Source organism: Choloepus didactylus, chromosome 21 (assembly GCF_015220235.1).
Source record: "Choloepus didactylus isolate mChoDid1 chromosome 21, mChoDid1.pri, whole genome shotgun sequence".
NCBI classification, from domain to species: Eukaryota; Metazoa; Chordata; class Mammalia; order Pilosa; family Megalonychidae; genus Choloepus; species Choloepus didactylus.
Window position 1 is genome coordinate 40,907,867 of NC_051327.1, and position 51,139 is coordinate 40,959,005.

General features: G+C 45.0%; 1 protein-coding gene across 1 annotated transcript; it reads left to right on the forward strand.

Moving 5' to 3' along the window:
- The first annotated feature begins 6,924 nt into the window (after window positions 1–6,924).
- On the forward strand, window positions 6,925–46,451 carry PDILT (protein disulfide isomerase like, testis expressed). The gene is made up of 12 exons (XM_037813810.1): window positions 6,925–7,126; window positions 26,584–26,790; window positions 32,223–32,356; window positions 33,580–33,717; window positions 35,998–36,108; window positions 36,193–36,318; window positions 39,107–39,304; window positions 41,544–41,664; window positions 43,798–43,976; window positions 45,139–45,228; window positions 46,128–46,286; window positions 46,371–46,451. Exons 1-12 carry the CDS (start codon window positions 6,925–6,927, stop codon window positions 46,449–46,451), a joined length of 1,746 nt encoding a protein of 581 aa, XP_037669738.1.
- The last annotated feature ends 4,688 nt before the right edge of the window (window positions 46,452–51,139 follow it).

The following is a 51,139-nucleotide window of genomic DNA, read 5'->3' on the forward strand; positions in this document are numbered from 1 at the left end:
AGGTTTTTATATTAATTTGGAAGATGCTCTGGACAAACTTAAAGATACAATACAGGCAACAATTAAGACAAACAAGTGACAAGCAGAACACAAACTATGGTAATAAGAGCCATTTTCTATTTTATGGTAAATTCATTCACCACTTAGAAAATGCGTTTACTTTACTATAATTTTAACATTATTACTATTTTGCATATGATTTAATATTGAAGGGACATTGTTATATTTATTTGGTATATATGTGTAGCACTGAATGCTAATGAATGTTTAAGTTTTTCCTGAGCTGCATTGGGTGTTAAGTTTATAATACCATACATGCTGTCCCCTCATAAGAGCAGGCCTTAGTGTTAATTATGTTTTTAGGTTTTAACCACATCACACTGGCAATTGCAGCTCTGGGAGGTATCTTCTTTGTACAGTTGTAGTGCAGCATTGTTGATCCTCTGGGAAGCAGGACGGTGGGCTCCAGGGTTTCATTGGTTGTTTCACAGCACCCTCTGGCACCATGCAGCAGAGCTAGTCTGGAGGCAATGTTCACTGAAAAGCTTAAGTGATTGAGTCTTTTCTGGCAGGCAGAGGCAAAGGTGTCTATAGTAAAAGGTGTTTTCAGTAACAGCATGCGTCCATTTACTTCTGGAGCATGTCCATGTGATGTGGTTGACACTTTTTTAGTTTTAGTGACTACAGAAATGGGTTTTACCAATAACTCTGATGGGGAGAGAGCATGCAGGCACAGTACTGGGAGCTTGGTTTAAGCATGCAAGCACTTCAATTAAAATAGAGGTCTAATTTTTCTTTACATTTTTACTAGGGTTATGTTAGATTATGGGTAGAACAATTTATATACTTGCTTTGCTTCTTTTTAAAAGTGTTTCTTTGCTGTTGTTGAAGATGAAGATTTGACTTGTAACTAACTGCAAGCACTTTTAGAAAAGTATTAGAGTAAAACAATGCAAGTTACAAGGAAATTTGGCTGTTTTTGTGACAGATAACACTTTAAAAATAACTGAAATTATAACTAGCAGTACTACGTTGTTGTTTAATGTTATGCACATCAAAACATTAACAACAAAAGAAGGTTAGAAGTTTTTAATTCTTATAACATTGTCCAAATGTTTCTTCTGCAACTTATAACATGTTACATGAATTTAATCATTTTGCCTTTTACATTGATTATTGAGGAAAACACTTTATAACTTTTACTAAAAAAAATAGGTTTAAACTTGTTAGAATATTGCTAAATAATTAAAACACTTTAGTTAATGCATCTTGAAATAGTAATAAACAATTTTTGGTAAGGATTAATGGAATGTATAGGTGTTACAATATTTCTTTTTTTAAAAAATGCACACAATGATTTAACTTTGCATGAATTTTGAAATTTGTGAAAGTATTTTGTTTTCTTAGTTTTGTTAAATTTTTTATAGCATATTGGCTCTATGAATATGTTGATTGCTATATTACTGAACAAGTGTGCAGTTACGAATAAGCTTTATAATCTTGTATAACAATTATTAAATTAGAGTATTTGAGAGGGTTTTGCTGTTTGCCATTTAATGGCTGCCTTTTATGCCCACCTTTTGTATGTGCTTTAAAGCAGCTTCCTTGGTAGGTTTGGGACATATTAGGAGGATATGGGTTAAAGCTTTTGCTTTGTGATTACAAGGAGAAGTTTTTCTAATTTAATTAATTATTTAGTAAAGTATTCTTTTATTATTATTTTTTAATGTAGTGTGTTAATAATGTTAAATATTTGAGGTTTGATGACAAGTTGCAGTGAAGATATTAAGTTTTCTTTATATATTCCAGGTTTATTATGGTGATTACTAAGTAACTGATGGATATATTTATTTGAGGCATGGATAACTTAGAAAACAAATAATATTTTCATACATTTACAAAGTTTTATTTAATATAAAATGAGTAAACATAGTTTTATTTACTGGCTAAACAAGGCTGTTAAAGGAACTTTGTGCTCGTGTTACAGGTTTGTTTGTTACACTTTAAACCTATGGTTTCTATTAGAAAAGGCCTGAGCCTTATCAGGTCATTGTTTAGCCAGTTTGGGTTTCATTAAGTAATCTCCCATTCAAATAAGAGTATAGGGACAGACAATAATTTAAACGTAAAGATACTTAGTACAAGAATATAAATAGTCAAGGACATAATAATGTTAACATGAAGTGCAAGAAGTTATTTTGATAAAAGAGACTTTTTGCATCCTACACTGATTATTCAGAAAAACACTTCTATAACCTTTTATCAAGAAATAACACCTCAATAATTTAAGGAAACCTTTTCTTAATAAAAACAGCAAGAGATCTTAACGTGAGAAGCTTGCAATACAGTGAGGAATGTTTTATTTTTTGTGAATTATTAGGCATATACCCAACAATATTGAATATTAATTACTGCTTTGGGTGGTGGTTAAAATATTTAATGCTATTTTGTTTTATGAAACCAGTTTTTTTTTCTTTAAGTTGTGAGGTTTTATTGCTAAACAGTGTTATTACTAGTTTTTACCATTTTTTTTAACTTTGACCACAGAAATAATTGTTTTCACAAACTTTTTGTAGCTTTCTGTACCTATCTTTTAACCTTGACTACAGAAACAAATTTTCCACTCTACAAACCTTCTACAACTTTCTGTATCCATCTAAGCTTTATCCCACATACCTATCCTTCCAGGCTTTATTTTACATTCCTAAACAATCAGTCATTTAGGACAAAGCTACTTTGCCTTTTTTCCGTTAATTAGAAAAACATTCTTTATACCTTCTATACAACATGCTATTACCACTAAAATCAAACTTGTTAGAATGATGCTAAATATTTAAAACAAAACATTCTTTATAGAGAGAGGGAGTTAAAGTTGTCATTATTAGATTCCTTAGTAAGAGACAATTATTTTTATGGACACTGGTTTGATAATTTGCACTGTTTTGCTGATTTTTAAATTGTATTAGTTACTTTTGAAATTTTCTTAGCAATTTTAGGTTTTTGTAAGGACCCTTTTGACTAGGTCTTTTTGACTTCTTAATTTTAAAAACTGATAGGCTAGCACATTTACATTATTATTATATTTTTTAATTGCTTTGGAAGTTATGATATTAAAGCAGAGGTGGAAGTTCTGCATGTATTTTTTAAGCTGTAACTTTTCTTTTAACTTACAGATTTTTTTGTTTTTGTTTTTCTTGAGACAGTTTGCTATAGCTAGCCATACCACACATAAAGGCCAGCTGGCTGCAGCTTTAGCTTATTAACAATTTTAATGACACTTTTTAAATTTAGGCCAATTATTAAGAATAGTTTTTAGGGACGATGTAACTGGCACATTTTGAGAGTTTCCCATGGCTGAACAACAGCAAAAGAAATTATAAAGACAGAACATAGGAGTAGGAGCTGTTTAAATGTTACTGGTTTTTCACACAAATGCAAACTGTGCAAACTGCACAAAATTTAAAAGGAGAACTACAAATCTGGAGTTACCATTAGTGGGGCTCAAACCCACTGAGTTTGCATGCATGACCCTTGGATTAATTTAATTAAATTTACTGCACAATAGACTAATTGAAACAAATGAAAGCAAAGTGAATACAATAAACAAAAAATTACACACTTAGTAAGCACAGGGAAAGTCTCAATTGTAAAGCTATCTTAACTCAGATGCATTCGGTGTTTGTTTGCAGTGGGCACCTCCACCCAGACTTTCGAGTCCCGGTACTCTAGGGAAAATTTCTGAGTAGCTGAGGGTTGCTCCACAGCCCATGAGACATGGATTAGGGCATTTGAAAACATGGTTTTAAATAGCTAGGCTTGCCTGATCTCTCATTAAATAGAGAAATCAGTTTTCTTTTTGTTAGGGGAGAGGGAAATTTTTAAGTAAGTGACTTGTGGCTTAGAAAATTGTTTTTTATTTTTGGAAACTTTATATCCTTTTTGTTGGAGGGAGTTAAGGGGAGTGCAATAAGGTTTTAGGGCAGCTGCACAGTAGGAGGTCATTTACACATTGAAGCAGCTCACTGGGATGTAAATTTAGTGTCTGTAAATCAGAGGCTAAACATTGTTAGGGATGGGGTAGGTTTGTTGATAGTGAAACAGCAGCAGACAGTAATTGAGGAGTTCTTGCTTTATTCATTTATTCTCTGGTTACGCCAGGTGTGCATGCTCTGGGTTTGTGCTGCACTCTCCTGCCCGGGAGAGGCGGGCTCGAGCGGGAGATGGGGGTAGGGGCTCACGGGCAGTGAGTGGGCTGCGCGCGGGTGGGGTGAGGTGAGGAGGGGGCGGCGGCGATGGGACGAGAAGTGGGGAAGGGGTTAACAGCAAGGGGAGAGGAGTGGAAGCGGTTAGAGAAGAGTTATGAGGGAGATGATTTGCAGGGTTAAAGAAGAAAAGCTGCTTAAAGGCTTTTCAGGGTTAACTTTTGTAGAGAGGAAAGCTGAAGACTTAGAAGGATTTTTCATGAAGAAGGAGGATTTGGTGAGAGGCAACAGTGTGGCACAAGGATGGCCAGGTTCAAAGAGTTTAAAAAGCTTGAAAATAAGGGGATTCAGACCATTTACCATTACGCCAAATAAAATTATCAAGTTTGGTGAGAATTTGCCAATTAAAAGTGCCATTTTCTGGCCAATGTTTTTGTTGTTCTAAAGGATACTGTGGCCAAATCGTATTGATTCTACTTCCCCCTTTAATTGAAGTTTAAACATCTGAGGGGGTAGATGTAGGAGGAAATGCAGTTTTGCAGTTACTTAAAAGTGACTGTAAATTTCCCATGGCTAGTTAAGAAATTTGAAAGGCTTGTGGTATGTTAGGGAACTTTGCTCACCGGAGGCTTACGGAGATCACCTGTGAGAGATTCAGTTTCCTGCTCCTTCAGAGGCTTACATTCTCCCTGAATGAGGCTGACATGAATTGGGGCTATGCTCATGGGAGGCTTACAGAGATTGCCTGTGAGAAATTCACAGCTCCCCCACTCCATTGGAGGCTTACAGAGACCACCCAAAATGTTGCTCAAGTGAGACTAACAACCCAGATCCATACAACCCAGTCGCAACAACAAAGCAGGCATCCCCGGTTTGCCATTGTGGGTCAGGAAATGCATGCAGCCTTTCGCCCAAGGCGTCCCCCGGGTTACTTTGACTGCTGCAAATGGGGAAAGACACTCACGGAGCATCAGAGAGTTTTGACTGAGTGCTCAGGTTTCCCTAGGCTTACGAAGCTGGGGCGCTGTGTGAAAACGGGCCTAGGCGCCACACTCAGGTGGGCCGGGATGTCCACGGGACATCGAACAAAACTGTCGAGGGGAGGATCTGGGCAGAAAGACGTAACTTACCTAGCTAGGGCCGAATCGGTTGTAGATATTTGAGAGCTGTGAGGGTAAGCCAGAGTCGCGTTAAGGTGGTCTGAGTTGATGGACTCAAGCCGCTGAATGCATGGAAACCTGAACGGCTGCAGTTCGGGGAATGGAGTCGACTGGAAGTCTGCCCCATTGCCCTGAGGGGCAGGGAAGCTCAAACCTCAGTGGGTCCTCCGAACAGGGTTGACCAAGAGGCTGTCCCGTTGCCCCTTAAGGGGCTGGAGACTCAAGCCTTAGTCGAACCTCCGTATCCGAGTCATGGCACCAAATGTTAGGTCATTCAGGAATCCAGACAACGCAGTAAGTCATGGTTTAAGTAGAGAGTTTAAGGTTTATTAGAGGAAGAAAGCAGAAGAAAGCAGGTAGGAGCCAGTGAAAAGAAAGAAAAGAAAAATGGCTCTGGCCCTCTATCTGAGAGCAGCATTTTTTAAAGGAAAAACCCACGTTGGGTGTGTGTGGGGGGCTCCTGCTGAGTGTGTTCTGGGCCTCGATTGGGTGAGTGCTTATCAGTTTCTGCTGACTGGTTACTAGGGTTCTAACACACAACCCTTCTTTGATGTGCACTGTATTATCTATGTGGAGGAAGCAGGCCTTCTGGCTTGTTTATGGTCTTCCATCTTATGGGCATATCTGATCTTGCCTTGTCCGCCCCCTGGAGTCTAGGTGCCACTATGACTGGGATTCCTAAAACAGCCTTCAACCCTTAGTTTATGGCACACCTGGTATCTATGAGATGAGCAGCAGGGCCCCTGGATCAGACATTCCTTCTATATGTTAGACTCTTTTTCCTGGGGTCTGACAAGGATAAATTGCACATTACAGAGTAAAAAAATCAAAACATCGAATGATATTGAGAGTCTAATTCCACTTATGTTTTAAAATGTACATTCAAATGTATATATATACATGTACTTTCAACATCTACAGGAAATCATCCCAAACTGCTAACAGTGGCTTCTTAGTGGGTGGGGTTATGGGAGAGATTTCTGTTTCCTAACTGGCATATTTTTATTGTATCCTGTGGAATTTTTAAAAGCATGTGTCATAGTTATGATTTTTAAAAGAAAGTATTTACATTTATGAACAGAATCATTCAAAAATCAAACAGGGTGCACTGCAAGATAATGAGCTCCCTGTCCTGGGGGCATTCAAGTGCTAACTAGAAGAGCATGAACCAGGGGCATTATTCGTAGAGGGATGCCTGGAGGCTCTGATAGGGTTTGGGCCAGCCATGTCTGAGATCTAGAGGTTCACAGCAGGGCTCTGGGCTGGGACCAAATCTCTGCAAAGCTCTAACCTGGTGGCTGAGGGGCTGGTGGCTTGTGTGTAGATTTGGCTTCCTGTGCTCTGAGTTCCCCCACACAGTGGCCAATGGACCTGAGGTTGACCTAACCTCTGGCCTCTCCTCTGGTACTGCTGCTGAGCTGGGGACAGCTGGGGACAGCTGGGAGGCAGTGGGCAGTGCTCCAGCCGGGACCAGGGAAGGAGGCGGGAGGGAGTGATGATGTGGGGCCTGCCACCTGGGTTGATATGGGCACCTGTTCCTCCCCCGCCCCCGCAGGACAGCCATGGAGCTGCTCTGGATGTCCCTGTTGCTGGTGGCCTCTCGCGTCTCTGCTGTCCAGGACTCACCAAAGGTGGACACCCAGGAGGACGATGATGTCTTACCCCAGCTCTTGCACATCCCAGAGGAAGGCAACCTGCTGGTGTTGACATCTGCCGGCCTGACCCAGATGCTGAACCAGACCCGCTTCCTCATGGTGATTTTCCGTGAGTGTCCCCTGCTCTTGGGAGGTGGGTGATGGGCCGGGGGAAGCCCGCCTCCTTGCTTCTGGGGGCCAGAGGAGCTCTATGTATTGCCAAACACCTGCGAACATGTATTATTATTATTTAAGGTAAAAGCAACTGTTCTATAACATCACCCGCCCAATTTCCACATGAGAATACTGAGGCCTAGGGACATTAAGCAATTTGCAAGGTGCTGTGTTCACTTTAGTCTTGGCATGTGGGCTTCTCTGTCCTACTGAAGGTAAGGAGCCAGGCTTCGCCCTCAGGCATCTTTATCATTCTGAGCCTCAGTTTTCTCCTCTGTAAAATGGGCATGAAAACAATGACTGTCCTGGATTACTGTGAAGATTAAATGAGATGATGTGTTGAGTTCCTGGGACATAACCAGAGATCAGTAAATGACAGCAGTCATAGGTTGGCTCTCCAGAAAGGATTTTTAGACCATCACCTTTGCCATCTGATGGTTGCATGCCCTCTTTTATTCTGCAGTCTGTTCTTTGCATCAGCAGATATTTGGTGGGGAGAGAACAGACTTCTTTCTTCATGGCATGGACACAAAACTGTGTATATAAAGATTTCCCTAACAGCTTTCACATAGAATTTCCTATGTGCCAGGCACTGTCCTAAGTGTCTCGTTAAATGTTAATTCATTTAATCCTCCCAACAACCCTGCCTGGTGGGTACTGTTCATCTCCCACTTTTTATAGCTGAGGAAATAAAGGCTCAGAGAGGCTGAGCGACTTGCCCAAGGTCACACAGCTTACAAGTGGTGGCCACGGGTGCCATGCAATACTGCCTCCTGATGCTGTGGAAGGATTTGAAGGACTCAGGAAACGTGTGAACGTGGATTCCAGAATCCTGACTTCAGAACAATTCCTAGGAAGTGGCTGACCTGTGTCAGTCCCCCAGGCCTGCCCCCAGGACACACCAGGCCTGAGCAGCCCCCAGGTTTGCGGAGCCGGGAGTGCCAGAGCTTCCAGAGCTGAGCAGGGCAGAGCAGGGACAGGACATCCTTCCCTTCTTTATTCCTGCCCTTCCCCTGCAGCTCCTCCAGCCACATCCCCTTTCCTTCTCCTGTGGGCTACTGTTCTGTGATAGCCCTTTCTCCCCATTTCTTATAACCTTAAACCTTCCCACACCCCTTTTTGTTCCTAGTTCAACAAGTGCAGTGCAGTGAGATGAAGGTGGGCTTTAGAGCTTCACAGTCCTACATTCAAATGCCGGGATCCACATTTGGTGACCTTGGGCAAGTGAACTTGAACACTGAGCCTCTCTATACTTGGCTGCAAAATGGGGAATTTAATCTTATATAACTCCTAGGTCTATTGTGGAGATTAGGTGTTATAATGTGCTTATCATAGTTTCTGTTGCATAAAAAGAGCTGAAGAATTTATTGGCTACCATGATCACTCAAATATGTCCAGGCCCAAGTACCTAGTGGACACTCAATCAGCAAAAGTAGTTGTAATTGTATTCTGATTCTTCCCACTTTTACTTGGCTTCTGCTCAATGCCATACACTCTGTGGTGGGGATCCTAGAGGAAAGGGGGCTTGGTTTCTGTTCTCAAGGGCTTACAGTTTAAGCCGGGAATGTCACAAGGCAAGAAATTCCTAAATAGACTATTCATGCCATCAAAACAGTCTAAACCCTATACTGTGGGTTCCCTGAAAAGGAGGAGTGATGGTTTGTGCCTGTCCTAAGACATAGTTCTCCCAACTGCCTGGTTTGCTAAACAGCCTTCTCTGGCTTGGCTCTGGCTCCTGCACATCTTGGAATACACAAGGGATTCCAGGGCAGATGCAAATGCATCTGGAAATTTGAAGTTTGGCTTGAAGTAAGAGACTTCCCTCTCTGTTGGGCTTCCCAGTGATACCTGGTGATGGGCAACCTTTAGGCAGAGCAGCAAAATGAGCAGGAGTCTTTGGCATTGTGGCTGGTATGTTAATATTTAACAAAGACCCCATGCCAAGCACTGGTAAATCCCGTAGAGTCCTTTTTAACTTGAATCATCCACACACCTTGGTCCTGAAGTGGCATCAAGGTTTAGCGTAAAGGGCATGGGCTTTGGAGCCGTGAACTAGCTACATGGCCTTGGGTAAGTTTCTCTGCGTTTCACCTTCTTTATCTGTAAAGTGAGAATAATGAAAGTGGTAGAGTCATTGTAAAGCTAAACTGAGATATTGTCTAGGAAGGACCTGGTACACAGAAGATGCACAATAAATGTGAGTTCCCATTCTCTCTTGGCCCTGTTGTACCCAAATAGATGTAATCTATCAGCTCTGTATCAGTTCAGAGTGGGTTTAGCCACAAGTAATAAAGAAATCTGCTAATGGTGGGTTAAATCCAAGAGTTTATCTCGTGCACTGTGTGGTCCAGGGATAGGTATGGAACCGGTATGGCAGTTCCATAACATCTGGGATCCAGGCTCCTTGTACATCCTTGCTCCATCATCCTTAAAATGTTGTAATTCATGGTCACGAGATGCCACTGCACCTCCTGCATGGCCTTGCACATTTTAATGAGCAAAAGAAGGGGATTGGGCTAACAGCAGAGGGACAACAGATAGATGTGCCAGCCAAGTGCATCCTTTAAAAACATAAAACTTCCAGATGTTCCATCCAGTGACTTTGGTTCCATCTCATTGACCAGAGTTGGGCCCATGACTATCTCTACCTGAGGAGTCTAGAATGGTGTTTGAAGTTTACAACTTCTATGATTAAGGAAGCAAGAGAAAAGGGGGCTTCAAATGGCTGCAGGTCTGAAGTTGGCCACAAGATCTGAAGTTGTAGGCCAACTTAAATGAGCCAAAGTTCATATTAAGTGCTTGAAATTAATGTGAGATGAATGAAGTCTTTTAAAGTAATGAATTCTAAAATTGACTGTCCACTTTTACACTCCAACTCTTTCTTTGTGCTTTCTGACTTTGGTTAGATATTTCAAAGCAAGCTCACCGTGTTAGCAAGTATGATAACTCCCAGATCTAGGTTCATAAAAGTTCATTTCTTGCTTATGTCGTAGTCCCATGCAGGTGTTTGGAGGAGCTCGTCTCCATGCAGTCATTCAGGCACCCAGCCTCCTTCCATCTAGTGGTTCCACCTCCCTAGAAGGCCTAGAGGACACAGCCTCTGCCTTCAGCCAGCAAAGGGGAGAGGAAGACAGAAGACACACCTATGGGCTGGTCCAGGCTGGAATTGGGGCACATTCTTGCTACTCAAAGTGCGGTCCAAGGATCGGCAGTGTCAGCATCACCTTGGGCTTATTAGAAATGCAGACTCTCAGGCCCCATCCTGGACCCAAGTGATCAGAATCTGCATTTTAACAAGATCTCCAGGTGATTCATATGCACATTAAAGTCTGACAAGCACTGGTGGCGATCGTTCTACCCATGGCCATACCTATCTGCAAGGGAGGCTGGGAAATGTGGTCTAGCTATGGACGCAAAGAAGAATAAGAAACAGGGTTTGGGGAAAAAAGGCATTGTCTGACTCAGTCACATGCACTTTTTACTACAAAGGTGTTGAAATGGCCTTTGGTCAGAACCTAAAACTGGTCCAAAGGGCAGCCCCAGTCGTGTAAGTTCTTCAAGACAGTGAACCACCAGGAAAGGATTTATCTTCTGGGCAGGAGTGCCAAGAACTTGTTCCTCCATAAGGTTGACTTTCTGACTCCGGCTCAGGCTAACCTTCAAACCACCTCCAGTTCCCCAATCCCATGGATATCTGCCAATCCTCACCTTCCTTGATCTTTCTGCACCCCCCTCCTGAGACCCTCTGCTTCCTTGTTTCCCCTGAGCCCATTCTTTTCCTCTCCCCTCCATCCTCCCTGGCCCTCCTTGTTCAGTTCCTCTTTAACATTCCTCCTTTATCTCCCATCCCTGACATTCAGGGATGTAACAGGCAGCCCATGAACTAAAGTTGGCAGCAATTTGGTTATGTTTGGCCCATGTGGTGTTTTAGAAATTAGGAAGTTTCCCAATTAAAATCTGAATTTATATACTCTTGAAAAATCAGAAGATCTGGGAACATTGGCCCACATTCTTGCAAGGTGACAGTTGGCTGGAGATAGGTCATGATTTCCCTTTTTAGTCAAAGAGTGTGCCCCTGTTTGCCAGATCCTTATCCAGTAAACCCAAACATTCACCTACCCTGCCTCATCCACATAGCCTTTGACTCTGTGTCCCCTGCCTGAAATCATGGCCTCCCAGCTCCATCCTCAATCCTCATCTCTTCTCATTTGACACATTCCCTCTGCACGATGCCACTTGAGTGAGGGAGCTTGGGGTGTGTGTGGTGGCATCAGCAACTCGGTCCCCCTGGATCCCAGGGTCTCCCAACTGGGTTGAGCAGCTGCTTCAAAGCAACACAAATCACCTTCTCTTTGTACCCTTCCCATTTATCATTTGCAGAAGGGAAAATCCGATTGGGTCATTTTGCCTCCATCCAATATGGAGCCTGCCTTTTGCACAGAGTTCCATCAAAATAGTTCCAAGTCCCTGACTTTCCTCTAGCCCAGTCAGTTAATGGTTGCTTCCAATCTAAGCATCAGGGTGCAGGCTTGACTTTACTTCAAGCCCATTGGCAAGTCTTTGTAGAAGAGGCTCACTTTGGGCCATTTTCTTTATGGGAGCCTGTGAGCAGGGCAGGTGTTTCTACTTTTCTGGATGACTCCTACAACCTGTCCACACATCCCTCATTCTCATCAGAACTCCAGCCACCACTTGCACGTCTGGTTTACGGTCTCTTCCACAGGAAGAATTGAGAACCCTTTAACCCTATGCTGCCCACAGTGGAATTGTAAGCTAATGGTTTACAGTGGCAGGTAGACACTGAAGACATCTTTCCTTTTTTTTTGCTGGGTTCCTAATATCTGGGTCCTGCACCATCAATGGATATGCTGAAGGGTTTAGACCCCACACTTTGTACAATGCAATACACACCTCAACACATGTTTACTCTTCCAAAAAGGTCTCTGCAGGTGAATAAGATTGGGGAAGCTGTGCTGTCAGCATGAGAGCAAAAGCAGAATGCAAGGCTCTGCCTGGTGGCTGCTCAGTTTTAATCAGCAGAAGGGCAAGTTTATGGCTCTTTGGGGGCTTTAACTGACTTTTTTTTTTTTTTTTTTTTTTTTACAAAACAAATTGTACTTTCGATTGTTTACAGTACCATTACATAGTTGTACATTCATCACCTAAATCAATCCCTGACACCTTCATTAGCACACACACAAAAATAACAAGAATAATAATTAGAGTGAAAAAGAGCAATTGAAGTAAAAAAGAACACTGGGTACCTTTGTCTGTCTGTTTCCCTCCCCTACTTTTCTACACATCCATCCATAAACTAGACAAAGTGGTGTTTGGTCCTTATGGCTTTCCCAATCCCATTGTCACCCCTCATAAGCTACATTTTTATACAACTGTCTTCGAGATTCATGGGTTCTGGGTTGTAGTTTGATAGTTTCAGGTATCCACCACCAGCTACCCCAATTCTTTAGAACCTAAAAAGGGTTGTCTAAAGTGTGCATAAGAGTGCCCACCAGAGTGACCTCTCGGCTCCTTTTGGAATCTCTCTGCCACTGAAGCTTATTTCATTTCCTTTCACATCCCCCTTTTGGTCAAGAAGATGTTCTCCGTCCCACGGTGCCAGGTCTACATTCCTCCCTGGGAGTCATATTCCACGTTGCCAGGGAGATTCACTTCCCTGGGTGTCTGATCCCACGTAGGGGGGAGGGCAGTGATTTCACCTTTCAAGTTGGCTTAGCCAGAGAGAGAGGGCCACATCTGAGCAACAAAGAGGCATTCAGGAGGAGACTCTTAGGCACAAATACAGGGAGGCCTAGCCTCTCCTTTGCAGCAACCGTCTTCCCAAGGGTAAAACTTATGGTAGAGGGCTCAACCCATCAAACCACCAGTCCCCTATGTCTGTGGTCATGTTAGCAACCATGGTGGTGGGGTTGGCGAATACCCCTGCATTCTCCACAGGCTCCTCAAGGGGGCACTACATCTTTTTTTTTTTTTTTTTTTTTCCCCTTGCTTGTCTTTTTTCTTTTTTTTTTTTTTTTTTTTAACTTTCCCTTCTTTTTTCAAATCACCTGTATGAAAAAAAAAGTTAAAAAGAAAACAAACATACAATAAAAGAGCATTTCAAAGAGACCATAGCAAGGGAGTAAGAAAAAGACAACTAACCTAAGATAACTGCTTAACTTCCAACATGTTCCTACTTTACCCCAAGAAAGTTACATAATATAGCAACATTTCAGTGAACTTGTTCCTACTACAACCATCAGAAATTAACAGACCATAGTCATTTCTGGGCATCCCCAGAACGTTAAATAGCTTATCTGTTCTTCCTGGATTATTGTTCCCCCTTCCTTAATTGCTCTCTACTGCTAGTTCCCCTACATTCTACATTATAAACCATTTGTTTTACATTTTTCAAAGTTCACATTAGTGGTAGCATATAATATTTCTCTTTTTGTGCCTGGCTTATTTCGCTCAGCATTATGTCTTCAAGGTTCATCCATGTTGTCATATGTTTCACCAGATCGTTCCTTCTTACTGCCGCGTAGTATTCCATCGTGTGTATATACCACATTTTATTTATCCACTCATCTGTTGAAGGACATTTGGGTTGTTTCCATCTCTTGGCAATTGTGAATAATGCTGCTATGAACATTGGCGTGCAGATATCTGTTCGTGTCACTGCTTTCCGATCTTCCGGGTATATACCGAGGAGTGCAATCGCTGGATCGAATGGTAGCTCTATATCTAGTTTTCTAAGGAACTGCCAGACTGACTTCCAGAGTGGCTGAACCATTATACAGTCCCACCAACAATGAATAAGAGTTCCAATTTCTCCACATCCCCTCCAGCATTTGTAGTTTCCTGTTTGTTTAATGGCAGCCATTCTAACCGGTGTTAGATGGTATCTCATTGTGGTCTTAATTTGCATCTCTCTAATAGCTAGTGAAGCTGAACATTTTTTCATGTGTTTCTTGGTCATTTGTATTTCCTCTTCAGAGAACTGTCTTTTCATATCTTTTGCCCATTTTATAATTGGGCTGTCTGTACTATTGTCATTGAGTTGTAGGATTTCTTTGTATATGCAAGATATCAGTCTTTTGTCAGATACATGGTTTCCAAAAATTTTTTCCCATTGAGTTGGCTGCCTCTTTACCTTTTTGAGAAATTCCTTTGAGGTGCAGAAACTTCTAAGCTTGAGGAGTTCCCATTTATCTATTTTCTCTTTTGTTGCTTGTGCTTTGGGTGTAAAGTCTAGGAAGTGGCCTCCTAATACAAGGTCTTGAAGATGTTTTCCTACATTATCTTCTAGGAGTTTTATGGTACTTTCTTTTATATTGAGATCTTTGGTCCATTTTGAGTTAATTTTTGTGTAGGGGGTGAGGTAGGGGTCCTCTTTCATTCTTTTGGATATGGATATCCAACTCTCCCAGCCCCATTTGTTGAAAAGACCATTATGGCTCAGTTCGGTGACTTTGGGGGCCTTATCAAAGATCAGTCGGCCATAGATCTGAGGGTCTATCTCTGAATTCTCAATTCGATTCCATTGATCTATATGTCTATCTTTGTGCCAGTACCATGCTGTCTTGGCAACTGTGGCTTTATAATAAGCTTCAAAGTCAGGGAGTGTAAGTCCTCCCACTTCGTTTTTCTTTTTTAGAGTGTCTTTAGCAATTCGAGGCATCTTCCCTTTCCAAATAAATTTGATAACTAGCTTTTCCAAGTCTGCAAAGTAGGTTGTTGGAATTTTGATTGGGATTGCATTGAATCTGTAGATGAGTTTGGGTAGAATTGACATCTTAATGACATTTAGCCTTCCTATCCATGAACATGGAATATTTTTCCATCTTTTAAGGTCCCCTTCTATTTCTTTTAGTAGAGTTATGTAGTTTTCTTTGTATAGGTCTTTTACATCTTTGGTTAAGTTGATTCCTAGGTACTTGATTTTTTTAGTTGCTATTGAAAATGGTATCTTTTCTTGAGTGTCTCTTCAGTTTGTTCATTTCTAGCATATAGAAACATTACTGACTTATGTGCATTAATCTTGTATCCCGCTACTTTGCTAAATTTGTTTATTAGCTCTAGTAGGTGTATCGTTGATTTCTCAGGGTTTTCTAGATATAAGATCATATCATCTGCAAACAATGACAGTTTTACTTCTTCTTTTCCAATTTGGATGCCTTTTATTTCTTTGTCTTGCCGGATTGCCCTGGCTAGCACTTCCAGCACAATGTTGAATAACAGTGGTGACAGCGGGCATCCTTGTCTTGTTCCTGATCTTAGAGGGAAGGCTTTCAGTCTCTCACCATTGAGTACTATGCTGGCTGTGGGTTTTTCATATATGCTCTTTATCATGTTGAGGAAGTTTCCTTCAATTCCTACCTTTTGAAGTGTTTTTATCAAAAAGGGATGTTGGATTTTGTCAAATGCTTTTTCAGCATCTATTGAGATGATCAATTGATTTTTCCCTTTCGAGTTTTTAATGTGTTGTAATACATTGATTGTTTTTCTGATGTTGAACCATCCTTGCATGCCTGGAATGAACCCCACTTGGTCATGGTGTATGATTTTTTTAATGTGTCTTTGGATTCGATTTGCAAGTATTTTGTTGAGGATTTTTGCATCTATATTCATTAGGGAGATTGGCCGGTAGTTTTCCTTTTTTGTAGCATCTTTGCCTGGTTTTGGTATTAGATTGATGTTAGCTTCATAAAATGAGTTAGGTAGTGTTCCATTTTTTTCAATGTTTTGAAAGAGTTTGAGTAAGATTGGTGTCAGTTCTTTCTGGAAAGTTTGGTAGAATTCCCCTGTGAAGCCATCTGGCCCTGGGCATTGATTTGTGGGAAGATTTTTGATGACTGATTGGATCTCTTTGCTTGTGATGGGTTGGTTGAGGTCTTCTATTTCTTCTCTGGTCAGTCTAGGTTGTTCATATGTTTCCAGGAAATTGTCCATTTCTTCTACATTATCCAGTTTGTTGCCATACAGTTGTTCATAATATCCTCTTATAATTTTTTTAATTTCTTCAGGATCTGCAGTTATGTCACCTTTTTCATTCATTATTTTGTTTATATGGGTCTTCTCTCTTTTTGATTTTGTCAGTCTAGCTAGGGGCTTGTCAATCTTGTTGATCTTCTCAAAGAACCAACTTTTGGTGATATTTATCCTCTCTATTGTTTTTTTGTTCTCTATGTCATTTATTTCTGCTTTAATCCTTGTTATTTCTTTTCTTGTACTTGGTTTAGGATTGGTTTGCTGTTCATTTTCTAGCTTCTTCAGTTGATCCATTAGTTCTTTGATTTTGGCTCTTTCTTCCTTTTTAATATATGCATTTAGTGCTATAAATTTCCCCCTTAGCACTGCTTTTGCTGCGTCCCATAGGTTTTGGTATGTTGTGTTCTCATTTTCATTCGTCTCTATATATTTAGCAATTTCTCTTGCTATTTCTTCTTTAACCCACTGATTGTTTAGGAGTGTGTTGTTTAACCTCCAGGTATTTGTGAATTTTCTAAGTCTCTGATGGTTATTGACTTCTAATTGTATTCCATTGTGGTCAGAGAATGTGCTTTGAATGATTTCAATCTTTTTAAATTTATTGAGGCTTGTTTTATGTCCCAGCATATGATCTATTCTGGAGAAAGTTCCGTGAGCACTAGAAAAGTATGTGTATCCTGGTGATTTGGGATGTAATGTCCTGTAGATGTCTGTTAAATCTAATTCATTTATCAGATTGTTTAGGTTTTCAATTTCCTTATTGGTCTTCTGTCTGGTTGATCTATCTATAGGAGAGAGTGATGTGTTGAAGTCTCCCACAATTATTGTGGAAACATCAATTGCTTCCTTTAGTTTTGCCAATGTTTCTCTCATGTATTTTGTGGCACCTTGATTGGGTGCATAGACATTTACGATTGTTATTTCTTCTTGCTGAATTGCCCCTTTTATTAGTATGTAGTGGCCTTCTTTGTCTCTCAAAACATCCCTGCATTTGAAGTCTATTTTATCTGAGATTAATACTGCTACACCTGCTTTCTTTTGGCTGTAGCTTGCATGAAATATTTTTTCCATCCTTTCACTTTCAGTTTCATTGTGTCCCTGTGTCTAAGATGAGTCTCTTGTATGCAACATATTGATGGTTCATTTTTTTGATCCATTCTGCGAATCTGTATCTTTTAATTGGGGAGTTTAATCCATTTACATTCAACGTTAAAACCGTGAAGGCATTTCTTGAATCGGCCATCTTATCCTTTGGATTATGTTTGCCATATTTTTCCCTCTCTCTATTAATATCCTTTATTGTACCCATACCGAATCTCTTTAGTACTGAACCTTTCTCCAAGTCTCTCTGTCCTGTCTTTGTTTCTCTGTCTGTAGGGCTCCCTTTAGTATCTCCAGTAGGGCAGGTCTCTTGTTAGCAAATTCTCTCAGCATTTCTTTGTCTGTGAAAAATTTAAGCTCTCCCTCAAATTTGAAGGAGAGCTTTGCTGGATAAAGTATTCTTGGCTGGAAATTCCTCTCTCTCAGAATTTTAAATATATCGTGCCATTGCCTTCTCGCCTCCATGGTGGCTGCTGAGTAGTCACTACTTAGTCTTATGCTGTTTCCTTTGTATGTGGTGAATTGCTTTTCTCTTGCTGCTTTCAGAACTTGCTCCTTCTCTTCTATGTTTGACAGTGTGATCAGTATATGTCTCGGAGTGGGTTTTTTTGGATTTATTCTATTTGGAGCTCGCTGAGCATTTATGATTTGTGTATTTATGTTGTTTAGAAGATTTGGGAAGTTTTCCCCAACAATTTCTTTGAATACTCTTCCTAGACCTTTACCCTTTTCTTCCCCTTCTGGGACACCAATGAGTCTTATATTCGGACGCTTCATATTATCTATCATATCCCTGAGGTCCATTTCGAGTTTTTCAATTTTTTTCCCCATTCTTTCTTTTATGCTTTCATTTTCCATTCTGTCATCTTCCAGGTCACTGATTCGTTGTTCAACTTCCTCTAGTCTTGTACTATGAGTGTCCAGAATCTTTTTAATTTGGTCAACAGTTTCTTTAATTTCCATAAGATCATCCATTTTTTTATTTAGTCTTGCAATGTCTTCTTTATGCTCTTCTAGGGTCTTCTTGATTTCCTTCATATCCCGTACTAGGGTCTCATTGTTCATCTTTAGTTCTTTGAGTAGCTGCTCTAGGTGTGTCTCTTCTGGTCTTTTGATTTGGGTGCTTGGGCTTGGGTTATCCATATCGTCTGGTTTTTTCATATGCTTTATAATTTTCTGTTGTTTTTGGCCTCGTGGCATTTGCTGTCCTTGATAGGGTTCTTTTAGGGTTTGTAGACCAGTTGAAGTCCTTATCTCTAATTTATCAGATCTACAGCTTCGTGGAGTACACTTTCTCTAACTAACCAGCAGGTGGCGTCCACGAGCCACCTGTTCTCCACAAGTCAGATCTCCCCTGCTTAGCCTTTTTGGTGAGTGGGGGAGTGAGTCTTGTGGGGCCCAATTGGTGTCCCAAGCTTGCGTGTGTAGTTGGTGTTGCCTGCCCTGTATGTGGGGCGTGTTTCTGGGCAGTCGGGGAGGGGGGGTGGCCCTAACAATCAAATCTCCCTGATGATCCTAGAGTTTTAAAGCTACTGCAATAGTCTAATCCTTCAGTTCAGTCCTGCCACAGTTTGTCTCTGCCACTGACCCACAAGTCTTTGGTATTGGCGTATGGCTCCTGAGACTTGCAAGTGGGCCCCTCTTCCAGGCCGTGCACCCCGGGTCCTCTGTTGAGGGATGACTGTGCTATGTCACAGGTGAGTGCCGTCCCCCCAGGGCAGTTCTGGGCTGCTGGGCTGTGTTGGGAGGCTCCCAGTCTGCTCAAATGATGGCTGAATGGGGCTCTGTTAATTCACACTGCTCCCCCTTCCCAGCTCTGGGACATTCAGCTGAGGTTGCAGGGAAGGCTAATGTCCACGCCCAGTTTTGTGGTGTGTGCCTGTTATTTGAAGCACTTCCGTCACACTGGGTTGTCTGGGGCAGCTCTGGGCTATGGGGCTGGCGATGGGCAGGAGTGTTTCCTGTCCACCAGGATGGTGGCTGTGAGCGGACACCCCCCTTTTCTTGGGAAGTTGTGTTGTTTAGTGAATTTTCTCAGCCACTGGATTATTGCCTTTTGTCTCAGAGCTCTCTTATTTCTGCTCTTGACTTGACGTGCCCAAATTTCAATTCTTTGAAGCTTTCTGTATTGAGCTTCTTAGAGTAATTGTTTTAGAAAAAGCAAAAAGAATTTAAAAAAAAAAAAAAAAAAAAAAAAAAAAAACGGCCCTCCTCAGAGATCTAATGGGTTATTGAAATGCTAATAGACAAAGCAACCAGGGCCATTAAGGAAAGGTGCCCTGGGCAGAGAGATCAGCCTTGCTTCGGGATTTGCATATGCGCCTCAAGGCCTGATCTCCGCCCTTCCCCTTTCTGTGTTCACCAGAACTCCAAAAATCCTCTGCTTTTACTTTGGAGCTTCTCGTGTTGTTTTCCTTCTATGCCCGTCTCCTCTCTGCTGGGCTGGCTGCTCTCAGAGTCTCTGGTGTCTGGCCTCAGTCTATCTATGGTTGGAGTTTGAATCAGTAGAATGAGTTTCCGATGAGAGCAGCCACTGCAATTCTCCCTTCTCCTTCCTGGAGCTGACAGCCCCTCCTCCCCCGGGACTGAGCCTGGCAGGGAGGGGCGCGGGTCCCCTGGCCGCAAAAACTTACAGATTTCGGTGATCTCAGCAGTTCCACGTTTTCATGAGTGTTGTATGAAGTATGCCCAAAGACAGATTGCTCTGTGGTGTCCAGTCCACGCAGTTCCTGGCTTTTTACCTACTTTCCTGGAGGAGTAACTAAAACATACAGCTCACCAGTCTGCCATCTTGCCCCGCCTCCTAACTGACTTTTATAACTTAGGTACTGACACTGAACCTGGAACTACTGAGGGAGCCAATCCATTTTACACACTTTAATTGCAGTTGATAACAACCAATTTGAATACTTTAAACTTAAGTCCAGAGATTTTGTTATCTAAAAGAGACACTCAATTAAACTCATTACATTTGAATATTTGATTCCTGCCAATACACAACTGAAATAAAAATGAGTTCTCAAAAACTGGCAGGTCTTCTAAAGTGACCTTTGGAAAAGCTAATCACTCGGAGAAAGCATCATAAAAGCTTTTGTCCAGCGGTAATTGGACTCTTTATAAAAAGGAGTTTTCCAATACTGCCCCCAGGGATGGCCCCAATGACTCTAGGATCCTTAGCTACTGCCCAGCTTCTCTTCTCTCTGGGGATTCCTGGGCTAGGAATCAATGGTCGCTGGGACTTTCCCTCTTGGATGTCCCTTGGATGTCTCAAATGCCACATGGGCCCCAAACAGAATGCAGCATCTTTGACTTGCTCCCAACCACCTGATTCTCTTCTTGTCCTGCATGAACTGACAGTACCACCCTGCACCCAATGTCAAGGTCAAAAACCTCACAGTCAGTCTTGGCTCCTCTCTCTAGTCTCACCCACCCCCACATCTAATCCGTTACCAAGTCCTGTCACTTCCTAAATCCCTCTCCAGTCTCCAGTCCTGCCCAGCCCCACTGCCACCGCCTGAGTTCCACCCTCATCATTCCCCACCTGATCTGCCACAGCAGCAGCTTCTCCTAGGTGGTCTCCCTGCCCCTCCAAGGCTGCCTCAATGGTGCAGAGAGATTTACCATCTGATGTTGTCAGCCCCTGATTAAAATCCCTCAATGGTTCTTTAAACCATTGCAAGCATAGGTTGGATCAACACTGTGCTCTAGACCTGAGTGCTTTGTGGTTGCCAGAATGGCTCATGCTGGCTCGGGCCTCTGAGCTTTGCCCTGGCCGTTCCCTCTGCTTCTCGTGTCCATCTTCCACGTCTTCATCTGGACAGTGAGGTTTGAGCCCATGGAGCCTGGTCAGGAGGCTGAGCCCACCCTCACTCCCGTTCAGACTGGGTAGAGCTCTCCCGTGTGCTCACCCAGCCCTGTGTCCCCTCCCTTTCATAGCCTTTGCCACAATGTGTTGAAACTGCTTTTAACTTGTGAGCACCATGGTGGACGGGGGCAAATAGTGTTTGGTTCTTGCTTCTTAACCTCTGGCTTGGTACTTGGAACATGGCAGGCCTCCACAGATGTTGGATGCATGAGTGCTGAATGAATGAAACCAGCTGTCCTCTGGTCCATGGTGTCTCTGTGAATGAGACAAGGAGAAAAGGAAAGACTATCTTTAGTGGTCAGAGGCCAAGATGAGCTTTATCATGAGCTGTCTCTAAGGTCATTTAGCAATTGTTCCCAAGGCCAAGCGGGCAAGAGTCTGTCCTGAGAGTAGGTAAGATGATGACGGTGACAATAATGGTGGTGATGATGATGAGGAGGAGGATAGTTATGGTGACAACAATGGTGATGATGACTGATGGGCATGGGGATGGGAACAGTGATGAAGATGGTGATGGTGACAATGCGGATGGTTTGGGTAATGAAGATGATGATGGTGGTGATGGTGATAAGTGTCTTTTATTGAGCACCTGATTCCAGGTACTGTACTTGGTCCATTATCCCTACCTTACAGTTAAGACAAACAGGTCTCAGAAAGGTTGGATAATCTGCCCAAAGTCACAAAGCTGGAAAGTGGTGAAGCCTGGATTTAAGCCCAAACTTGGTACCAAAATTGGAGCTCAATCCATCTTACAGCACTGGGCTGAAAACTGGAACATTCAGTCATTTATTCATTCATCCATTAAATATTGATTGAAAACTTATGCAACCAGATATATCTGGGCATTGAGGAGATAGTGGTGAAGAAAGCAGAAAAACATCCTTGCCCTCATGCAACCTACATCCTGTAGTGGGGAGACTAATGATGAGCAGATAAGTAATTAAAATAGGTAGTAAGTCAAACAGTTAAAAATATTGTGAAGTTAACTAGAGAAAAGCAATAGGAAATGCAAGGGGTGGGTGGAGGTGGGTGTGCACTTTTAAGCAGGATGACCAGGGAAGGCCTCCCCGAGAAGGTGACATTTCAGCGAAGATCTGAAGGCAGGAGGGAGCAGCCCATGAGGATATCTGGGGGAGAGCATTTCAGGCAGAAGGAACCGCGAGTGCAAAGGCCCTGAGGTGGGAGTTGCCAGCCTGGCTAAACCTGGGTTACTGAGAAGAGTAGAAGGGGCTGAGGTCAGACAGACAAGGCACAGATCCTTCAGAGTCATGTAGACCATTGCAGAGGTCAGAGCAATTTCTTGGCCGGCCCCTGAGGAACCAGGAGGTGTTGATGACTATTTCAAAGTGCCCACCAGCTGTGAGCACCTCTGTACTGTAAATGGTCCCATAGAATGAGGGGAGAGTCATTCCCAGAAAAACTTCATGCTTCATCTGGAGCTTTGTTTCTCATCCTTGGAACTACTTTTCTGGCTTTTGGGAGCAGAAAATTCTTTGTTTTGGGGAGCAGTCTTGGTGCATCGTAGGATATTTAGCAACACTAGATGCCAATAGCACCCCACCCTTCAAGTAGGATGATCAAAAATGTCTCCAGATGTCTGCCACATGTCCCCTGCTGAGAACCACTGGTCTGAGGAAGGCAGACTCCAGCTCCCAGTGCTGGGGGTTGACCCCCAGTCCAGACACTCCCACCTCCCCCACACATCAGCCCCTCCCGGACTCACATTGGCTGCCCAGAGAAAGGAGCTCCGGGGTTATCTGCTAGAGACTTAGGCAAACATTGATTCTAGGTCCATTAGTCGTTAACACATCTACACACCAGGCAGCCGGTCAGAGAGCCGAGAGCCGCTGCTTATTCCAGCACGGCCTGCGTGCCTTGCTGATACAACTCTGAACTCCACGTGAAAATCACACGACAAGCCCAGGCCTTGGAGTGGACGATGTGGTGCTGGCCAGCCTCGTCTCCTTTCCCCAGGAGCCAGAATATCTGCTTAGGGATCCTGACATCTCCATAAGATCTTCCCTTCCCAGAGAGCAGCTGGTGATAGTCAAGGTTTATTGGGCACTTCCAGGCCAGGCTTTGGGACGGAGCTTGCAATGCCTTGTCTTACTATGTGGGATCATCCTAAGGTGTGAGAGCCATCCATACCCCTTTCTATAGATGGGGAAACTGAGGCACCTTGTCTGGACCACAAGGGATCTAAATCAGCATAACTGCCTCCATCTACTGAGAAAACCAGTATGTGCCAGACAGTGAGCTAGGTTCAGGCCCAGAACCTAGGGAGGCTGAGCTTCTGGGGGCTCTCAGCCTCCCAGTAAAGGGCCCCCTGCCCGCCCACAGCCCGCCAGGCACTGCTCTGTCCCAGACACAAAGTGGTTCTGAAACATCCCCCTTGCCCCAAGCAAACTGGAATTTCCAGTTGGCCAGGGTGGGCTATAGGCACTAATACCTGACAGGTGTATGCATGCCTTCATTTCACCTTTGCAAACCTGGAGTTCGAGTTTCCATGGTCCCAGAGGCAAACCTGATCTGCAAATTTTAAAAAGAACAGAAGCCAGAAAACAGGACTGTGAATCCTAAAGGGTAGGTATGGCTCCACAGGTTCTCTGTGCTCTGGGGGTGGGGACCACCCAGAGCAGGGGAGATGGGAGGTGCCTTTCCATCACGCTCCTCCAGGGAAAAGAAGTAATTTCCAGACAAGCTGATCTATAAGGTTGGAGCACAGAGCTGAGAGTCAGTCAGCCCAACTGCAGCTGAATCTCAGCCCAACCACTTACTATCTGTAAGATCTCTGGGCCTCCGTTTCTGTCCATAACATTGTCTGCCTCATAAGAGAGAACTCACGGGGTTGTGTGCAGATTAACCAAGACAAGGCTGGTAGTGCTTAGCATAGTGCTTGGCATAGTTAAGTGCTCAGTAATCGTTGCTGTTGTTCCAGGACTGTCCACCAGATGGCGAACGTGCTTCCTCCATAGTCTTGAATTGCCGAAAATTTAAAGTAATAATAATGTACTATGTACTTCCCATATTATTATTATTATATCATTGCTATTATTATCATTGTCATCCTTACAATTGCTCATTTTTGATTCCTCTCTTTCCCTCACACCCTACATCCAATCTATCAACAAATCCAGTCAACTCCTCCTTCAAAACCTCTCTAGACTCTGGCCACGTCTCACCCCTTCTCTTGCCACTACCCTGGCCCAAGCCATTGCCACCTCTCACCCGAGTTAGTCTCCAATGGTCCCCCTGCACCCACACTTTTCCCCCTTTGCTCTAGTCTCCATATGATATGCAGAACAAGCCTGTTAAAATGAAGGTCAGATTACATCCTAACGATGCTCAAAACCCTCCAGTAACTTCCCACGTCACTCAGAGGAAAGGTCGAAATCCATCCATGGTCTACAAGGCCCGCCGTCATCCAGCCCCCCAAGCCAGACCTGAAGGGCTTCTAGTTCCTCGAACAAGTCAGACCAGCCCCCACCTCAGGGCCTTTGCACTGACCACCTCTCCGCCGGGAAGGCTCTCCCTCTGGATTTCCACGTGGCTTGCTCCCTCCTCTCCTTTCTTTAACCCCCTGCTTAACCTCCAATCCTCCTCACCCTCTGGACCCCATCTCTGCTGCTTTTTTTTCCTCATCAGTAAGCGCATATCATCTAACATAGAACATACGCTTCTTTATTCTGTTTATTTTCTGCCTTTTCCCATGAGGTCAGGGCTTTTGGTCTTTTTGTAGCTGTCTGGGTACCTGGAAAGGCACCTGGTGCATAGCGGATCCTGAGAAACGTGTGTTGAATGAATGCACGAATGAATCCCCTTTATGTTGCTTGCCAGGTCCGGCCCACCTTGCTCTCAGATCCCAGCACTCTAGCCCTCACCACTCTCTCTCTCACTTCCATTTGGGACACTCGGGTGCACAGGGTTGTGCTGTGGAAACTCTGAAAGCCGGGACACTCATCCTCGGTGTCCTCCTGGCCGTGATCGTCTGCCTTTAGAAACCCGGCTCTGGACACGTGTCTGTCTGCAGCCCTGGGCCCTGCCGGCCGGATGCCCAGGTGCAGCCCGGGGTTGGGGGGAGCGGCCAGCGCCAGAGCAGCGCCCGCGGGAGAAGATGGATGGGGGATAGCCGTGACCATGATGGTGACAAAGCAGGCAGTGGAGAGGCATCGATCTGTGAGGGAGGCGAAAAGCCCCCGTTTCCCGTCCATTGATTGGGAGTTTAATGAAAGCAATCACTCACTTTCGGGTCCACTGCAGAAACAGGTGTGCTGACCGGCAGCAGGGGTGGGAGAATGGGGGGGAGGAGTGCCCGCTGTCCTGTCGCCTGGTACAAAGCAGCGGGGAGGTGATTTGCACTTTCTCCAAGTGCTCCAGATGGACTGAGGTTTGATAAATATCAAGTGCTCTGGCTTGAAAGGAAGTTCCGTGACCCCCTGCCCTGGCTCGGCCCACGTGCAACTCGGACATCAGGGCGCTGAGGGGCCCATGGCCGAGCTGCGGTCTCACAATGTTATCGGGGTGAAGACAGGCAAACTCTTCTGCCTTTTGAACCCCTCCCATTTTGCCTGGGAACACTTCATCCATGGCCAAGGCCACGTGGCAGCTCCCTGAGGCTGTTTCCAGAAAGGGCTCCCTCCCACCCCACTGCCCAGCACTGCTGGAGAGAGCTCTCTTCCCCCTCCTTTCCCCAGCAGGGGGTGGGCTTGGAGGGGGTAGAGGAGCATAATAAGCCCCCCACCCCACCCCCTTTCATGCAACTGGAGGGGCCCAATTTGGCCTGTTAGCTCCAGCACTGTCCACGAGATGGCACTCATATCCTTCTCTCGTCTATAATTTCTGACTCTAAAAATTTTACAACCAGGATAATAATGTATTATGTACTTAAACATGCACCAGACACTGCTAATTGTTTGACGGGCATAGAGGAGGTTAGAGAGCAGGAACTGTGGAGCCAGACTGAGCGGGTTCATATCCCAGCTGTGCTTTTTGCTGTCATGGAGCCTTGGTGAGTAGGTCCTTTTTGTTGTACATCAGTTTCCTGATCTTCAAAATCCAGATAATCATAATACCTACCTGTAGGGATATGGGAAGGATTAAATAAGTTAACATATGTGATGCTCTTAGAATATAAGCAATTGTTCAATAAATCCCATTTAATTGTGGCAACTCCTTGAGACAGCCACTATGAAATTGAAACATAGTGAGATCAAGTAAGTTGCTCAAAGTTGAATTGTTTCCAATTTTGCTGAACCCAAAGAACCCTGATGTGGGTCCAATTTAATGAACCGCTGTGTCTCACGTCCCGTCACATTTCTGAAAATTTACCCATAACCAGCTGAGCACAAGAAAGGGCCGGGAGATACGAAGCCCAAGCAAAGCAGCCTCCATGGGAGATGGGGAAGGTGGGGGCTGGGGGTTGGGTTCTAGAGTGTTCTATCTTCACATGGCTCTTTCAGACAACCCATCCTCAAAGCGATCCCGGAACATGGCCGAGGAGCTGGGCAAAGCCGTGGAGATCATGGGCAAAGGCAAGAACGGGGTTGGCTTCGGCAAAGTGGACATCACGGTGGAGAAGGAGCTCCGGCAGGAGTTCAACATTACGAAGGCCCCGGAGGTGATGCTGTTTTTTGAGGGCAACAGGTTGGAGCCCATCAGCTGCAGAGGTAATGGGGCTTAGAAACATACACACTGGCATTCTGGGGGCTTAAGCGAATTACAAATTTACTCTTTGCCCCACGTGAAGCTCAGCGGGCAGTTGGTGGGTGAGTTAGAGAGGCTCTAGTCCACACAGCCTCTTGGGGACCCAGGCTCCTGCCATCTTGTGGCTCTGCCCTGCCCGGGCCTTGGAGCCGCCTGCTGTTCTCTCTGCATCTGGCCAGCAGCTGGGGCAAGGAGGCAGAGGCTCGTCCGGGAGGCAGTTGGGGTCCAGTCCTGGAAATGGGTAGTATCATTTCTGCTTGAGTTCCACTGACCGTGACTCTGTTACCTGGCTGTGCCCACCTGTGAGAAAGGCTGGGCAGTGTGGTCCAGCTCTGGGGGGTTTGGGTGCTGGTGGGCCATCGAAACGGCAGGTGGGAGGGTGGGGCGTGTGGCTTACAGCCACCCGAGATTGAGTTCCCAACTTTGCCCCACTCCCATCCTCTACCTGAGGATGATTTTGACGCAGTCCCCAGCCAAGGAAGCACTAGCTGGTCAAAAGGGAGACTGCGGGATGATGGGACAAAACAGGCTTGGAAAGTAGGCATCTTCTTTGACTTCTCTCAGCATCTGTTTCATTCACTTATTTACTCCTTCATTCATTCAACACCGATTTACCCAGAACCTGCAAGGTGTCAACCCCTATCTTGATGTTGGGGATGCTTGGAGAATGATGTGCCTCGCTGTGGCGCATAGTGGATCCTAATTTTTAAAATGTGAAATATTTGGAGGGATGGATGTGAAATATTTGGATAAATGGATGTGAAGTATTTGGAGGGATGGATGGCATAAAACTGATGAATATAGAAGTGCCTGGCCCAGGTCCTACTATGCTAATAGAACACCCCCATTATATATGTGTCGAAAGATTGAATCACGGGGCCTGGTATACAGCAGGTTTCCAGTCAGCCTGTTTGAATGTTGTTGCAAGAATCAAAGAGCTAAACCAGCACCACCAAGTGCAGGATGCCTTGCAGTTCTCAGAGTGGACACGAAGGGGCAGGAGACACACAGGCCAGACTTACAGAGGCAGGTGCAGTGACAGGAAAGCTCCAGGTGAGTTACATAAGAGAACTGAGAACTCGCAAGTTTTTGGGAGGGTGGTGTGTGTTAGGGGGAGTCAGGTGTGGGTGGGAAAGAAGGGCAGGAACAGTGAGACCACCCACTGTTCTCAAGCAAGGAGCCCTTTGTGATGGGCCGGATTTGGGGAAGGCTGTGAAGAAGTGAGAAGTCCCCGGTTGCTTTATCGAGGTCTGTAACTTGCCCACAGAGCAGTTTAGGTGCTAGAGCTGGAAATGAGGGGCCAGTTTGAATTCCTGAAGGGCGGGTGAGACCTGAATCTCTCCAGGTAGAGGCAACAAGGTGACGAGGTGGCAACTTCCTGGCTTTGGAATTCAAATCCTTACTGCATGCCTGAGGAAAAACTACTTTGTCTTGTTGCACTGCAGTTTCCTCATCTGTCAGATGGGGTTGGGGAAAGTCTGTGCCTCTGAGGACTGCTGGGAAGATGAAATAATGTGTGCAAGGCCCCAGGCCTGACACATACCTGCAGCATTTTCTCTGTTCCAGGCCCTGTTTTAGGCCCTTTCACATGTCATAACAATCCTGCTTGGAGGTGCTTTTAGCTGGGGAGATTGAGGCACAGGGAGATGGAATAACTTTCTCAAGTTCTCTTGGGTAGCAGGCAGTGGAGTCAGCAAACGTTTTTATATAAAGGGCCAGATAATAAATAGTTTAGGCTTTATGGGCCAGATAGTTTCTGTTGCAACTACACAACTCTGCCATGGTAGTATGAAAAATAAAAAAGTAAACAAAAAGGCATGGTTGTGTTCCAATAAAACTTAATTTAATAAAATCAAGCAGTGGGCCAGGTGGGCCAGATCTGGCCCACGGGCTGTAGCTTGCTGATCCCTGCTGTACATAGTGCTGTACTCTGAGTTAATGGCAGCTGTGATTATCATTACTATCAAACTGTTATTGTTTCCTGACCCTAGTCCAGCACATGGAACATTTAAGCACTTAAATAGTTTTTCAGCTCGAATAGAATGGAATTGGCAAGGTTTGCCGCAGGAAGATAAGGAGGGAAGGGGCCGGCTCATATTTCAGCTGGGCTTGCCTGTCCCCCTTCTTCCTCAGTATCCCCAATTGGGGAAGGAGGTAACAGGATGCCAGGAGAGAGGCCTGGGTGGGACTCAGGATACCTGGATTTTAGAACAAGCCTTTGCCTGCACTAGCGATGTGAACTTGAGCAAGCCTTTCTGACCCAGGCTTCTGGGTTCTCCTTTTCTAAATCGGATGAGTGATGCCAGTCCTGCCTGCTTGACAGGGCTGCTCTGAGCTGAGAGGCGAGATGGCGCTTCCCGTGGCTCCGGCAATGTGACTTTAGCCACACACGCCCCCGGGGTGAGGGGGGGCAGGTGGGATTTAGTCCTTGCTGGGTCAAAGCCCCAAGCCCGTGTTCTCCTCTAGTCTCCAAGGACTGATGGTGGGAGACTGGGGCTTGGCTGCCTCCCTGGAGGGCGGGGGACTCAGGGAACCTCTCAGGCCTTTATTAACGATAATAAATATGGAAATATGCAGCCAAGCGATGGTCCCAGTCAATCATTGACACGGTGTTCAAGCCTCAGTGGCCGCCACGTCCTCTGGCTGAGAGCCCACCACCAGGGGCGGCACCATACCCAGCAAGGGCAGTGCCCGCTCCACAGGTACCCAGGAACTGACTCTGCCACGTTCACGGCTACCTTAGTCAGTCCCATTGGATCCAGACGGGCCCACCGAGCTCAGGCATCCCAGAGAAGGTGGCCCGAGATCAGGCTCCCTCAAGCCAGCTTACCTAATGATGCACTCACCGCATGCTCTCATCCTACAATTACTTCTTGAGCACCTGGTATGATCCAGGCATTAGAGAACCAACCGTGAGCTCCCATCAGATAAGTTCCCCCAAAATAATAATTTCAAAAAGTGATAGACTCAGTGAAGAAAATGACGCAGGTCATAGATAAAGAAAAACTGGAAAGTTGGGGGTGGCGGATGACTGCGATGGGAAGGGGGCAGTAAGAGAAGAACAAACTGAGAACTGATAACCAGAAGGAGCCACCCTTTTCAAAGCAGAGGAAAGCGCAGCCCTGATGGAGGGAACTGTGGATGCCAAAGCTTGGCTTGCCAGATGATCAGGGCTGGCTGGGGTGTAGTCGAGAGACAAGTTGAGATCAAAGGAACAGTGCTGGTGACCTAAGATTCAAGTCCTTTGAGAAGACTTTTGATCGTCTTTTTTTGGTATTTTCAGAATTTTTAAGCCGATTCCTTTCAGGGCACTTATGATTTTGTCAGACAATTGCCTGTAAGAGAAATGATTTGTTTCCATTACACGTGCCTGTTTCTTCCTGAAAGTTGGCTGTGGAATTCGGTGGTCTGAGGATGGCAGGAAACCTCTGGTCCCCTGAAGCCACCACATCCTCCTCCTATGAACCTTCTAAGGGCCTGACTCACCATGGCTTTAAAATTTGCCACCTTTTCTCTTAAAGCCAAACCTAGCAGGACCAGAAATTCCATTCCTGGGAATAGACCCGATAGAAACGCAGGCACATGTGTCCCCAAAGTCATGCATAAAATTTATTCATAATAGTCCCCAACAGGAAACCACCCAAATGCCCATCAGTGGAGAATTGATACATTGTGAAATGGAATGCCACCCAGCAGTGAGAATAAATCTACAAGGACATGCAATATCGTGAATGAATCTCACAAAAAATAATGAAACCACACCCAAGAGTACAGAAGCACATGAAGTTCAAGAACAGGCAAACTAATGCAGGCTGTTAGAAGTTAGGATAGTGATTACCCCTGGGCAGGGTAGTGGCTGGGAGGGGGCACGATGGGGACTTCAGAGGGACTAGTAATGTCCTCTGTTTCTTGATTTGGGTGGTAGTTACAAAAGTGTGTTCATTTTGTGAAAATTCCTCAAACTATATAATTTGTGCACCTTCTGCATGTATATTATACTTCATTATAAAATTTAAAAAGAACTTATGTTCTTAAGAAATGGAAGCAAAATCATTGAAAGTAGTCTTTTCCAATTGATTTATCAACTCAGCATGCATTCACCAAACCCTGTATGGTGATCTGTCCTGCCTCAGGACCTTTGCACAGACTGTTTGCTGTGCCTGGAGCTCTTCCTTCTTCTTGTTGCCTCCTGGTTAACTACTATGCATCCTTCAGGTTTCAGCTTACATGCATCTTCCTCCAGGAATCTCTCTCTCTGACCTTGCAGTCTAGGTCAGGGATCTTTGCTCCAGGCTCATAGAACTTTGCCTTAAAATACTTACATGGGGTGAGATTATGCTCTTGTTTGTGGAATTATTTGATGATTGTCTCTCTTAAAAGAATGAGAACTATGGGATAGTGGTTATATGTCTTTTCTGTTCGCCATTATATCCCCAGAAACAAGCATACCACTTGATAACATAATAGGCACTCAATACTTATTTGTCAAATGAATGAATGAGTGAAGGAATGAATGAGTGAGTGAAGGAATAAGTGAGTGAACAAGTAAAGGTCTGTGGAACTAGTCCAAAGCTACTTGCAACAAGCATGATTTTAAAAATTCATTGCTTAAACATTAAACTCTTTCAAATGCTTCATTCTATTCTGTAGCAGGCTTTAATATAAAATAACATTACCTGCCAGCATGTGACATCGATGGTCCTGGGAAACACACGGAGCCTTGTGCGCATTCCAGCAGACTGTTGTGTCTTCCCAGATGGTCTTTGTGTCCAGTTTTAAGAGCTAAGACTTTGGTGTGCGTGACTTCTCCCACCTGGTAACTGAGAAACGGAAGTCAGGATTCTATGACCTGAGAACTGATTTGGGTTTCAGCTGAGGAACCAGTGGCACAGAGGGATAACAGGATTTCCCCAAGGTCACAGATTAGCTGGTCTTTTTATTCATATTGTATTTATTCATATATTTTAAAAAGTAAATCCATCCTCCTAGTCACCTTGGTGGGTGGATAAGAAAAGAAAGATGGAAATGCTTCCTCCTGGATTTGATTCCCAGGTTTGCTAACTTGGGTGACCACTGGCAAATTCAATCTCCATCTTCTCATCTGCAAAATAGTGAGAGTAAGAGCATCTATGTCACAGGGTTGTTGCAAGGTGGTACATGCAAAATGCTCAGCATAATGCCTGGCTCTTGGTAAGCATTCGATAAAACTTCCCTGCTATTGTTGATGTTCATGCTTTGGGACTTTTAGGGGAGATAGAAGAACTGCTTCTGGCCTTTGAGGGGTTAGGAGCCCAAGCCAAGGTGATTCTAATTGCTAAATTTAAGGAAGACAAGCCTTGGTTGCAGTTCAAGAGGAAACCTCTGTGAAATTCTCTTCACTTGTGTCCCTCTCCAGGAGTGGTTGAGTCGACTGCGTTACTCGTTTGGTTGAGACGACAAATTAGCCAGAAAGCGTTTTTGTTCACCAATGCTAAGCAGATGGTAGAGACTGTGAAATCCAGGCCCCTGATCATCATTGGCTTCTTCCAGGTATGGGGGTCCACAGGTGGGAGGAGGTTTTGTGATTGCAAAGGGGTCCTGGGTCTAGGAGGGTGTGGTGAGGGGAGCTCTTCTACCTGAGTCAATTCCATGCCCATTCTTCCCATCGCATGAGCTGGTTTTCTGGGGGAACAGTAGGGTTCAAATGAGAAAGGAAAATGGAAGCCGAGGTGGTAGGAGAAGCGAGCTATAACAGCAGACAGGAATGGAGAGGGAGAGAGGAGATTGGCGTATTTATTTAATTGGTTTTGACCAATTGGTTCATTTGGTTAATTGGTCAAGTTAACCAAAGTTGCTGCATCTTTTTGGGGTTCATTTAGAACATCACTCAATAGGGGGATGCCTTGTTTTCTGATTTGAGAGCCATTGCTTTCTATGGTTCTGACAGTTGGGAGACATGCTTGGGCCAGATCAGTCTCTGTCCCTAACCTGTCTGCAAGCCTCTCTGCACATTGAAATCCATAACACATTGTAAACATGCTGCCTTCTGTAAAGATATCAACCCTCATCCAAATACAGCAGAGTAAAGTGCTTGGGCAAGGACATAAATAAATTAGATATGCTAATGACAGTCTCATGATAGCTTTTTATTGATTGTGTTTTCCATATTGAGTAACAATTTGCAAATTGTTTTTGCTTTTGGAGGATGGGTGTCTTACGTGCCTTAAGTCTTTCAGTGTAACTTGGAGGACTCCTTCCTTTCTCCCAGTAGAAGTCAGTACTTTGGCTTTACATTTATACTTGGAGAGAGAATGTGCCTGTCTCCTCCTCTTTCTGGCAGTGTTTTTGGCCACAGTTTTCTTTCAAGCTAAAGAACAAAGTTTGAAACTACAGCCATGGCTTGATAACACGTTTATATTTGGTACTAGATGTGGTCAAAGCAATTGCTTCTTCTGAAAGCAATTATGAAGCAAATGTTAAAAAAAAAATCTCAACCCCAGGGTTAAAACAGACTTCCCTCTAATAATTGGAAAAGGTCAAGTTTATTGATTCTCTCCATTGACCTTTGTGGATTTCCCTATTTGGGCCTTAGTCATAGCCAGTGAAACTTTTGGGATATGAAATATCCACGTAAGGAGAGTTAGGTGATCAAGGAAAATCCCAGAATGTGGAAAGGTGAGGCGATGAATTGGCCACCACTTCCGCTTTCTCCTTATATAAGTCAGGAATTTTGCTTTCTACCAATGCCTTAACAAACGTCCTTCCTCAAACAGGACTTAGAGGAAGAGGAAGCAGAAATGTTCTTTGACATGATCAAAGACTTCCCCGAGCTAACTTTTGGAGCGATATCGATTGGCAATGCTGCCGGGCATTTCCACGTCACCCTCAACAGTGTCCTGGTGTTCAAAAAGGTAGGACTTTGACCCCATTGCTAGCGAGGGGGTGTCTGGCTCAATGTAATGAGAAACATATAGGCTTTGGGTTCAAATTCTGATTCTGCCACTTGGGCACTAGGTGACTTTGGACTGGTAGACTTCCTTGAAATCACATTTTCTCATTGTTTCTCTGATCTTTCTAGCTGTTCTCCATCGTAAGCTCCTCACTCTTGCTTTAATCAGGAAATGTTCATGGGGCTCGATCCAAAGCTGTGGTCCACCCTCCATCAGCAATTACCGTCTATACACCCGTGACTTACAAATATTGGTCTCCAGCCAGACTTCTCTAATATCTAGACCTTTATATCCATTGCCGGATATCTTATCATGACCCAGCCCAAAGTGGTGATCTTCTCTCCAATTCCAGTATTTTTCTCTCAATGGCACCACCATCTCTCCCATCCCATTGAGCAAGTCAGAACACCCAGGCATTATTCTGACACCTCCCTCTTCTCCACTCCTTGCAACCAATTTATCACTCCAATCCTATTGATTTTATATGCAAAATGCCCCTTGAATCCATTCACTTCTTTCTATTTCTACTGCAGGTGTTCTAATGAAAGCCACTGAAAAGTTTTAACCCGGGGCATAAGATAATCTGATTTGTGTTTTTAAATGGAGCAGTATAGAGTCTAGAAATAGATCCAAATACAGTTGGAAATTTAGTATATAGATAGTATTTTACATCAGTGGGGAAAATATGGATTATCCAGTGAGTGATGTTGAGACAGTTAAGTAAACATTCAGGAAAAAACTGAAGCTTGATCCACACATCACACTGTATACCAAACCAAATCCCAGAAGGATTCCTTATTTAAGAATACAAAAAATGAAACCATGGCAAAATTCAAAGATGCCATGGTGGCATTTATTTTCTAATCTTAGAGTGAGGACGTGCTGATATAAACATGACATAAACCCTAGAAACCAGAAAATGTTGATACATTTGGACCACATAAAAATTTAAAGTTATGCAGAATAAACCCCATCACAAAACAATCAAACAATAAATAGCCAACTTGGAAAATATATTCAAGAGGGGTTTGGCCGGTTTCAATGTCTAAGAACATGGGCACTAGAGTCAGACTGCCTGGGTCCAAATCCTGGCTCCACCTCTTACTAGCTTAGCAATCATGGGCAAATTACTTCACTTCTCTGTGCCTCAATTTCCTTACCTGTAAAATGGGGGGAAATAATAGTACATAGCTTAATGAGATGCTGTGAGGATTAAATGAGTTAGTCCATGTAACATGCTTAGAACTGTGGCTGGCACAGCATGGACTATCAATAAGTCTAATTAGTATTATTACTGGTGACATGATCAGTAAAGAATTTGGACTTTATCCTGAGGACAATTGGAAGGGAAAGAGGGTCTTCAAAGAGTTTTAAGCAACAGAATGACATAGTCAGATTTGTGTTTCAACATCACTCTGGCTGAAGTTTGGGCAATGGGAGGGAAGGAAGCAAGAGGAGAAGTTGGAAGAGTCAGAGGAGATGATTACAGGAGTCCAGTTGAGAGGTTTGAACTAGGGTGGGATTGGTGATGGTGAAGAGAAGATGACAGAGAGAGAAATTGGGAGAGAGCTGCTTCTTTCTCCTTCTCTTCATACTTTTATCCTAGACTACAAAGAATCATGCCATGCCCTGTGTTAGTCCAGATCCTTCTGAGAAGCATTCATCCATAAGAATTAATTGTGCAAAAGATTTATTAAGGGAAAACGCCTGTAAAGGAAAATGAGGAGGGAGCTGGGTGAGACTGAGAGGGCTATCAGAGTATGATGTAGATCTGATCCTTTGGAAGGGAAGGAGGTTGGGTGGAAGAGTTTTAGGTTGCAATGAAGTTCTAAGGAAGATAAGCAAAGCCACCCATCAGGGATGTCCCATGTCTCCTAGGAATGAGCTTGCCTTAGAGTCCCTGATATGCTCAGTCATTGACTGGTAGCAGCATGTGAGAAGCATGGCCTCAGCGCAAGCATGGTGATAGATTTCAGAGCACGGCAGCTGGGGCTTGCTGTCAATTACACTCCTTGTGATTGGAGATGGAAGGGATTTTCGTAGCTGCCACATATCCATTTACCATCCGTAGGCTAATATGCCCAACCATCTAGATTTATCAGTACCTGGAGTAAGGATTATGGATGCTATCGTTCCTTGATGTTTTTCTTTTATCTAAGGAGGAAATTGTGCTGTTTATGTTTATTAAGTGCCCACATCATGGAAGTTTCTACCCACCAACCTTTTCCTTCTTTTGTCAAGGGAAGAGTTGTGAACCGCCAGGAGCTTATTAATGACAATATCGACAAATCAATCCTCAATCAAGTCATCAAGCAACATCTCACAGATTTTGTTATTGAATACAACACTGAGGTCAGTGAGCAGGGGGTCCCGGGGCAAAGGGCAGCTGGGGCAGCCGTGTAGGTGTGGGATGACCTGTTTTCCTTGTAATTTCAGAATAAGGATCTGATTTATGAATTGAATATCCTGAATCACATGCTGCTCTTCACCTCCAAAAGCTCAGAGTCATTTACTGCCATAATTCAGCATTATAAGTTGGCATCAAAGGAATTCCCGAACAAGGTCTGTGGAAGGTGCCACTGCTCTTTGGGGTTTTGGGATAAGGATTAAAGATCCATAGACCCTTACACCATTCACCTGCCCTGCTTGTAAATCAAGCCAGAAACCATTCACTACTTGTTAATAATTTTTGCATGAGTGAGAAAGGAAAACAACAGACTCATCCCCAGAAATGGCTCAAAGCCATCCTGAGTTTTATATGCATTTGCATATCAATGTTATATACAGTAATAGTAGTATTTAATTCTAAATAAGCCTCCTCCCTCCCAGTGTCTCTTCCTTTCTTGCCAAGCCTATGTCCCTTTTTCCCTCGTTTCTTTAATGGGTATACTATGAAAGCATGATGGCTCGGCTGCCTTTCTGGAGGGCGGCTCTCCATTAAGAGAGGGTGACCACAGTGTGAATCCTTGAATGATATCTGGGATTTGGCCAAGAGGTGAATGAGGTGTCAGGGAGTGTGAAAAGCCTAAAGGTGTGAGGCAGCACAGACTGTCTATCAAGTCACTGTTGAGATTCTGTGCTTTAACAGCACACAGACCTGGGTCCAAAATCTCTTCCTCTTACAACCTATATTATCTTAGATGAGTTTCTTTAACTTCTTAGCCTCCGTTGCCTCAGGTGTAAAATGCAGAAGTATGGGTACCCGCTTTCCAGTGTTATGGTAAGAATTAGAGATGCTATATGTAAAGCAAAGAGCCAATACATAGTAGGCTTATTATTATTGATATCATTATCATTATGATCATTATCATCATTAGAGGCAAATCTATTTCTCCTAAGCACTATCCCTATATTTAGTGTAGTTATCACCAGGTGGGCTGTGGGGACTTTTAATTTTATTTTTCTATTTATTTTTACAAAAAGCATGATAATGGCAGATTTTTTTTTTTCTTTTGAAATTCTAACCAAGCAGTTAAAAACTCTGAAACTCAAATTAAACAAGGAGTCAAGGCATCAGGGTATGAACGCAGTGTTCATGTGAATCTCACCGCATTGGTTTGCAGGAAGATCATTCCGATCACCGAAATACTGCTGGCAAATGTATTTCCTGGTTTATTACATTTTAAACTTTAAGGTTTTTGATGAAATGAAATCAATTACAATCTGAGTGCTTTCCCTCTATTTCTCCTATGCTATAATAGTCAATATTGAGACATATTTTCTTTCAGATTATTTATTTTTTTATTTAGCTCTTTAATCAAATTGAAATTTACATTGGCATATATTGTGAGATGAGGTTCTAACTTGCTGTTACCCCTACTAGAGGCTTCCCCAATGCAATTTATTGATGGTGATCATTTTAGATGCAAAGAAAAACAGTTGGATTAATATACTATTATTCCAATAGATGGTACCTCTGTATCTATCTTGTTCTCTCTCTATACCCCACTGCTCAGGCTATAACAGGTGGCTCGTGTTTTTGAAAGTCGACAAGGATGGTCTTAACTTGTCTGCTTTGTTTTTCACAGTCTCCCCAGCACCTGGAAGAGTGGCTGGCACCTAGCAGGGCCCTTGATATGTTGATGGATGAATCACCTAAGAATCCATCACACCTCGTATCTGCAGCAGCCTCTGACTGATCTCCTTAGGTTCACTCTTGCTTCTTTGCAGCAACCCATTCCCTGCACAGCAGCCAGAGTGACCTTTAAAAAAACAATCTTATCCTCCAGTGACCTCCAACCATGTTCAGACTGAAACCCAAGCTCCTTCCTGGGGCCACGAAAGCCCAGCATGCCTCTGAGCTCATCTCCCATGCTCTCTCCCTCACGGTGCTGAAGTCTTCCTGGCCTTTCCTTCCTATTCTGAGAATACTCTCAATTCATATTGTGCCTCCAGGTGTTTGCATCGGAGGTTCGTGCTATCTGAAACGCTGTTCTTCTGACTTGTTCCTCATCACCCAGGTCCCAGTTAAAATGTCATTTCCTCAAAGATGCCGTCTCTTGACCACCCTGCCCAACAATGAGCCCCTACTTCAGCTCATTTGTGCAGCCACTCTCTCTGATATGGCCTTGTTTTATTATCTAATTGGCACTCATCACTGAGTTTATTTTATTAATTTGTTTATTCGTTTACTGTTCATCTTCCGCACTAGAACATAAGCTCCAGGAGAGCAGGGTTTTGTCCACCTTGGGCAGTTTTGTAGCTCCAGTGTTTAGCAAAATGCCTAGCACATAGTAAACACTCCACAAATTTGAATGAAGTCATGGACTTCCTTGATAGAAAGAATAATTTAACATAATAATAATAATAACAGTAATAAAGAGTTGAAATATATTGAGCCCTACCACTCACTAAACTTTTGCATGGATTTCCTTGATAGAAAGAATAATTTAGCATAATAATAATAATAACAATAAAAATGAGTTGAAATGTATTGAGCACTGCCAGTCACTAAACTTTTGCACACTCTATCCTGCTTGATTCTCACAGCCACCCTATGATAATCACCATTTTACAGATAAGGAAACTGAGGTATAGAGAAGGGACGTTGTTTTGCCCGAGGAACCAGGCTGCAAGCTCAGGACTTCCTGCCTTCCCGTGGTTGTGGGGATGGTGCCCTCCCAGCACAAGGATGCTGCACCAAGAGGGCAAGTGGGGACTGAGAGCAGGCTGGTGGCCGCTGCCTGGCTGAGGGTTCCGGCTTAGGGCTGCACCCTCCTGCAGGGAAGTCACAGAAGCGCTCCAAGGCCTCCGCCGTTTGCATTCCATTAGTGCACTCCCACGGTTTCCCAGTAGTTTCTCTCCCTTGGCCAAGGATCCAGAGAGAAATGGGTTTTCTTTGATTTGGCAGATTCTCTTCATCCTCGTGAACACAGATGAACCCAGAAATGGGCGTGTCTTTGAGTACTTCCGGATCACCGAGGTTGATGTCCCATCTGTCCAAATCCTAAACTTAAGCTCTAATGCGAGGTACAAAATGCCTGCAGAAGAGATTACGTACAAGAACCTCAAGAAATTCGGCCGCAGCTTCCTGAATGGAAGTGCCAAGGTAAGTTCCTTCTTGGACAAAGTTTACCCAGAATCTCAGAATCATCCCTTTCCCCAAACACTGCTGGCTTTGGTCATCTGAGTGGGGTTGTGGAGTAAAGGCCAATCCTGTGGTTCAGTGTGGGCACATCCCCTCAATCCCCCACCCCACATCTATTCAATTGCTGATCTGCCTGAGCCTATAATTCCACCATTAGTTCTTTCTTAAAGTAAAGGAATTTCCTATTAAAATGCTGACCCCCAGGAAGGCTAACTGATCTCTTTCAGACTCTATTGTGAAGGATTTACTTGGCCCAAGTGTAGACAGATGCTTATGGGGAGAAGGAGGGGTGGAACCCATACAGCAGTCAGCATTCAGCCTCAAAGGTCTTAGCGGTTTGGGTGAAGTTGGAAGGGGGCTGTCTATTTTGCCTAAAAGGGAGCAGAAGCTGCTGAAAGTTCCCACCCAGACAACATACATCATCAGTGTTTATTTAGCACTTGCTATATCCTCAACAACCCTGCTGAATGACCATATTATTTATCTTCCAAACCAGACATTTTGGAGAGTAAAAGGGACACTCTTTAAAAGGATTCTAGAACAACAGGAATAAACTGAGACTTTTACAGGCAAACTGAAATGTCTGGTCACCTCACCCCTGAGGGCTTCCGTTCCCTTCTGTCCTGCCTTCCCAAAAATACTGCTTCCCCAACAGCCTTCGCAAGTGGAAGCTGGTTTTCTATTATGCACAAGAGCTGCACGGCGCCACATGACGAGATTGGTGTCCTCCTTGCCACTCCTCCTTCTACCTTCAGAAACCCCAGATCCTTTGGACCCCATGTCTCCAGACTTCAGACTCCCTGTGCTGTCCTCTGGCCACCAGCCCTTCTCTGAGGGTGTAAAGCTTTTGATGGTAGATTTACCCTCCACTCTTCTCCTGTCATCACTCTCAAAGACGTCGGTATCCAAAACTCTTCCCTACTAGCTGGCTTAGTCCATTCCACCTCTGCCACTGCCCTCATGGCGGCCCTGTAGAGGTGGTGGCCCCTCTGAAATCCCGATTGAAGCTCCCCATCCTTCCCAGTTCCCTTCCTGAGTACTCACTCCCCCTCTTAGAACTCCTCACCCTCCCCATGGCCTCCAATCTCCTGACTCCAAGCCACCACCACTCCCACCCACCCCCCATTTCACAATGTCAGCCCTTCTCTTCTCTTTAATTCCCAATTTCATCATCCTCTGCCCTCACCCCTCCTTTTATGCTCTAGCTACAAGGATCTTTTCACTCATTATGGGGAGGGCATTGTCAGCATATTAAGGATTTGGAATCCTGAGGGCCATGGGAAGCTAGATTTGCATGTTGGAAATGAAATCCCACCGGTAGAAGATTAAAGTGTGGAGGAGATTCATGGAGAACATTAGGAAGCTACTGAGGCGATCCAGCTGAGAGATGAAAGCTATCTGAACCATGCAGATGGAGAGAAGGTGTAGATTCTGGAGATACAGGAGGCAATAGTTGTAGAGAAAAGTATGATGTGGTCTGAGATTTCCACCACCTCCTTCAAGAAGAAACAAGAATTGGGTTCACTCATTCACAAAACACTTCTTGAGGGCCTACCAGGTTTCAACCAGTGGACAATCAATGACGAAGCGATTTAAAAAATCCATCATGACGTTCCATCTAGCGGGGAAGGATATACTCCAATCAAATAACCAGATAAATAAATATTAATGATCATCTTGAATAAATGATACAAGTAAAAACACCAGGTGTCGTGAGACCTCATAGCAGGGCCTGACATGGTCTAGGACAGTCAAGGAAGCCCTCCCTGGAGGTCATTGTGAAGAATGACCATGCGACATCTAGAGAAAGAAGCCAGGGCAGGAATAAGGAGTGGGGAGGGCATTCCAGGTGGAGGGAGCATCTCGAACCAAGGCCTGAGCAGGGAGAGAGGCTAGCCCTTTGGAAAGCAAACTAGATACGATGTTAAAGGCGTGAACCCCACTCTCATCTAAGAATTCTTAGAGTTGGGATTTGAAATGCTAGAATCCATCCAAGTTTGTAGCTCTGTCTGCTTCCCAGCCCTCTGGTCCCAGTTTGCCCTGGACCATCCAGCTCATAACCTATCTTGGTGTTTCAAACCCTCTCCCAGACTCTTGGGTAAGAACAAGAGGAAACCTTTCATTGTTTCCAACCAGGGTGGGTGCCCTAACTGCCAGCTCCTTTCTAGAGACTGCTAGACCTCTTGGATTTGCTTTCTAGAAACATCAATCCAGTGAAGACATTCCAAAGTATTGGGACCAGGGCCCAGTTAAGCAGCTTGTGGGAAAGAACTTCAACATAATTGTGTTTGACAAGGAAAGGGACGTGTTTGTGATGTTCTGTAAGTATCTCCACAGAGGCGGATGGGAGGCAATGGGCTCTCCAACATTACTTTCCAAATGTTGCCCTCAAATTGTTGGGCACTGATATCTCCAGGACCCATCAAAGCATCATGCCAAAGATGGCCTTCAGGCACCCAAAGACTTTCAATCATGATGCTTTCAGTTACAATGCAACTCTGTCCTCAAAAACCCAATTCTTGGAACATAAGGGAGACACCTTCCATGTAATCCAGGCCTGTGGCTATTTATACAGTAATAATGCAGATGGTCAACATTGATTGAATGCTACAGTGTACCAGATCTCATAGCGAGCCATTACATACATTATGTCATTTCATCCTCAAAACAGCCTGATGAAAGTAGCTGCTATTATTGCTCCCACTTTACAGATTTTTAAACAGAGTCTCATGGTGGGAAAGAAACTTTCTCAGTCATACAGCTAGTAAGTGCTGGAGCTGGGGTTTGAACCCGGACACTGTGACTTCAGAGCCAATGCTCATAACTGCTCTGGCTTTATGTGCCTTATCAAATGGCCCATTTTACACTGAGTTGGGGTGATCAAGGGGTGTGAATGTGAAGGGCTCAGTCCAGGATCTGGCAAATTGTAAGCACTTGATCGATGATAACTATTACTGTGGTTCTTAGTCCTATCACTGACTCTTTCCATGGCTCACCTGAGGACTGTGGTCCTTTCTCCACTGTCTCTGAATGACACGTGAGAGCCCAAGCCAGAGGCATCCTCTCCTGCCCTGAGATGCAGAGGAGGGTGGCCCTGAGGTTACTTTCCTCAGTTACCGTTTACTAAGCATGTACAATGCACGAGTCTGCTTTTACACACGTGCTCTCATTTTTTCCTCCCAACGACCTGGGGAGGGTGCTGTGACATGACATTGATTAGGGGACCCAACTAGAGAGGCTCATCATCTCCTCCACGTCACAGAGCAAGGAAGTAGCTAGGCCAGAAGTTCACAGTGTGCTCTGCTGCAGCCACTTCCTTTGGGGTCAGAGTAGGGCTGGATTGCATTATGCCGACCTTTCAAAATCTCATTGAAGGGGACTCCCATCTACAGGGTGAGGTGCTAAAGATCTGCTGCCTTTAAATGAGGGACCGGAGCAGCCTGTCTGTGCTTACCTACACTCAGAGTTATGACTAACTCAGAGTTATGTAAAAGGCAAAAGCAGCCTCATTTTCTCCGCAGCAGGGCTGTCAGATGGGTCCCCTGGGATGCAGCTGTTAGGCTCCCTCCTGTTCCATGTCAGGGGCCGCTTGGCTCCAGGTGGCTGCCAGGGGTGCCGGTGGCAGAGGAGATGGTAATGGAGGCACTGGGTTTGTAAATGGAGGATGATAACCCACATGCAGAATGTCCAGGGTCCTTAGAGCTCCAAATTTCAGTGGGAGGACAAGCAGGCAGAGTTTGGTTTCCCTTCCATGTTGGAGCTGGTCCCTGGCTCCTCTCTGGGCCAGCCTCAGAGCCCAAGGGACTGTCCATGAGAAAGGCCACCGCATCCCAATGAACACTCCTTTCCATGGGACATCATAATTGTTACAACCCCCAGTTGGGTACGTTCTCCTCTATGGGACAGAAAGGCAGTGTGGTATAAAGACCAAAGTCCAAAGAGCCTGTTTTCAAATTCCACCTCCTCTGCTTAGCAGTGGAGTAACCTTAGCACAGAACTTAACCTCTGCTGGAAAACCCTTGTGCTATCTCACACACACACACACACACATGCACCCATGCACACATGTATGCACAAATCCATACATGCAAAAACACTTTTTGGCAAAACAAAAAGAATCATGTACAGTAAACATTTTTCTTGGTTTTTAGTTCAACAGGCAAGGACAGCTATACTAATATAAATGATTAAAAAATAGTATGAGAAAATATCCCAACATGCTAAAAGAGCCAGTGTCTGAGTGGAAGGGGGAGACTAAGTTAAATATTTTTTTTCTAATGTATTTAATAATGCCCAGGTACTAGGTCCACAATAGAAACGTAACTTAATACACCATTAAAAGAAAAAGTGACTGCATTTGCCAAGCAGCAGAACCACAAGTGAGAACACAGTGATGGTGTTGGGGGGCGATTGGGCTTTCAGGGTCCTCGTTAGCGTGAGCCCTTCTCTTGCAGATGCACCCTGGTCTGAAAAGTGCACAGCGCTGTTCCCGCTGTTGGAGGAGTTGGGCAGGAAGTATCAAAATCACTCCACCATCACCATCGCCAAGATGGACATCATGGCGAATGACATCCAGCTGATGTACCTGGACCGGTACCCGTTCTTCAGACTCTTCCCCACCGACTCTGAACAGGTGAGGGGCTCTCATGACTCACCTCACTGGAAGTGTTATCTTCTGGGACTCGGTGTTTCCCTGTCCCAGGCTCTGCCTTCTCCAGAACGAGCTTCATTCTCAGTGCTAGGAAGGATGCATACTAGACACAATATTTTCTACAGCTTTTTATAGTCATTGACCATCCCCAGTGCTGATGGAACACACTCTTCATGCCACTTGGTGGTGGTGGTGGTGGTGGGGCAGATTTTGAGGTTCAATCAAAGAAATATACGCTTTGGGGTCCCTGTTTCCAAAAAGAACATGGCTGAGGGTATGTGTGGCATTAGTCCCCATGCTATGGAACCATCTCTAAATGAATTGCAATTGAGGGGAGGGAGAGATTCTGGAGGGCAGGTATGGCTGATGTCTCAATGTAGACAATGGGACTTTGAAAAATCGTGAGGGTTAAACCAGATTAGAGGGGGAGGGCATGAAAGAGATGGGCCAGAGGGTGATCACTGCACTTTGAAGGAGATTCCATTCTCCTGGTGCAGAATATGCATTTGGGGGAGTCGTGGAAAAGGAGGCTGGATTACAAGGGTGGGGCTCAGTGTCACAAGCTCTGAAGTTATCAGAAAAGGGTTTTGGTTACCAGCGTGCAATAGGCAGCTTCCTAACCTTTTTAAAGACAGGAAGAAGAAAGGGAGATAGTGGTGGTTGAGTACCTACCATGAACCACACACTTTGTAAAATAATTATTCTTCTCCTAATAATAATAATAGCAAACACACATAGTGCTCGCCTTGCACCAGGCACTCTTTTAAAGGTTTTATATACATAAACTCATTTAATCTTTGTAGCAACACTAGGAGGTAGGTACTATTATTATCCCCATAATACAGGTGAGGGAGCTGAGTCATCAGGAGGTTAAGCATCTCTATGTGTGTTCTACAACATCGCACAGATAAGTGATAAAGCCAGGATTTGCACCCTGGCAATGTGGCTCCAGCGTCCATCTCTGAGCCACTACATTATAACCCAACGATGGAGAAATGTTCATTATCCTTATTTTAGAAACATGGCAACAGAGGCTCAGAGAGGCTAAGTAACCTGCTCAAGGTCACTCAGGTTGTTGGGAATTTGACCTTGGATGTACTTATGGAGATGCCACTGTCCTGACCCTGTTCCGTTTTCTTCCTAGGCTGTAATATATGGTGGAGAACATACCGTGAAGGGCTTTTCTGACTTCCTGGAGAGCCAAATCAAGACCAGGGTTGAGTATGAGGATGAGGTAAGCAGGGCACTCTGTCCCCAGAATTACCAGGAACTCAATGGACTGGAAAATAGCATGCTAAGGGTTTTCATAATCTCTTCCTCTCTGGAGCTAACTGAGGATGGGCGAACCACCATCTGATCTGGGTAACTTTGCTTGTCACCTTTGTTTCAAGGGCACTTACTATAAGAAAGCAGAGATGGCAGGTTTAGAAACACGGGGAAGGGCAGAAGGCTCTGCATTCTCACTGGGCTCCTACAGGCTGCTCCCCAGATGCAACCCCAGCCTTGATGGGTTCTGCCTTCTGGCCTTATTCTGATGGAAGGGACCACCATTCTCCATCTTCTCACCCTGCCTCAGTGAGGCCATCTGCCAGAAGGCACCATCTGCCTCAATCAGAACCCTTTCAGCTGCAAATGTCAGAAAACACAACTCACTGGTTTAAGCAGTAATGGGAATTTTTCCCGTGTAACTAGTAGACCGTCAGGCATGGGTTGATCCAGAAGCCCAGAGAGTTGTGCTAAAACTTTCTCTTTCTCCTCTTCTCTGTTTTCCTCTGCGTTGGCTTCATTCTCAAGCAGTCTCTTCCCCATGAAGGGTCAAAGATTGTCCCATAGCTGCAAATCAACATCCTACCAGTTCAGAAAAAAAGTACCTCCTTTTTAGATCCCAGTCAGTGTTCTGGGCAGGAAGCTCCTTGGCTCAGCCTGGGTCACTTGTCCAGCCCTGGAGCTGGGGGGAGGGCAGCCACCCCAGAAGGGCAGAGCCACACTCGGGCTGGGCTCTGAAGACCCCAGGACAAGGGTCATCCTACCTGGGCACTTTCTCCCTGACAGCTAGTCGCAATCATCCCATATTTCCCATCTCATTTCTTTATCCCCTTCTTCCCTCCTTCCCTTCTTTCTTTTTTAAAATAGATACTACCTGTCGATCAAAGAGAATTGATAGAAGAGGACATACTACCTGAGGAAGAGGAAGAGAAGGTATATTTTGAGGAAAAAGAGCTACCTGAACATCAGTTGCCTGGGCTGGAGAACATGACAAAGCTGGAAAGGGCAGCTGGGCAGAGAGAACCAGCCGAGGAGGAGGAGGAGGAGGACGAGGAGGAGGACGAGCAGAAGGAGGAGGAGGAGGACGAGGAGGAGGACGAGGAGGACGAGGAGGAGGAGGAGGAGGAGGAGACTAAGCCAACGAGACTTCCGAGACGAGAGAAGAAACTAAAAGTCAAGGAGGAACTGTAGCTTCTCCCAAGTCAGGAGGCCCATCTACCACGTCCTGGCGTCATTTCCTGGATGGATCTTCGTCCACAGAATTATTTATCATTGTGGTGGGGTGAGTGGGGACTGGGTAATAAACCCCCAGGATCTCTTTGGCCCTGTTTTATTCATCACTTCTTTTTCCGGCCTGGCGCTGCCTTGCAATTACCATTTGGTCTGCGGTTCAGACAGGGCTGCAAGGGAAGGCACGTGGCAACACTTCCTGAGCATTCACAGCCTGCTGGGCGCTCTGCTACTTCTCAGGTAACGGAGAGAGCGGCTTCATTATCCCTGTTTTACAGATGAGGAAACTGAGGCACAGAGAGGTTAGGCGGCCAATCAGGATCACACAGCTAGAAAGGTGTTGAGATTCGATCCTGGACTATGTCACTCCACAGACTGTGCCCTTAACCACAGTGCAACACGGCCCCTTACCAGGTTGGGGTCTACGGGGTTTGGCTAAACCTTTCAACTCAGGCGGATCAATTTGCTTGGGCTGCATTTTGGCACAGTAGGAAAGAGACCCAACCCCCCAAATCTGTCTCCTAGTCTTCTGCGTCTCAGTAAGTGACCCAATCCCTCAAAATCCAGACTCATCCTCAGTTCCCATCTTGCCAATCCTGGTGGCTCCGCCCTCTTCATCCGGCTCCACTGGCCTCACCTACCTTTGCTCCGACGTCTTCTACCTGGTCTCTCTGCTCCCCTCTATACCTTTCCCCACCAAGAGTTCTACACAGAGGCTGGGATGACCTTTTAGCAAAGCCATAGGCGTGAGCGTTCCCAACACTACCTTGTTTTAACCCTCTAAATGCATCTCAGTGCTTTTAGACTAAAAGCCAATCGCCTTTCCAGGCTCCAGACACACTTTTTCTTTGAACAAGCCAAGCTTGCTCTCTCCTTGTGGCCATTCTCTCTGCCTAAATGAACTCCCTCAGATCTTCATGTCACTGTCTCCCTCTCATTCTTCATAGTTCAGCTCAAATGTCACCACCTCCGAGAAGCCTTCCTGGATAATAATATTTGAAAGCAGCTTATTATTTGGTATATTGCCTGCTTCCCCATTAGCATATAAGCTGCAGGGGAACAGATGGGTCTGTTTTCTTCTCCACTGTATTCTCATCACCTACAACTCTTCCTGGCACATAGTAGATGCTCAACAAATAAGTGTCAACAGAGCAAAAGAGAGAAGTTCTGCACATCAGGCAACACCTTATCTCTGAGAGATACATCATTTCACAGTCATCCCCAAAGGGGAAGGTGCTGACTGTGCTGCTTCCAGATCCAAAATGTACTCTCTCTTAGTCTTCTATGGCTGCTTCAACAAATTACCAAAAAGTGGCTTAACCCCAATTTATTCTCTTAAAGTTCTGAAGGCCAGAAGTCCAAAATTGATTTCACTGAGTGAAAGTCAAAGTGTCCTCAGGCTGGTTCCTTCTGGAAGCTCTTGGGAAGAATCACTACTTCTGCCTCCTCCAGCTTCTGGGGGCTGCCTGCATTCCCAGGCTGGTGGCCTCATCCTCGAATCCCTCTGACCCCTACTTCCCTCCTTACCTCCCCTACCTCCTCTGACTCCTGCATTCTTCCTACAAGGATCACTATAATTGCCTTGAGCCCCTCCTGGATAATCCAAGTTAACTTGCCCCTCTCCAGATCCTTAATCACCTCAACAAAGTCCCTTTTATCACCTGAGAGAATGTTCAGAGGTAATGGGGATTAGGATGTGGACATATTGGGGGGACATTTTTCAGCCATCCACAGACACACACTGCTGAATCCTGACGATCATCTCAGCCAGGTGATAATAGGGCTTCTCTTGGGAAAAGGTCAGGGGTGCTATTTTAGGGGCCTAGGTCCCCACAAACTATCGGGGCCTCTCCACTTTCCACCTGTCATGGAAGACAGAGGCTGCTTGGGCTTTCTTGGGTCTCCGGAGCCAGCTCCCCTCACTGCCCTGGCCTGCCCACGTCCAGACAGAGCAGGGAACAGCCTGAGGCCTTGGAACTCACCGGAGCCAGGTGTTAGTATTCAGGACACGGTGTGAGGCTCACCTGCCTCGGCCGTGAGGCCACGTGGCTGCTGATGGAAGGACGGCTCCTCTCCCAAGGGGCTGCAAGGACAAAATCACATGAAACAGAGCCCTTGGCAGGCCATGGGAACCAGGGAGTGGGGGTGCCACTGAGGCCCCCCAGGTGTACTGGGGCCTCTGGAAGTGAAAACTCAGGTCGGGGCAAGCAGTCTAGGTAGGTAGCACAGATGATACCCCCGTGTTGGGAGGAGGGGTCCTCCCCCTTCCCCCTCCCAACAGACACCAACCACTTCTTCTTACCCTGTAGGTTCTAGATGATCAATTTATCAGAACTCTCCACACCCTTGCTTCTCCAAAAAGACCTGAAACCACTTGTCCCCCTAAGGCTCCCTCATGGTTGAGCCTGATTGTCCTTTACCCCCAAGGAATGAGGTACATTGCGGGGGTGAAGCTGGGTGAGGTTTGGGCTTACCCGTTACTAGCTGTGCAATCTCAGGGACACTCAGCCTCTGTGAACTCCAGCTGTCTTCCCTGGAACTGGGGCTGCTGGGTGTCACTGAATGTCACCATGGCTGTGAGAGCCCTTGGCACGGTGTCTGTGTCTGTGGCAGCCTCGAGAGTGTGAAGATCAGGGCTCTGACCCACATTTGCACATTAAGGGAGATGAGAGTGTCAAGGAAGAGGGAAGTGCCGAGAGACGGAATAAGGTGCTCTCCAAAACAAATATTTATTGAACGCTTTCCTGGATGCCAAGGTAAGAGAGAAAAAACAGTGACCGGATTCGGTCACCCAGAAGTCTCTGGGGAGCTTCAATGCAGCTGGAGGTCTCCAAGAGCATATTGGTGTGGGCTGGAGAGTGAGTGCAAGTTGAGGAAGTGGAGAGAGTGCGCAGATACATCTTTTGAGAAGTTTGGCTGCGAAAGGGGTGAATAATGGGATGGTGGTGGAGACGGGGTGTGGGGTCAAGGGAGAGATTAGGGAGTAAACCAGCGGCTGGGAGAAGCCCAGTGACACAGGAGGAAGGAGGAAGTGAAAGCCAGAAGGAGGGGTCAGCAGCAGACAAGGCAGGAGAGGCCTGTTGTAGGAAGAAGGATGCTGTGTGCATCGAACAGGGGAGGAAGCGAAGGTGAGCCTGACGCAGGTCGACTGAGCGGGTGAGGCCAGCATTGCTTGGAGGTCCCGGTGGGGTGTGCCATGGGGCCATTAAGCCAGTGGGGCTGGGGAGAGGGCAGGAGGTTTGAGGAAAGAATGGGAAAATGACCAACTAAGCAAATGGAGCACGATGGTCCCACTGTGTGGAGTGAAGGTGATGCTTATGAATAGACTTTGGCTCAGGCTCCATGTTTTTCTACCCAGAAAACTCCAGAAGCCAAATTCCCTTTACTGCTTTCAAGACAGCCAGATTCTGGTTGAGACAGGGCCTCCTATGTACCAACCAGAAATGTCAAACATCATCCAGGATGGAGAAAAAGAATATAAGAACTTTTATTTTCTTCGAAAGCAATCGAGAGGAAAAACAAAAAAAGGGAAACATGCCTGCAGGGAAAAAAAGTCATAGGACACAAACATCCTGTTCAGAAAAGAAGAATCAATAATGAACAAACAAATGCAGAAATAACTTCCCATTTCCTCCAAGAATTGCAAAAGTAAACAAAAGCGAGCTATTTCTCACTTTATCTTTTTGGCAAAGGTGAAAAAAAGTTAAAACTCAGGGTTGGTGGGAGTTGTGGATGGGGTTGTAAACTCATTTTAAAAAATGTCTCTGGGCTCCTGTTTGGGAAGAGGTTTCCAAATTCTTAAAGCTATGCCGTTTCTTTGACCCAGGAATTTCCTTCCTGGGAATTTACAAGGAGCTGAGATGACACAGCAGTGCCACCTCTGATGGTTGTCCCACCTCTGAATGAGATGGGGAGAAAAAGGTCCCCAAAATGGTAAATGCAGGGGTCAAGGCCATAGTTAGTTTGCTCAGTCCGTTGGTCATTCTCAACATGATCGACATCCATTTTTCCTTTGAGTTCTGTGTTGCCCACTGTTGGGGACCAGGGCAGGGACGTGGCTCTGTCACCTCCCCCCTCTGTGGCTGTGCAACAGCAGAACAGCGGTTGTCACTTCCACCACTGGTGGAACCCTTCCTACGTGGCTGTACTTGCATCCTCTTTAACCACCACGACAGCTCTATGAGATGGATATTCTTAGGTTTCATTTCCCAGATGAGGAAAATGACCCCAGAAAGGCTAAGTCATGAGGCCATGGGCAGATCTAGAACCTAGACTGGCTGACTTCAAAGCCAACATATTGATTCATGAAATTAATCCACCTTGTAAGGGACCTCCCTCGGGGGACCTCAGATTCCTCGTTTCATAGGGTGGGTTGAGGCCACGATGTCAGAGTTATCTTACAGCTCTGAGCTGCCATTCTCACTCCCCTACGTACATCTGGTCCCCAGGGGAGATGGCTGATCTGGTGAGGATGGGGTGGGTTTCAGAAGGGTACACTCCCCAGGATAGGGGAACACAGTGACGATGAACATCCTAGCTCACCTGGCTTCACACACTGGCATCTACCTGGCTCCTTGGGTCCACCTTGCCCTGGTCAGTGACCGAGAAAAAAACCCAGTACCTTGGCTCTGCTTTACCAGTTAATCTCT

Bases quoted from the DNA above. Each gene is read 5' to 3' on its own strand.
- PDILT (XM_037813810.1), top strand. From the start codon at position 6,925: ATGGAGCTGCTCTGGATGTCCCTGTTGCTGGTGGCCTCTCGCGTCTCT. The intron at 33,718-35,997 runs GTAGGACTTTGA...TCTTTTGTCAAG, and splicing joins GTGTCCTGGTGTTCAAAAAG to GGAAGAGTTGTGAACCGCCA. The intron at 39,305-41,543 runs GTAAGTTCCTTC...TTTGCTTTCTAG, and splicing joins TCCTGAATGGAAGTGCCAAG to AAACATCAATCCAGTGAAGA.